This window comes from Nicotiana tomentosiformis, chromosome 8 (assembly GCF_000390325.3).
Source record: "Nicotiana tomentosiformis chromosome 8, ASM39032v3, whole genome shotgun sequence".
Classification (NCBI taxonomy): Eukaryota; Viridiplantae; Streptophyta; class Magnoliopsida; order Solanales; family Solanaceae; genus Nicotiana; species Nicotiana tomentosiformis.
Window position 1 is genome coordinate 33986279 of NC_090819.1, and position 72089 is coordinate 34058367.

Genomic DNA, 72089 nt, shown 5'->3' on the forward strand with positions numbered 1-72089 from the left:
TTTTTTTTTTGTTTTTTTTCAGTTTTTAGTAGAAATAATTTTACTTTTTTCAGTTTTTACAAAAAAATGCTTTTCGGGTATGGATAATAGGTCTTTTCAATTAATTAGAAGATATTTAGAATTGACCAACATGACGATGACACGTGTCCCTGCGGTTAAATGAGGGGTATATTTGAACCCAAAGTATGACTGCAGGGGTATAGATAACCCAATAGTATAACGAGAGATATTTTTAGACCATTTTCGAAAGTAGAGAGGTATATTTGGCCCTTTGCCGATATGTATTCCAAATGTTCTTGTTATGTTATGTTCTATTTGAAAATGTGCTTGAAGCATGGGTTGCATATCTAAATGTTATAATTTCAAGTCGTGATTCAAATGAAAACTATTATGCCAAATTGTGTAAGAAGTCTCAATGTGCTTAACATTCTTATTTGCTCATATGTGGACTTTAAGTCTTGAATAGAAATGCTTTGTTGTTGATGATCCGTGATGATGTTTGAAAGTGAAAGAGATGAACATGAAATATGAAATACATCCAACGTGCCAAGAGTGACATTGTGTTATGGATATTAGTGCCAATGAAATGAATGATGTATAAAAGATAATGAAATGATTTGTTAATCCTTTAAATAAATAAACACCCTGGGAGTATCGTTAGTCACCGAGGAAGGGTATGTTGAAATAACCTAACCCCAAAACTACACGTGCCAGTGTAGGAGTAAAATATGATTGTACCCCTTTATTGGGATTATATTTATGTTATAAGAATATTCCCTTCTATTGGATGAGATGATTGCTAGAAAAGGGTGATGTCGATCTACACGACATTGTGGTGAGACGGCCTAGCTGGTCGGGTTGTGATCGGACGCCATGCCGCACACATGGTGGTGATTGTGCTTGAGATTATGATTGAAACAATGATTGAGATTGAGATAATGATTGTGATTGTGGTTGATCTCTTTGGGTGAGACGACCTAGCCGATCGGGCCGTGATCGGACTCCGTGCTAAGATTGCGGTGGTATATCAGTGCTAAGATCTCCCAACCTAAAATATGAAAATTTACTTGAAAACTTGTCTTGCTCCTAACTTGATGTTTTGTTATTGTTTGAGGCTCCCATTGATTTTATGATTTTACTTCCTTGTATTATCATTCGTTCTATTGAGATGGTATTTAGTCATTCATACTAGTACTATTCTATATGTACTAACTCCCTTTTGCCAGGGATGCTGCATCTTTAATGGATGCGGGTTGTTCCACAGCAGGCAGCTTTGATAATTGATAGCGGTACACCCTCTTCCCAACTGACTTGGTGAGCCCCACTTCATATCGGGGTCGTATATCTTTTGTTCCTTGTGTATTATGTTTGGAGGTATAGCCGGGGCCTTATTGCCGGCACTATCATCGTATTCTTTTGTATCTATTAGAGGTTCCGTAGACATAGTGTGGGTGGTATGTTGGTGTTGGGGAAGTCAAACTAGTAATGTTGTATTTGTATCACACGTTCCACTTCAAACTATGAAAGTTTATGTATTTTGCACTTTATAAATGATGTGACTAATGATAAGGAATCAATGTTGTTCACATGATCCTCCATATTGTCTAATTAATGAAATGGATCTTTCCTTTATTCATGAGTGAGTTCAGGTAGAAGGCATTGTACATGCTTTCTCGGCCGGGTCATCTCGGTTGAGTGTTGGTCGCGCTTCCCGAGGTCGGGGCATGACAAACTTGGTATCATAGCCTAAGGTTTTAAAGTGTCCTAGAATGTCTCGGAGTCATGTCTTGTAGAGTCCTTCTTATCGGTGTGTTGTCGACCACATCTATAATTAGGAGGCTATTTGGGCATTTAGGAATAATACCCTTCTTTGATGTTCTAGATCGTGCGACAAAGATGATTGTAAGATTGTTCCTCCTCTAACTCGTGCATTGCTATAATTTTCAGTACATGGCACCTAGGAAGAAAGGAAAAACCGGCTAAGGAGCCAATGCCGCCCCAGGAGTGGCTGTTGATTCTTTACTTGATGATGCGGGTGAGCACCCGAGGGGTGATAATATTCCCCCGACTACTACACTGCCTGATTCCACTACACCTGATCAGACTGCGCCAGTTCCTGCGCCTACTGAGGGTGCAACAATCCCTCCAACTGATATTCCAGTTCCACCTCCAACCCAGCTTCCAGTCCCGATGTTTCTGAGGGGTATCTTAGGGGAGCCATACAGATGTTGGCTCAAATAGTGGATTCTTAGGCCTAGAGATCAAATGTTGCACCTTCTTGTTCCAGTCAGTTAGGGGAATCTGCTAGTTCCAGGGTGAACAAGTTTGTTCAATTAGATCCTCCAGTGTTCACGGGTACTAATCTCGAGGAGGACCCCCAGAACTTTATTGATGAGATGCACAAAACTCTTCAGGTTATGCGTGCTATCGAGACGGAAGCAATGGAGTTGTCTTCTTACTGCATGAAAAAGGTGGCATATTCTTGGTTTGAATTGTGGGAGGAGTCCCGTGAGGAGGGGAGCCCTCCGGCGAGGTAGTGTGAGTTCGCTGATGCCTTCATTGATCATTTATTGAGTGCCGAGACAAAGGCAGCCCATGCCACTGAGTTTGAGAGTTTAAGGCAAGGTAGCCTGAGTATGTGGGAGTATTATATGAGGTTTGCGCGCCTGTCCAAGTATGCTATATACTTGTTGCCCACTATGGAGGCTAGAGTGCGCCAGTTTGTGTAGGGCCTTAGTCCATTGGTTATCAATGAGGTCGCTACAACTGCCTTGAATTTTGATATGAGCTATGAGAAGATGGTGGTGTTTGCTTAAGCTATAGAGAGCCGTAAGCTGAAGAATAGAATGGAGCGAGAGGGTAGCAGCAAGGCTTGATCTGCGGGCAACTATGGTGGTTCATTTCGTGGTGGTGGTGGTAGGTCTGCATTCATGGGAGGGTCATCAGGTCCATCCCAGTCTTTTGCTCAGTCTTCAGTCAGTGCACCGCCATCAGGGCCCAATCAACAACAGTGGAGTTATTTTAGGCCCGGTCAGGGCAACAGGGGATCCTCCCAGCAGGGTCGGCCTGGTGGGAGATTCCAGCAGCAACGGAGACCCACATGCCCCAGGTGTGGAAAGATGCACTTGGAAATCTGCTACCTGGACCTACCCATATGCTATAAGTGCAGATTGAGGGGTCACATTCAGAGGCATTGCTATTCGTCTCGCCAGGGTGTGGGCAGGGGTACGACACAACCAGCCAGTTCTGAAGCTACTACATCCGCAACACCTCCTCCAGCTCGAGGCATTCCATTATCCGCAGGGCGTGGTGCAACTAGGGGTGGTACACAGAGCTCGGGAGGACCCAACCGTTTCTATGCTATGAAAGGTCGCTAGAGTTTAGAGGCTTCTCCAGATGTTGTCACATGTATATTGACTGTCCAATCTCATGATGTGTATGCTCTTATTTATCCAGGTTCTACTTTATCCTATGCCACTCCTTATGTTACTATGGAATTTGGGATAGAACCGGAACAACTTCATGAGCCGTTCTCTGTATCTACTCCGGTTGGTGAGTCTATTATGGCCGCGCGGGTTTATAGAGATTGTGTTGTCACGGTGCATGGTCGGGGCACCATGACCGATCTCATTGAATTGGGGATGGTTTATTTCGATATAATAATGGGGATGGACTGTCTTTATTCATGTTTTACCAAGCTTGACTGTCGAACCAGAACCGTTAGGTTTGAATTTCCAAATGAGTCAGTGATTTAATGGAAGAGGGATGATGTGGTGCCGAAGGGTAGGTTTATTTCTTACCTTAAGGCCATGAAGATGATTAACAAGGGGTGTATTTACCATTTGGTTTGGGTTACAGACACCGATGTTGAGGCACCTATACTTGAGTCCGTGCCGGTTGTGAGAGCATTTGTGGAGGTATTTCCGGATGAGCTCCCTGGGATTCCACCAGATAGGGAGATTGATTTTGGGATTGATGTGATGTCGGGCATACAACCTATATCTATTCCTCCATACAGAATGGAACCGATAGAATTGAAGGAACTAAAGGAACAATTGAAGGATTTGTTAGAGAAAAGCTTCGTTCGGCCGAGTGTGTCGCCTTGGGGCGAACCGGTTCTCTTTGTAAGAAAGAAGGATGGGTCACTAAGAATGTGTATTGACTATCGGTAGCTCAACAAGGTCACAATAAAAATTAAGTATCCACTGCCAAGGATAGATGACTTGTTTGACCAATTATACGGTGCTAAGTACTTCTCCAAGATTGATTTAAGATCGGGGTATAAGCAATTGAGGATTAGGGAGCACGATATTCCAAAAATAACTTTAAGGACCCGGTATGGGCAGTTTGAATTCCTGGTAATGTCTTTTGGGCTAACAAATGCCCCCGCAGCTTTCATGGATCTTATGAATCGAGTCTTCAAGCCTTTTCTTGACTCCTTCATGATAGTGTTTATTGACAATATCTTTGTATATTCGCGAAGTCGAGAGGACCATGCAGATCATCTCAAGGTAGTTCTACAGACTCTATATCATCACAAGTTGTATGCGAAGTTTTTGAAATGTGAAATTTTGCTTGAATCTGTCACGTTCTTGGGTCATGTTATCTCTAGAGAAGGAATTAAGGTTGATCCTCAGAAGATCGCAGCTGTGAAGAATTGGCCTGGTCCTACAACTCCAACAGAGATTCACAGTTTCTTAGGCTTAGTGGGGTATTACAGAAAATTTGTGGAGTGGTTCTCTACTCTTGCCTCTCCGTTGACTAAATTGACGCAGAAGGCAGTTAAGTTCCAATGGTCAGATGCTTGTGAAAAAAGCTTCCAAGAGTTAAAATCAAGATTGACTACGGCACCAGTGTTGACTTTACCTGAGGGTACAGATGGGTTTGTGGTATATTGTGATGTTTTAAGGACCGGACTTGGGTGTTTATTAATGCAACATGGCAAGGTCATAGCTTATGCTTCTATGCAACTCAAGAATCATGAAACGAACTATCCAACACATGACTTAGAGCTTGCAGTAGTGGTATTTGCATTAAAGATTTGGCATCATTATTTGTATGGGGTCCAAGTGGATATATTCATGAACCATAAGAGCCTTTGATATATTTTCAAACAGAAGGAATTGAATATGAGGCAGAGAAGATGGCTTGAGTTACTCAAGGATTACGACATCGATATCCTATATCATCCGGGGAAGGCTAATGTGGCAGATGCTCTTAGCCGAAAATCTATGGGTAGTTTGGCTCACTTGGAGGCATATCAAAGGCCGTTGGCCAAGGAGGTTCATCGGTTGGCTAATTTAGGAGTACGTCTTACGGATTCTCTTGAAGGAGGGGCGATTGTGCAAAATAGGGCCGAATCATCACTTGTGGTAGAGGTCAAGGAAAAATAATACAATGATCCATTGTTGGTACAATTGAAGGAGGGTATTAATAAACATAAGACCATGACCTTTTCTCTTGGCATGGATGATGGTACACTAAGGTATCAAGGGCGGCTATGTGTTCCAAATGTATTTGGTCTCCGGGAAAGAATCATGATCGAGGCTCACACTTCTAGGTATTCCGTGAACTCGGGATCTACAAAGATATATCATGATCTTAGGGAAGTCTACTGGTGGAATGATATGAAGAGGAATGTAGCGGACTTTGTGGCAAGATGTCCAAATTGTCAGCAAGTGAAGGCCGAGCACCAAAGGCCCGGTAGGTTGGCACAGAACATAGAAATTCCAATGTGGAAGTGGGAGATGATCAATATGGACTTTGTGGCGGGACTACCTCGCACGCCTCGTAAGTATGACTCGATTTGGATGATTGTGGACCGACTTATGAAATCAGCTCACTTCTTACCTGTTAAGGCTACCGACACAATAGAACAATATGCTCAGTTGTATATCAAGGAAATAGTCAAGTTTCATGGCACTCCAGTTTTTATTATCTCAGATCGAGGGGCACAGTTCATGGCTAATTTTCGGAAGACATTTCAGCACGGTTTGGGTACTCTGGTGAATTTGAGTACAACTTTTTATCTGCAGACTGACAGACAGGCAGAGCGGACTATTCAGACGCTTGAGGATATGTTGCGTGCCTATGTTCTTGACTTCAAGGGTAGCTGGGATGATCATTTGCCGCTCATAGAGTTTGCCTACAACAACAGTTATCATGCTAGCATTCAGATGGCACCGTTCGAGGCTTTATATGGTAGGAGATGTAGATCTCTCATTGGATGGCTCGATATTGGGGAAGCAGAGTTGACAGGGCCAGGCCTCATGCATCAAGCTATGGAGAAGGTTAAGATCATTACAGAACAGTTGAAAACTGCTCAGAGTCGTCAAAAGTCCTATTCGGATGTGCGTCGCAGGGATTTGGAGTTTAAAGAGGATGATTGGGTATTCTTGAAGGTTTCCCCCATGAAGGGTATAATGTCATTTGGTAAGAAAGGGAAGTTGATTCTGAGGTATGTCAGATCTTACAAAGTCAATCAAAGGATTGGTCGGGTGCCTTACAAGCTTGAACTACCTCCAAAGATGTCTTTAGTGCACCTGGTGTTCCACGTATCCATGTTGAAGAAGGTGGTTGGAGATCCGTCGCTTATTATTGTAGTTGAGGCTATTGAGGTTAACGAGGAATTGACTTATGAAGAAATTCCAGTTGCCATTCTTGATAGACAAGTCCGTAAGTTGAGAAATAAAGAAATTGCCTTCGTGAAAATACTATGGCAAAACCAACAGATTGAAGAGGCCACCTGGGAGGTCGAGGAAGAGATGAAGAAGAAGTACCCTTATTTATTTGAATAGCTATGTAATCGATTCTATGAAATTGTTCCCTGTGAATTATGTATCATTTGTATAGTTGATGTTAAGGGTGTTCCTTTTTGGTAATATACTACTCGTGAGGCCACAATTGGCATTGTTTTTATGTTATGTTGCGTAGTTGGTTCATGTATTTGTTGTTAGGATTGGTTTCTGGGATTCTCTGACAGGTGGATATGCCCAGTTACTGGGGAAACTCTGGCGAAAATTTTGGAAATTTAGGGAAAATTTGTCGAGCTCAAAGCACACACCTAAATATGCTCGCTAGTCAAAGATAGTATAGAAAATTATCGTATCCATAAGGATTGGAGTTAAATAGTATTTTTGTAGCTTGTAGCTAGATTTCTATCCAAGATGATCAACAATTGAGATTATATGATTAAGAACTAAAATTAACTAAGACTCTAGATCTAATTGACTAATGACAATTGAACAAAATTAAGCAAAGAAGATATCAATAGGAGAAAATAGGGGTTGATTGGATAGGTGCAAGATAATTGTCTGGGATTTAACTCTCTTTAATTCACTTCTAATGTTCAAGTGAGTCTCTCGAATTCACTCAATTATTAGTTCAAACGTTTAGTATAAACTCCTCTCTCAATTAAGTCTCAAACTCACAATATGAACCAATTTATGCTCGATAAAGATATGCACGAATTCATAGTGGACTGGTCTTTAGGAGAACCTCTTTAGATTATCCTCCTAACTAGGTCTAAACAATAATTCAACTAGCCTATTTCGATTACTAAGAAGAATCAATGAATTCAACCAACAAGATGATGCAAAAACATTACAAGTTATGCCCTATCGATTACATGCACATGTGAATATAGATGCAATAATTAAATCAACCAAAACAATTCAATACATAAAAACTAAAGTTAATGTCCACAAACAATCATTAAAACACCAAATTCATCAATCCCTAAAGAGAACTACTCCATAGATATGGAGTAATTCATCACAAAAATAAAGAAAAGCATTAAACGATCCATATTATTGTCTTGAGTGAGGATTGAATGATGAATTCCTTGTGCTTTGGATTCTCCACCTTCTCTCTAGCCTTATTAGGTCTTAGATGTGTCAAAAGTCCAGAAAATACTATTTTTCTATGTATTTATACCAAGTAGGGTCGGGCCCAAATGAAGTCACCATTTTCTAGCCGAAATAGGAAAACTTGCAAACTTATTGCTTTTCATGCGTCGCATTGTGCATAGCAAGGTGCGTAGAATTAGTGCTTTTTTTCGACAGACCCCAAAAAACCAGTCTCTGAAGTTTGACATTTTCTGTAGATTTTTATACTGATGCGCCGCCCAGTGCGTCGCCCAGTGCGCTGCACCAGTGTATTTTTTCAGCAGATTATTCTCCTTGAATTTTGATGCCCAGAGATCCTCGAACCCCGAACACGATTCCAACTTATTCCTTTCGGCTTTTACTCAGACTTCAAAGCTTCAATTAGCTCCAATTAGTTTCATAACATCTACATAGCTCAGAATCACTCCTAAAAGGCATAAAACACACAATTAGTGAAAAACACTAGCAATTAACGCTCAAACTCAATTAAAGTGTAGTAAAGTGGAATGTAATAAGCGACTAAAATACAAGATTAAAGCCTACCATCATTAGTAAAAAATTTGGAATTGCTGTTGTGTGGAATAGCAACTGAGTCACATTGGTTTCTAATGGAGGATTTTGACCCTCATTCGAGGACGAATGATCTTAAGCGGGGGAGGATGTAAGGCCCCATAAAATTTCACCTAAAACCCAAGGTTTTGTGATGCTAAGATATACTTATGTGTTGATGATTGTAGAGACAGAATTTTTGGATTGAACAATGCATTGGGGAGTTGAAGAATTATTTTGGCAGAGTAGGGCATTTCTGTGGTCTATTCTGCGGTTGCAAAACTGATATGCGGACCGCAGATCTGCCGCAGAGAACAAGGAAAATTTGGGATGATATTTTTACGGTCAATTATGAGGCCGCATACGCGTTTCGCGGGCCATACATTCGTCACAGAAGCCAACATGAGAAACTTCGGAAGGAGGTTCTGCGATCCATTATGCGACCGCAGACCCGACTTCGTAGAGTTTAATTTTAAAAATTTTACCCGATCCCATTTTTATAGAAACAACTTGTGGATTATTTTGGCTGGTCCTAATTGATATTTAGAGAGAGGGGAGTGGTCTAGAGTGAGAGGGGAAGTTCCTAAGGTTATTGTTTACCAATCCTTGCTAAAGTCTTGAAGAATTCTCAAGAAAAAGTCACAAATTCTTCATCCAAGAGGTAAGGTTCCATACCCTATCTTCAATTTCGAGTTTGGGGTATAAGATGGATAATGTGGAGTGTAATTCTTAGGTGTGGAGGTGTTATCTATGCATGCATGTACCAACAAAGCTGTATGAAGGGTGTTGATCTAGAAAATGGTAGATATTGGGTTGGGGATGAAGGAATCCACCGTAGGAGGACCTTGAAACTTTAATGCACACCTAGTATTTGATAAAATGCTCAAATGAGCTGGAACTATGAACTTCTTCCTAATTTGTGTTCAATTTTACTATATCTCTAAATAGATCGAAGTGGCTAAGAATTCTGGAACATCGTAGTAATTTAAAAGGCTTGAGGCGAGGTATGTTGATTAAACTTCTCTTTTAGAATTGAACCCCACAATGTCCTTGTAAGTCCTGAGTTGTTTATTATAAAGTGATTATTCCGAATAAGCCTTGTGTCAAAAGATATATGTTCAATATGTATTCCAAATGTTCTTGTTATGTTATGTTATGTTCTATTTAAAAATGTGCTCGAAGCATGGGTTGCATAGCTAAATATTATAACTTCAAGTAGTGGTTCAAATGAAAGCTATTATGCCAAATTGTGTAAGAAGTCTCAATGTGCTTAACATTTTTATTTGCTCATATGTGGACTTAAAGTCTTGAATAGAAATTCTTTGTTGTTGATGATCCATGATGATGTTTGAAAGTGAAAGAGATGAACACGAAATATAAAATGCGGACAACGTGCCAAGAGTGACATTGTGTTATGGCCATTGGTGCCAATGAAAGGAATGATGTATAAAGGATAATTAAATGAGTTGTCAATCCTTTAAATAAATAATCACCCTGGGAGTATCGTTAGTCACCGAGGAAGGGTAGGTTGAAATAGCCTAACCCCAAAACTACACGTGCCCGTGTAGGAGTGAATTGTGATTGTACCCCTTTATTGGAATGATATTGATGTGATGAGAATATTTTCCTTTATTGGGATGAGATGATTGCTAGAAAAGGGTGATGTCGATCCACACGACATTGTGGTGAGACGTCCTAGCCGGTCGGGTTGTGATCGGACGCCATGTCACACATATGGTAGTGATTGCGATTGAGATTATGATTGAATCAATGATTGAGATTGAGATAATGATTGTGATTGTGGTTGATATATTTGGGTGAGACGGCTTAGCCGATTGGGCCGTGATCGGACTCCGTACTAAGATCGCGGTGGTATATCATTGCTAAGATCTCCCAACCTAAAATATGAAAATTTACTTGAAAAATTGTCTTGCTCCTAACTTGATGTTTTGGTATTGTTTGAGGCTCTCATTTATTTTATGATTGTACTTTCTTGTGTTATCATTCGTTCTATTAAGAGGGTGTTTAGTCATTAATACTAGTACTATTCCATATGTACTAACGTCCCTTTTGCCGGACGCGCTTCATCTTTAATGGATGCAGGTGGTTCCACAGCAGATGACTTTGATCATTGATAGCGGTACACCCTCTTCCCAGCTGACTTGGTGAGCCTCACTTCATATCGGGGTCGTATATCTTTTGTTCCTTGTGTATTATGTTTGGAGGTATAGCCGGGGCCTTGTTGCCGGCACTATCATCGTACTCTTTTGTATCTATTAGAGGCTCCGTAGACATAGTGTAGGTGGTATGCTTGTGCTGGGAAAGTCAAACTAGTAATGTTATATTTGTATCACACGTTCCACTTCAAACTCTGAAAGTGTATGTATTTTGAACTTTATAAATGATGTAACTAATGATAAGGAATCAGTGTTGTTCATATGATCCTCCCCATTGTCTAATTAATGAAATGAATCTTTCCTTTATTCATGAGTGAGTTCAGATAGAAGGCATTGTACAGGTTTGCTCGGTCGGGTCATCTCGGTTGAGCGCCGGTCATGCTTCCCGAGGTCGAGGCGTGACAATAAGATAATGTTGTACAGATAATATTCAAACACTATATGCGTCTGAGTTTAGTTTTTGATCTACTGAATAAAGGTGGATTCACATCTGGTTTCTCAAGGTAGATTAGGTAAAACCTATTTCTACCAAAAATACTTAAATGACCTTTGTCATTCGCTTGTGCGACATTAAAGATTTTTAAGTCATGTGCTTTCAAATTATCTGTATAATAATTTGCTTAAAATCTCGTCTCATATCCCATCAGTAATAAGAGCCCGTTTAGCCAAGCTACAAAAAATTACTTATTTTGATGAGAAGTGCTTTTGTTCAAAAGTGATTTTTGAAAAAGTATTTTTGGAGAATAGTAATTTGTGTTTGGCAAGTCCATTTTAGAAATAATTTTTGCGATATTTAATAAGCAAATAGTGTTTGGCCAATCTTTACAAAAGATATTTTTGACTATCAAATTACGTAGAAGGACATCAAATTGTCACTTTATAATTAGTATTATTTGTTATACAACAACAAATTGTCACATTATCTATTATAGAGAACTGAATTTATAATACATAAAGTAAAAAAATATATATTAAAGATTTTAATCAATATAAAATATAGTTATCCAAAAAAATGATATTGGGTATATGGCATTACATATTGTTTACATGATGATTCAAACCAATCAGTAGCATCGTTCAATAAAAATTAAAAATCTACTTCATAAATCTTATATAAAAGAAGAGATTTATTTATAATAGAGAGACTATTTCAAAGAAGAATATGAGAAGAATAAAAAATAATCGAATATAAGAAAAATAAAAAAAATAGACGGTAGAAACAAAATGAAAAAGCAAAAAGTTTAATTAATGAGAGATAATTTGTGAAATATAAATTATTGATAAAGATATTTTTGTCTTGAAAAAATTAATTTTCTGCTTCTGCTTGTTGGAAGAAGTTAGAATTTGTAGCTTCTTTCCAAAAATAGAAAAAATACTTTCTGTTGGTACTAAAAAAATACTTCTCTGTCTTGACCAAACACCTTAAATTTCTAAAAAGTGCCTTTTAACCAAAAAAGTAGTTTTGGCTTCGTAGAAGGTTGGCCAAACAGACTCTAAATTGAAGGAGATTGTCATATGTGCGAGAAGACCTCTATCTACGTGACATATCTTTCAATAATATAAAAAAATACACAAATAAATGAGATTCCATCAATAATCTTCCTCTTCTCACGAGCATCTCAACTTGAATTCAATTTAGTTTTCTAGTCATGCTCTAGCAAACCAAATCTCACATGATCATTTGATAGCATGCTAAAGTAACGAACATCGAATCAAGCTTCAAGCCACTCACTTATAGGAGTCGTGAGGGTACTCAATTTCGTATCTCACACACAACAATAAGTCAAGATAAAACTTATGTTAACCCCCATTGATCGATATTTACATACATGGTATGGAAACATTGGCTACATCATTCTCTTTTCCCATTGACCGTATGCCGTTATCATATAAGGTAATGTTGTATAGATGATATTCAGACACTATATGCATCTGAGTTTTTTGATCTACTCAATAAACATGAATTCACATCTGGTTTTCCAAGGTAGATTAAGTGAAACTTATTTCCACCAAAAATACTAATAAATACACAACAAGCATTTATAACACGAATGCACCATAAATATTCAAAATAAGAATATACACAAACATTCAAATAATAAGTGTATGCAAAATTAAAATTTTGTTTGACATTAAAAAAATAATAAACATTTGTGAACGTTTGAGAAAATAAAACAATAAACCGATGACAACTTATATTTTCCGATTAAGGATTGTGCTGCATAAGAATCATTAAAGAAGGAAGCGTTCCTATCACTATATTTTTCATTCACCGGACTCTGAGTTAGAGATTTCTCATCCTTAGGGATGCTACTCATCTCACCATTATATTTAATGGTACTGTCTCTTTCTTCTTTTTCCCAAATCAATGATGTTTCTCTTTTATAATAACATGTGTGGCAGTCGAAATCAGTGACACGGAGATTTCGTTTGCTTATAACAAAAATAATTGCGATTTGTTATAGATCTTCTGTACTTAATTAAATATTGTGTGGCTTCAGTATCTGACTGAGTCACAACACACAAGCAATGATATCATTGTGACAGTGATTAAGCTAAATAATTGAAGTTGATTAGCTTAAACAATGGAGCACCTATTTCAAATTTGTCAGTTTTTTTTCTTGTATTTTTCTACTTGTTTTTTATTATTATGAAGTCAATATGCATGTCGCGATGTGGCTCTTTTAAAACTAAATTGTAACTTGTGGAAGACTTGCACCCTATATTCTAAGAAAGAAATATATTGGACTTAATGAGAATTCATTGGTATATTCCTTGTATGATAATTTACAAAATAAATAAGATTATCTACAGGTGCCATATAACAATACAAAATTGTTAAAAGGTCTAGTCCCACATGTTTAACCCAAACATAGTTTTTGTGGTCAAACCCAATATTAAAGAAAATCGGGTTACTGATAACCAAATTTACTTCACTTTCTTAAAAATGCGAGAATAAAATAAATAATTGAAATGATAAATAAAGGAAAGAAAGCTTATTGTTGATCGCTGATTTCTTCCAGAATTACGGGTCAGAAGCTTCAATCAAGTAAAAGTAAAAGACTGATTGCATATAATTGAAAATATTTAGATGATTGTACAAAATGAGGTAAGAGTCCTTATATAAGGACACACAATTGTAATAGTTTTCTTACTTAATTCTAACCCGTTACTAACGTTAATTGCATTAATTACCCATTACTAAATTTACTCGTAACAGTTATGGTAATAATAGATTATAACGTCCCGACCAGTCGTTTTGAGCTTTAATGCGTCGCTCGGCGGTTTGAAGCCTTGAGTAGCTTCACCTCATGTTTTATGACTTGTACGTGTGGTCGGAATTGAATTTCGGGATGTTCGGGATTGATTTGGAAAGAAAATTCTAATTTCGGAAGCTTTAAGTTGGAAGAATTGACTAAGGTTTGACTTTTGAGCAAACGACATCGGAATCGGGATTTGAAAGTTTCAATAGGTTCGTATGATGATTTTGAATTTGCGCGTGTGTTCGGGTTGAGTATCGGATCACCCGAAAGTATTTCAGTGTTTATTATGGAAAGTTAATATTTTTAAACGTTTAAGGATTTCTTAAGATTGATTTGGAGTGGGTTTTGGTGCTATCGATGTCCGTTTGGGATTTCGAGCCTTGGAATAGGTTCGTATCATGATTTGTGGCATGTGCATAAAGTTTGGCGTCATTCCAGAATGTTTTAATATGAATCGGACGCGTTCGTCGAAGTTTGAAAGTTAAAGAAGGAATTCGATCGTCGAGTCATAGTTTCGATATTGTTTGGCATGATTTGAGGCCTCGACTAAATTTATAATGTGTTTTGGGACGCATTGGTATATTTGACCAAGGTACCAGGGGCCTCGGGTGGATTCTGGATGGTTAACAGATCGGATTTTGGACTTAAAAAAAAGTTTGGAGGATTCTGGTTGCTGGTGCAACCGCTTATGCGGAAGCTTCATCGCAGAAGGGGCCTCGCAGAAGCGAGGCAGTGGACCGCAGAAGCGGCTAGAAGGGAGCTGGGAAGAGGCCGCAGGTACGAAGGAATTCCCACACCTGCGTGACCGCAGAAGTGGCCCGGGGGTCGCAGAACCGGTAGGGAGTGAGGCAGGCTGGAGGCTCAGGTGCGAGGTTTGTGCCGCACCTGCGAGACCGCAGAAGCGGATCCTTGGTCACAGGTGTGACTCAGCGGAAGTGGAGTCTGGTCCACAGATGCAAAGGCAGGGGTTTGAAGGGGGACCGCAAAAGCGGTATTTTGGCCGCACCTCCGGAACCGCAGAAGCGGTCAAGTGGTCGCAGGTGCGATGAGCGCTAGGCAGAGGGCTTGGTTTTATACGGAATTTTGGCCCACTCTCTTTCTTTTTTACTCGGTTGGGGCGATTTTTGGAGAGCTTCAAAAGGAGAATTTCATCAAGCAACACAAGGTAAGTGACTCCCACCTATTATAAGTTAAATACATGGTTTGTAAATGGATTTAAACATGAAAATTAGTAGGAATTTGGGATTTTTGGTAGAAAACCTAGAATTTGGTATTTTTGAATTTTCATCACGAAATTGGGCATGGAATTTGGAATAAACTATATATTTGAGTTTGTGGTGTTATGGATAAGGTTTATCTTTAAAAAATTTCGAAATCCGGGCAAGTGAGCCCGAGGGTTGACTTTATCGACTTTTCAAGCGTAGTTGGAAATTATTTAAATTGATTAATTATGGGTATTAGAATATATTTTGATTGTTTTGCACATTGTTTGAATAGTTTTGGATCGATGAGCATTGGTTTGAGGTGTTAGAGAGGCCTTAGAGCCGGTTATGAAACTTCAGAGCGAGGTAAGTATCCTGTCTAACCTTGTGAGGGAGAAACTACCCCTAGGTAATATTTATTGTTATGTACAACTAGTTGTGGGTGCTACGTACGCACGAGGTGACTGGAGTCCGTACGTAGCTACAACATGTTTATGTCTGGGTAGACTTAGGATCTTATCATGTAATATTTGAAATATTGGAACTCATTCTACTGGCTTAATTAATTGAAGTTATAATTGAAATCGATTTAGAAATAAATATATGCACACTAGCCCAAGCCTTAACACTTTGAGTTGTGGGCGAGTTATTGAGAAATAAGAATGATTATATTCATTTTTATGCTCATGTGCTGTATTGTAAACACGTGTCTCGTAATTCAGTAACTTCCTTCCTTTTCTTGTGGAGCGGGACGAACACCTCGGCAGTATATAGATGCATCTATGGTTCATGCCGCTCGACCCTCAGCATTGTATACATTATTCTGGATCGGGCCGAACGACCTCGACAGAGTCGTACGTTATATCGCTAGTAGTCCGAATATTTATGAGCTAATATTTTCACTGATGTCCGGCATTTTATATGGCATTTCTTATTTATTTGATATCGAACCTTGGCATTTTTTGAGCCGTTATGGTAGAATACAATATTTAGAAATTTATGCTTTGAAAGAAGAAAATGGAAAATTAAGTAACTTACAGATTTATCCCATCATTTTCGTATGCATCATATCTGCTTATGTTTTATTATATTGCTTTATTAGACCTTTAGTAAGTGTCGATGTCGACCCCTCGTCACTACTTCTCCGGGGTTAGGCTAGATACTTACTGGGTACGTGTTGATTTATGTACTCATGCTGCACTTCTGCAATAAATGTGCAGGATCTGACAGGTTCATTTGATGATCACTTTGGCGCGTAGGCGCACCTGTTGAGGAGACTTTATGTGAGCTGTATTCCAGGCTATGCATCGCAGTCCACCGAGTCTCCATTGTACTATTTATTTTATTCTGTCTTATTACGTTCGGGACAGATATTGTATTATGATTGTACTCCTTAGAAAAATTCTCATGCACCTATGATACCGAGTTTTGGGAGTTCCTACTGGATGTTCATTATTGTAGTTCACATAGTTATTATCATTTTACTCTGTAAATTCCATTTTTATACCATTTAGGTAATGGGGATTATGATGTCGAAAGTAATAAAATGAGTAAATAAATTGATAAATCAACGTTAGCTAGCTTGACGGCGGCATTAGGCGCCATCAGAACCTATAGAGAATTTTGGGTCATGACAGCTTGGTATCAGAGCATTAGGTTCACTTGGGTCTCACGAGTCATGAACAAGTCTAGTTGAGTCTTGCGGATCGGTACAAAGATGTCTGTACTTATCTTCGAGAGGCTACAAGGCTGTTAGGAGCACTTCCCTTATTGATTTGCTCATCGTGCGGTTTGATTCCATTGAGGCTTATGCCTTTATTTTCTTCCTGCTCAATCTTATGCGATGTGGGGCGCTTGTTGTCATTTGGGCGTCGAGGAGTTGTATTGGTACTGCAGACGTGGTGCAGGATGATTTTCCCTGCATGTATTGTATGGGCAGGCTATTATCGTCGCCTTGTGGAATGATGTTCTTTTGTTCTAGCTCAGTATATGTATTCCCTATGGTTTCGAGATTGTGCACGGATGGCTATGATGTCTATGCATTGTTATCGCATAATGTTGGTGTAATGGTAGAGTGCTTATTTATGGATCGCGACAGTGAATGGCTCGAAAGGAGGATTTCTCAATGCATGATTTAGAGGTTCAACATTTAATTCCAGCAAAGGAAAGACAATCGGACTATGGATGTTCAGGTTTTGGTTGATGGAGTAACGAGACTTGGTATTTTCGAGCATGACGGAACTTCATTGTGATGCGGTGTCGTCGTCCTTGTTTGAACGCATTACGGTTCACCGGTGTTATGGTCTTCTTGATTTTGCCTTCGGGGCAGGGTATTGTGAAATGGTGCCCGAGGGGCGATTGTCAGAGATAGCGGTGTGCAACGGTTTAGAATCGAATTGGTATTTCTAATGTTGATGATTCGAGAAAGATGATCTTCTAGGAGGTTTAGAGTTGGTGGCAATTTATGAGCTCCGGTGCTATAGATATGAAGTTGGTATAAGGCAGCAGTTGGGAAGTAAAGTATGAGAGAGGACATGGCGGGAAGTGTCTCGCGGTAGTTGAATTACTGATAGGTCAAGTATGAATGACAGAGGTCGAGGAGTTGCTTGAAGGAGATGGTTTAACCGAAGTAAGAGTGGCAGATTAGCATATGGATTCTATGGTAGGATAGCCGCGTGCCTTGAGAAAGTGTAGAACGGTTTGGGAATCATGACGGAAGGTGATTTGGTCTACAAATTTTATTTGGAATGATGGTTACTGTACGAAGAAAGATTGAATATGCCAGAAAAGAGTTTGCTTGAAATGAAGAGGGGTGTGAAGATTTGATTATCTTTTCAGATGCAATATGAATTGAGTTTGGAAGGTATTGTTGAACTTTTAGTTGATGTCAATGGGTAAGGAACGGATTTATACAGCTGGTGGGCGAGCATGGGCTCAGGAGAATTTACTAATTACGTGGTAGTTGTACCAAGTGCAACGTCGTTGGAAGATATCGGTAAGGAATTCCATAGGTGAGTGATCTCCTATGAGCAGGATTAGTGGTTGTGTGATTTTGATGAAGTTTCTATGAAGAGTCCAACTTACTACCCAATAGAAGGTCGGGTATGTGATCGTGGCCGATAATTCAGAAGGTTTCATGAAAAGTTTAACGAAAGATTTTGAGAAATTTGGCGCGTTAAATGTACGAGATCATGGTAACTCAGAAGGAGGAATCCTCATGGGTTCTGGGTTTATGTAATGGTAGCTTAAAGCTAAGTGGGGGATCCCCACCATTTATGATTAGATCGCGTGGTTGTCTACTTGTGTGGTTTCTGGTTATCGATGCGTTGGTGGATTAATTATGACTAGGAAAAAAAGAAATGTCAGGAGTAATTCAAACAAGGAACTAGATAAATGTATGCTATACTTCGCCTTATCGATTGAGGTGCAGTATTTGGGATGACAGTTTATACTTCTTGTGGATGTAATGTACAAGGTAAAGAATTCAGCCGGTTGCTTTTTTGAGAGGGTGTTCATGTGCTCGCAGAGCGTTGGAGTTCAGTTATGTTTGGGATCAGGTCAGAGTGGGTGACTCTCAACAACACTCCTAGGAGGTTCAAGAATTAAAGTGTCGTGCCTAAGGAGTTGGGGTCCGTTGTGTGGCTAAGGATCGAGTTGTTGCAGTGGATTATGAAAGGGGGCTTGGAGTGTTCTATGCTATCATCGGGACTATGGGGCAGTATTAGAGGAAAGGGAGAAATAGCTTAGGATTTGCGGAAGGTCTTACAAAAAGGGTGTACTAGTTGGAGATGCTATTGTGCACTTAAGAAGGGTATGAGATGGTTCATGGGCATCGAGACTATGTGGTCTCGTGATTCGGGTCACTCGGGATGAGTGCGGATTGGGTTCATATGTTTTGAATGGAGGTATTATTATTTTTGAGGCAAGTCCAGAGTAAATTGAAAGAAGTTGGGTCGGTTAGTAATGGTTGAATCTGCATGATTGGGGCAATGATCAGTTCTTTCGGCGTGTGAAGTTATACATGTGGTTTGTGGATGTACGTGCGGGCTTGACAACCACCGTAACTTGATTGATTTGGGAGGTATTTGATTCAAATGGCCTTGTTGTGTAAATGGATTCCGGGAGAGTCATGACGGTCTAGATCACGACTTGAGGTTTGTATTTTCTGCGATTTGGGAATTCAGTTGCGTGTTGCATTGGTTCTTCTGAAATGAGTTAAGTGAAAGGTTTCTAGCCAATGAAGTGTTCACTCTACTAGTAGTTCAAGGGTTATGACGAATTCTTGTACTCTCGTGTAGCGGCATGATGGGTGCAGTGAGAGGCATGGGAATTGGAAGTTGAGGATCACGGTAGCGGTTCAGTATTGATAAGAATGTCACGGGCTCGGATGAGCAGGGAAAAATTCAGATGTTTAGAGTAAGCTGGAGTTATCTTAATGTCGCCTGAGAATAGTGTTCTGTGAAAGAGGCATTGTGTATTGATTTGCGGATTATGATATGCCTTACAAAGTTAGTACGGTTGGTGGTATGGAGGTACAAATTTTGCTACCTGGTGCGGAAGGTCGTGGGAGCGTGCCCCACAAGAAGATTGTATAAGCGTGGCATGTTAGTCACTTGATTGTGAAATATTAAAACCAAGTATGGAGGTTATGGTAATATCGCAAATGCGATAGTTTATGCCTGAGAGGCATCCTATTCCTTGGGCTGTGGTCCGTGTGAGTTTGTTTCGGATTTGATGGCTGTTTTATGTGTCATGAATAGGGCCATTGTGAATCTTTGGAAGGTTATTTGCCCAGTATGTTATGATCAGAATTGGTGTGAGGTCCATTGGTGGGTCTAATATGAGTGTGTGCTCTACGTCAGGTCAGATGTGTTCGTTCGTCATAACATTTCTTACGGAGGAGTCGTCGGGCATGGGATGTTATTCCCGTCATCAGCTGTTTCGTGTAATCTCTATTGTGCCATATGGGTTGTGAGACAACTTGAATATTCGCACGTGGGTTGAGGACTCATGTAGCTTCTGGTGTTATGTGAGCAGGATAGCTCTCGAGATGCAGGTAATCATTGCACCTTAGTTGTGCTTGGGTTTCATAGCGTATGACGCTATCTGTCTCTCCAGGATTCGTATTATGCACTTGGCGTGCTTGTGGTCGATATTTGGGCATTTCGTAAGTATAAGCGTTACGGCTTGATGTATGTATTTTTCTTCTTGATGTTATGTGTGGATTGGGTGGCACGCCGCCACAGGTATATTGTCTGGATCGGATGGCACGCCTCTACGGGCATGTTATGTGGATCAGGTTGTACGCCGCGATAGTGTCATGTCGGATCGGGTTGCACGCCGTAACAACAAGATGTTGAGCATAGTTCCTTACACTCATTTTGTGTGTCTTGTTTTTCATCCCTGAGGTAGGTTCATAGCATCTATTCATCCGTTTAATTCGTTACTCGGGCTGGGTAGTCCTTTTTCAGAGTTCGTTTTTCGTTATGTATCACATTTGAGTTTGTAGCTTTTTGGTGCATTGTGGGTGTCATATGAGATTTTTGGTAGTGTCTGAGATGGCTTATTGCCTGAGCAGTTTGTACTGGGTGAGACGAGATTATTGGACCTGAAATTAGTGCAATCAGATTTATATAAGGTACATTATAGAGAAAATATCGTTATTCAGTTCAGAATGAGGTAATGGTTCTTGTCAGGAGGAGAGACACCATGAATTATTGATTCGGCAGGTGGTTATGAGTTTCTACACGTCTCTTTCGTCATGGAAGTATTGTGAGAGTTGGAACATGATTTATATGTGTCATGAGATGTATTGCGGGCATTAGATTTGTGAAATTAAAGTTATTGTGGCCGGAGGATGTTATTATGGGCAACTGACTTATGTGGTGCATGGTGTGATTTCAGCATAGGTGCATGATCATGTTTTGGTACAGTGTGTGGTGATTGGTACAATGTTCGTATGTTAGAATCAGGACCTGTAGAGAAATTCGGAGGTTGGAATTTGGTCCTAAGGTTTATTGACTAAATAAAAGGGAGGATCTTCAGTCTGACTCGAGCTAATGTGTTCAACTGGATTGTGGTGGCACGGGTCTGTGCACGAGGTGTTAAACGGTGATTTTGGACAACTCCGGAGCAGTCCTTAGCACGTTCGAGGACGAACGTATGTTTAAGTGGGGGAGAATGTAATAATCCGAACGGTCGTTTTGAGATCTAGCATGTCGCTCAGCGGTTTGAGGCCTTGAGTAGCTTCACTTCATGTTTTATGACTTGTACGTGTGGTCGGAATTGAATTTCGTGACGTTCAAGATTGATTTAGAAAGAAAATTCTAATTTCGGAAGCTTTAAGTTGGAAGAATTAACTAAGGTTTGACTTTTGAGTAAACGACCTCGGAATCAGGATTTGAAGGTTCCAATAGGATCGTATGATGATTTCGGACTTGGGCGTGCGTTCAGGTTGAGTATCGGATCAGCCGGGAGTATTTCGGCGTTTATTATGGAAAGTTAACATTTTTAAAAGTTTAAGGATTTCCTAAGTTTGGTTTGGAGTGGGCTTTGGTGTAATCGATGTCCGTTTGGGATTTTGAGTCTTGGAATAGGTTCGTATCATGATTTGTGGCCTGTGCGACAAGTTTGGCGTCATTCCATAATGTTTTGATATGTATCGGACGCGTTCGTCGAAATTTGAAAGTTTGATAGTTAAAGAAGGATTTCGATCATCAATTCGTAGTTTCGATGTTGTTTGGCGTGCTTTGAGGCCTCGAATAAGTTCGTGATGTGTTTTGGGACGCGTTGGTATATTTGGGCAAGGTACCGGGGGCCTCGGGTGGATTTTGGATGGTTAACAGATCGGATTTTGACTTAAAGAAAGCTGGAGGATTCTGGTTGCTGGTGCAACCGCTTCTGCGGAAGCTTCATCGAAGAAGCGGCCTCGCATAAGCGAGGCAGTGGACCGCAGAAGCGGCTAGAAGGGAGCTGGGAAGAGGCCACATGTGCAAAGGAATTCCCGCACCTGCGTGACCGCAGAAGCAGCCCGGGGGTCACAGAAGCGGTAGGGAGTGAGGCAGGCTGGAGGCGTAGGTGCAAGGTTTGTGCCGCACCTGCGAGACCGCAGAAGTGGATCCTTGGTCGCAGGTGCGACTCCGCAGAAGTGGAGTCTGGTCCGTAGATGCAAAGGTAGGGGGATGAACAGGGACCGCAGAAGCGGTATTTTTGCCGCACCTACGGAACCGCAGAAGCTGTCAAGTGGACGCATGTGCGATGAGCGCTGGGTAGAGGGCTTGGTTTTATACTGGATTTTGGCCCACTCTCTTTCATTTTCACTCGGTTCGGGCGATTTTTGGAGAGCTTCAAGGGGAGATTTTCATCAAGCAACACAAGGTAAGTGACTCCCGCATATTACAAGTTAAATACTTGGTTTGTATATGCATTTAAACATGGAAATTAGTAGGATTTTGGGATTTTTGGTAGAAAACCTAGAATTTGGTATTTTTAGATTTTGACCGCGAAATTGGACATGGAATTTGGAATAAACTATATATTTGAGTTCGTGGAGTTATGGGTAAGGTATATCTTCAAAGAATTTCTGAATTCGGGCATGTGGGCCCGAGTGTTGACTTTATCGACTTTTCGAGCGGAGTTGTGAATTGTTTAAATTGATTAATTATGGGTATTAGAATATATTTTGATTGGTTTGCACATTGTTTGAATAGTTTTGGATCGATGGACATTGGTTTGAGGTGTTAGATAGGCCTTGGAGTTGGTTATGGAACTTCGGAGCGAGGTAAGTCTCCTTTCTAACCTTGTGAGGGGAAAACTACCTCTAGGTGATATTTATTGTTATGTGCAACTTGTTGTGGGTGCTACGTATGCACGAGGTGACGAGAGTCCGTACGTAGCTACAACATGTTTATGTCTGGGTAGACTTAAGATCTAATCATGTCATATTTGAAATACTCGAACTCATTCTGTTGGCTTAATTAATTGAAGTTATAATTGAAATCGATTTAGAAATAAATATATGCATACTAGCCCAAGCCTTAACACTTTGAGTTGTGGGTGAGTTATTGAGGAATAGTAAAGATTATATTCAATTTTATGTTCATGTGCTGTATTGTAAACACGTGTCTCGTAATTCGGTAACTTTTTTCCTTTTCTTGTGGAGCGGGCCGAACGCCTCGGTATTATATAGATGCATCTATGGTTCATGCCACTCGACCTCGGCAGAATCAAGCATTATATCGCTAGTAGTCCCAATATTTACGAGCTAATCTTTCCACGGATGCTCGACATTTTATATGGTATTTCTCCTTTATTTCATATCGACCCTTGGCATTTTCTGAGCCGTTAAGGTTGAATACAATATTTAGAAATTTATGCTTTGAAAGAAGAAATTAGAAGATTATGTAACTTACAGATTTACCCCATCATTTCCGTATGCCTCATATCTGCTTATGTTTTATTATATTGCTTTATTGAACCTTTAGTAAGTATCGATGTCGACCCCTCCTCTCTACTTCTCTGGGGTTAGGCTAGATACTTACTGGGTACGCATTGATTTACGTACTTATGCTGCACTTCTGCACTAAATGTGCAGGATCTGACAAGTTCATTTGATGATAACCTTGGCGCGTAGGCGCACCTGTTGAGGAGACTTTATGTGAGCTGTATTCCAGGCTACGCATCGCAGTCCACCAAGTCTCCATTGTACTATTTATTTTATTCTGTCTTATTACATTCGGGATAGATATTGTATTATTATTGTACTCCTTAGAAAAATGCTCATGCACTTGTGACACCGGATTTTGGGAGTTCCTACTGGTTGTTCGTTATTGTAGTTCACGTAGTTATTATCATTTTACCCTGTAAATTCTATTTTTATACTATTTAGGTAATATAGATTATGATTTTGAAAGTAATAAAATGGATAAATAAATTGATAAATTAATGTTGGCTAGCCTGATGATGGCGTTATGCGCCATCACGACCTATAGAGAATTTTGGGTCGTGACATAGATGATCGTGCGTAATGCGTTAATGTTGATCCCCTTTCCATATTTATAATCGATCATGAATCTTCCTCTTTTATGGTCTTCATGCATCTAGTACCTATTTTTTCTTTCCCAGCTGTTAGATACAGTACCTTCTTTGATAAAATACTATGGGTATTTTATCCATGCCTTTTCATGTTTCTTTATCGACCCGATATAAGTACCACCTGTCACAATGCTATTGATCCACGTGCTATGCCTTTTTTCCATCAATACAGATAGTCCCTCCACTTTCTGAATATTCGAAAAGAGGTAAGTTTATTTATGGCGAGAATGTCTTGCCGCCTCTTCCTAACTATCATAATGCTTTTTTCAGAAACGATGAGACGTACGTCCTTTACATTTAATGCTCAAGACACGTGTCCTAGTTGTAGTTGGCTATGTATTTTTCAGCGCCTTTTTGGGGTTTTCTGCGGCTGCGTCAGTTTGAAGTTACGGTTCCATGATGATGGTTCATAATGACGGTTCCTGTTGACAGTTCTTTCCTATGAATACCGTATCATATGCAACTTGAAAATCTCTTCTTCTCTCTTGCATTCATTTTCTAATGTTTCCTGCAATTTTCTCCTTTCTTTGTGTTTTCACCATTAAAGATGACTTCCCATTTTCAAACCCTTCTTTACCCCCGTAAGGTAGTTATTGTTGACGAACGTCCTCCTTCTTCTGCCCCAACTAGAAGGAGAAGAGGCGGTAGACTTTGTAGCTTAGGTTATTTATCTAACCGTAGCTCTACCCCTCCTTAGAAGAATACTACAAAACCTTCTTCTTCTAAAGCAAAAACTTCAACAACTCCTAGATCTTCCTCTAGAGGGAAAGACTATAATGAACAGAGTCCACTGTGTCTGAAATTGTTCCTCAAGAATTTTCTTTCACATTAGATCGTAAAGCTATGAGGAAAGAGGTTTCTTACATAGCATCACTTAACCCTGTCGATCATTACCCACTTTGATCACTTCTGGTCTTCTTCCCTTAGTTTGTCGTGAATGCAACTAGAAACCTAATTTCCTAATGGTAACCCCTAGTGCTGATGATCGAATTACCTCTTATCGTGAAGATTATTCGTTTGTTTATACATACCCTTTTACTTTAGGGTTCAATCCTCCTCTCGACCCAGTAATCATTGAGCTTTGTCATTACTTCAATGTCTGTCTTGGCCAGATAGGTCCGATTATGTGGAGGGCAGTAGCTTGCCTTCGTTATTTGTCTAATTTGGTCTCAGCTCCTTTCACTTTTCGATACTTGCTCCATCTATATTCCCCCAAGCTCTTTTGCGAGGGTGTTTTTTCTCTTGTGATAAGAAGTAAGAGAGCTTTAGTCAGCCCCGAGGATGACCGTGACCATGGATGATATGCCTGGTTCATAACTGTTCCCACTCGTGACTTAGTGGGTGATGAATATATGCCCTTCCCTGAGAACTGGAACTTTGTACGTGAGTATTTTTGCTCTACCTTTTTGATTCCCTCAAGGTTTCAATCTTTCTTACATGTGTTTATGTTTACTTTTCAGCAATCATGGAAGTTTTCGGAGAAATCCCTGACATTCGTGATTGGGTAGAAACAATATTGACCACTACTCCCATGGAACATATATCATGGAAACTTCTTCCCTAGAAGTTTGGATGGAAAGTGAAGACCCACAGTATTCTTTATTACCATGGTTTTTCCTTTATTTTTTCTTCTTTTGCTTTAACCCACTTCTTTTTTCTCTTTTGTTGTTTCCAGGGTTTGCTATTCGTGGCATCAGCTCTGCTTCTGTTCCTACTGCTAGGCTTTCTATCAGCACTGCACATGAACAAATTCTAAGCATGTCATCTTCTAAGTGGAAAAATGCTGAAGCTCGCGACTCTGAAGAAGAAGAGATAATGAAGATGACTCTTTAGTGAGGAAGCCACGAGTTAGAAGATGAATGGTTTTAGATGATAAAGCTACTGTTTCTCAAGACCCACCTTCAGGCTCCGTGCCTTTCCGTCTTGTTGATGAACCAGAGAGTGTCCACTTGGACATCTATAAAGATGACGATGTTGATAATTCTGGTAATCCCCCCTCAAGTCCTGTTGATAGAATGTTCGCCCAAGGATTCGAGGGTTAAGAAGATTTTGGCCCAGTTTCTGAAGAGCCACCACTTGTTGCTCTTCCAATGACCCCAGTTCCTCATGATGTTAATCTTCCTACTTCTTCTTCTACCTTACCTGCAGCCACCCCTGTTACCGCACCTGCAACTGCCACTCGTGAAGAAGCTGGCCCTTCTAGCTAGCGGGAGACAAAGCATGAAGAAGGTGTTGATTGAAGTCCCCGATGGTGAGAATCTGTTAAACAAATCTAGCCGAGAAGCACTATGGTTGAAACCATTGATTGGCCCTGTGGAAAGGGAGAAGCTTGAGTCTCATAGCTCTTTGAGCTTAAAGAATGATGTTATTCATTCTGCCCTTAAGGCATATCCTTCCTTCCTTACATTTCTTTCTTTTCTTCTAGGTTTATAGCTTTTCTACATTGTCTTTTTGCAAATCAATTTAACAGGTACGAAGCTAATGAGAAGGATATCCTGGATTGATCAGCAAGTGATTGAGCTATGTACTGAAGCTGATTATTGGAAGGAACAATTTGAAAGCCTCCAACGTGAAAAGGACATTCTTGCTAAAGTAAAAGGGGCTTTGGAGCAACAACTGAAGATAACCACCGCCGAATTATCGGTTTTGAAGGCCTCTTCCAATCAAGCTGAAAGGATAAGGACATATTAAAATCTTCCTTTGCTAAGTAGCATTCAAAGGTAACCGAGGATATTAGAAGCTTGAAAGAGCTTCTAAATCAGAAGGAGGTTTACGCGGGTGATTTAGTGCAGATGCTCACCCAAGCTCAAGAGGATCTCTGTGCTTCTTCTGATTAAATCCAGTTCCTCGAGGGCTCTCTTGAACCTTTAAAGGCATCCTATGAAGCTTCGAAAACTAATAAAGAAGACTTGAGGTTTGAGATTGAACAAATGGAAAAAGACTACGAAGCTCTTGAAGACAAACTAACACTTGATGTTAGCTCGGCTTTTCTGAATACCCGTCTTGAGACTTTGACCGAGGCTAACCAGGAGGGTTTTGACCTAGAAGTTGAAATTACCAAAGCTAAGGATGCAATTGAGAAAAATCAGCAACGTCAAAGTTTCCCAACACCCGAGGATGAAAGTTCCAAAGGTGATAGAGATGGTCTTGCTCCTGGTCCAGCAGATTCCCAACCTTTGACTTCTCAAGTTGATCCTTCACCCCTGTCGATAATGCTCCTTAGTTTTTTCACCCTTTATCTTAGAAGTTACTTTTGTTGGTGTTTGTTGAAACATTTTTGTTTTTGTTTCAAACTAGTTTTTGGGAAGTTTTCCCCTCCATGTTTTTGGGATGTTGAAACTAATATCATTTCGTTGCATACCTTATATTATACCTTTTTGCTCTTTAAGTTTTCGAGCTTTTACTTGCATTCAAAAATGGTTTAATAGATCGTGTCTTTAATATGTATGGTTGTTTTTAATAAAAGAGGGCCCTTTTATATTAACAACACTAATGAAGATGACGTATGATCTTCATATTGGTGCAAAGATATGAAATATGAAGTAATTTGAAGAAGTTTTATTTGAACTTTCAAAAAAATATTTATGTACAACATTTTCATAACTTCTTTCTTTATAGTAGGTTTATAAGTACGGGTACAATTTTTCGTGACTAATTTTATGGCCTTAACCTAAAAGCTCTTAGGAGTTTTCTGTAGGTTCTTCAACTCTTTACGTCCCATTCTTTCTGCGAGCTTGAAAATTTGACATTTTTTCAAGGTTTTTTCTTTTGGCTAAGCTATGCTTTTGTGGTGTACATCTTATTTCTTTGTGTACTACTCCATCTGCATAATCCCCCAGTGTTTGAGCATTAAAGTATAAAAATTTGAACACTAGATCAGCTCCTTACTTTGGTCCTTTCCCTAATAAAAGGAAATATGCACGAGACTTGGAGGTAACTTTTTAGATGATGACTGCTTAACCCTTGCCATCAAAATTGTTGTAACCTAGACTGGGAATAATTAAGTATTCCGCGTGTGTTTCGGGTCTAATGTCATCATCTGGTATGGGCTAGCTTTTTTCCAATAATCTAAAATGGTTAGTAAAACTTAAATGAACAAAGTAAAAAATGAACTTCTATGATACTTGACAGTGGGTATTAACTTCTTCAGAAGTAATACTTCTTCAAATGGACTGCATTCCAATGGGATGGTAACACCTTTCCGTCCATAGTTTCTAACTCATATGCTCCTTTTCCAGCAATGCCTTTAACTCTATATGGGCATTCCTAATTCGGACTTAGCTTTCCTGCATTCGCCGCCTCTGTTGATCAAAACACTTTTTTGAGGACAAAGTCCCCAATTTTGAAATATCTTAGGTTCTCCTTCTTGTTGTAGTACCGTTCAATCATCTGTTTTTGTGCTGCCATCCGTATCCAATCTGCCTCCCTTCTCTCCTCTGTCAAATCTAAGTTTGTATGAAGTTCTTCTTCGTTTGATGCTTCATTTGTATGTGTTTACCTTGTGCTCGGTTTTCCTATCTCTACTGGAATTAAAGCCTCAGTTCCATAAACGAGCGAGAATGGAATTTCTCCCATGCTTATTTTTGCCGTGGTTCACTTAGCCCATAATACCCCTGGTAGCACTTTTGGCCACTTACCTTTTGATTATTCCAATCGCTTCTTCAAATTGTTGATGATGACCTTATTTGTCGACTCAGCTTGACCGTTAGCTATGAGTTGATAAGGTGCTGAAGTAATTCATTTTATTTTTCAGGTTTTGAAAAAATTAGTAACCTTCGCACCTACGAATTGCGTCCCATTATCGCAAACGATTTTCCTTGGGACTCCAAATAGACATATTATATTTTTCCAAATGAAGTCCATAACTTCTTTTTCTTGTACTTGTTTAAAGGCACCTGCTTCTACCTATTTTGAAAAATAATTCGCCAGAATTAACAAAAATCATATATTTCCCTTAGTTTTAGGTAGAGGACCTACGATATCCATCCTCCTTTCATGAATGGCCAAGGTGATATGATTGAATGTAGCAATTCTGCTGGTTGATGCATATTATTTTTCATATCGTTGGCATTTATTGCACCTTGTTACAAAATTTTCTGCTTCATCTTTTATTTTTGGCCAATAGTATCCTCCTCTTATCATTTTTTTTACCAATGATCTTCCCCCGACATGATTACCGCAATGTCCCTCGTGCACTTCTCTCATTGCATATTCAGTTTGCGAAGGTCCAAGGCACCGTGCTAAAGGTCCTCCAAACATTTTACTATATAAATTCCCCTCTATTAAGCAATACTTAGCAGCTTTCAATCGTAGCAATTGGGATTTATTTTTATCCTCAGGTAAAATTTCATACTGCAAATAGTTCACAAACTCGTTTCTCCAATCCCAAGTTAAATTATTGAAATTTACCTCATTCTTGGTTTGGTCAAGGGCTGGATAGAATAGGTGTACCACAATTGCATTTTCTACATTTGACACATCAGCCACGGATGCCAGACTTGCTAATGCATCAGCTTCTATATTTTCTTCCCTAGGTATTTGTACAGCTTTCCAAGTCTGGAACTGCCTCAGTAATTCTTGTACATTTTCTAGTTATTGCTGCATTCGTGTCTCTCTTGCCACGTAAGTTCCTTCCATTTGGTTTAGTACTAATTGCGAGTCGCTTTTGATTACGATTTGTTCAATACCAAGTTCTCTCACGAGCTCTAAACTTGCAATCACAGCTTCATACTCTGCCTTATTGTTAGTAATTCGGTAACACTTTATAGCCCGTCTTATGACTTCTCTTGAAGGTGGAATTACAATATTTCCCAAAATTGCTCCTTTAACATTTGAAGAACCGTCAGTAAACAAGGTTCAAGTCCCTAGATTAGATCCGGTGAACACCCGTACCTCTTTTTCTGCTTCACAAAGTAGGTTCGAGCTGAAATCTGGTACGAAATCCGCTAGTACCTGAGACTTTATGGCAGTTCTAGGCTGATATATAGTATCATGTTCACTAAGCTCTATAGCCCATTTAGCTAATCTTTCTGACAATTCTTGCTTGTGCAATATATTCCTTAGGGAAAAAGCAATTATAATAGAAATAGGATGGCATTGAAAATAAGGTCGTAACTTTGTTGATGCCATAATTAATGCTAATGCAAGTTTCTCTAAATGTGGGTACCGTGTCTTGGCATGTAATAAGGATTTAGTAAAATAATAGATTGGAGATTGCTTACCCTTATCTTTAGTACCAACACCGCACTTACTCTCATTTCTGGCACAACCAAGTAAATAAGCAATCTTTCTTCGTCCCTCGATTTTGCTAACATGGGCGGTTTCGATAAGTATGACTTCAAATCCTTCAAAGCTTGTTTACATTCGTTAGTACATTCAAATTGATTTTGCTTTTTCAATATTGAAAAGAATTTAAAATATTTTTCTGAAGATTTGGATATAAACCTTCCTAAAGCTGCTACTATACCTGTTAATCTTTGTACCTCTTTTTTGCTCGTGATCACATAATGTATTTCCTCAATTGCTTTGATCTCCGCAAGATTCACTTCAATAACCCTCTTAGAAAAAGGAAATCCAAATAATTTACCTGAAGCAACACCAAAGGTGCATTTTTTCGGGTTTAACTTCATGTTATACTTGTGGAGAATTTCGAAGTTTTCAGTCAAGTGTTGGAAATGTTCCCCTGCTTGTGCTGATTTGACCAGCATATCGTTTATGTAAACCTTCATGGTGTTTCCAAGTGCTCTTGAAATATTTTGGTCACCAATCTTTGGTACGTTGCTCCAGCATTTTTCAAGCCGAATGGCATGGTTTTGTAGCAATAAGTCCCACTATCTGTAATAAACGAGGTTTTTTCCTCATATAGAGGATCCATCTTTATCTAATTATAGCCAAAATATGCATTTAAAAAACTTAAAAGTTCATGACCTATGGTAGAATCAATTAATTGATCAATATATGGTAAAAGAAATGAATCTTTAGGGCAACCTTTATTTAAATTAGTATAATCCACACAAACTCACCACTTTCTATTCTTATTTGGAACTACGACATCACTAGCTAACCAGTCAGGGTACTTTACCTCTCATGTTGAACCAATTTTAAGAAGATTTTGTACCTCATCATGGATTACTTGATTTTTAAATGCCCCATTCTTCCTTTCTTCTTTTTGACAGGTGGGTGCAATAGATCCTCATTCAGTTTATGAGTCATTACCTCCGGTGGTATACCTGTCATATCTGAATGCGATCAAGCAAAGCAATCGGCATTAGCACGTAAAAAAAAACAATTAACTTACCTTTCAATTCCAAGCTCAAGTTTGCTCTGATGTAAACTTTTTGTCATGCCAGCAGATGAATAATATAACAACTTCGAGCTCCTCCGTGGTTGTTTTGATATTATCATTTTCTTCTGGTTCTTGAATCATATCAGGTCTCGAATGTATATCAGATTGACCTCTCGGACTTCTAGTTGAGGTGGGCATTGAATTATCCTCAACTGAATTCTTTAATTTCTATATCACACCTCCATCCTCGGATGTTGCACTTGGGATCGCCACTGAATTAATATCTCATGATGCCTGTTGATCTCCTCAGATTTATCTGATTCCCCATTGTGATGGGAACTTAATGACTTGATGCAACGTTGATGGGACCGCATCTATATCATGAATCCATGGCCTTCCCAAGATTGTGTTATAGGCCATGTCTGCATCTATCACCTAGAATTTAGTGTCTTTGATGACTCCTTCTGCAAATATAGCCGATACAACTTCTCCTTTCGCGACGACACTTGAATTATCGAACCTAGATATCGACTGTGCCTTTGGTACAATTCGATAATTTGCTTGCATCTCATTCACTACTCTTACTAGAATGGTATTTACTGAGTTACCTGGGTCAATCAAAACTCGTTTAACATTAGTATCATGTACAAGTAGAGATATTACCACTGCATCGTTATGAGGAATTATCAAGCCGTCCGCATCTTCATCGTCAAACATTATGCTTTCTCCTTCCAAAACTTGACAAAGCTGTTTCCCGTGGGTAACGGTAACCTTGTATGTCTTTCTTGCTGCCGTGTACGTTACCCTGTTAACTTCTTCACCACCAATTATAACTTTTACCGTTCTCTTTGGTGACGGGGGCTTTGGTGGTTCTTGCCTGTTTTTCATGTAAGATTGTTTTCCTTTTTCATTAAACAAATTAGTGAGATAGCCTTGCTTCTGATTCCCAGACCCCACTAGTGGGATTCTACTGGGTTGTTATTGTTGTAGCCTTACTTCAACAGATACTCAACTTCCCATGTAAGATCCTGCAATCTGCTATTCTATGGCCATGATCGTTGTGAAACTCGCACCAAATTAGTAAGATAGCCTTGCTTCTGATTCCCAGACCCCACTAGTGGGATTCTACAGGGTTGTTATTGTTGTAGCCTTGCTTCAACAGATACTCAACTTCCCCTGTAAGATCCTGCAATCTTCTTATTTGAAGTCATCGATATATATTATCTCTTCCATTGTGAGTTATTCTTATTTAGTATCGTGGTTACACATTATCTTTCTCATTGTTGATTTATTGGTGTTGAAGTTTTGAAAGATGTTATCACATTGAGGCGAAGTGTTAATTGTTGAGATATCTTTCTTGTTAAGAAATTTACATTCATTGTTCCTGTTGATATTCTTGTACACATTGTGGTTGAGCCTTGAGCTATTGTTGTGGAAACATTGATATGGTTGATAATTGGCAAGTTATGATATATGTGCACTTGTGGTGCTAGTTGTTATTGTGATGTGATATTGATGCGCATGTGGCGGTATAATGATAAGGGTAATATGCATGCGGTGGCACCAATCGAGTATTCAGATGGCTTCCTATGAGGCCCTATATGGGAGACAATGTCGTTCTCCAGTTGGTTGGTTTGAGCCGGGAGAGGCTAAGTTATTGGGCATAAATTTGGTTCGAGATGCCTTGGAGAAGGCCAAGTTGATCTAGGATCGGCTTCGTACAGCCCAATCTAGATAGAAGAGTTATGCGGATCGGAAGGTTCGTGATGTCGCATTCATGGTTGGAGAGCGAGTTGTGCTCCGGGTTTCACCTATGAAGGGTGTGATGAGGTTTGGGAAGAAGGGCAAGTTGAGCCCTAGGTGTATCGGACCTTTTGAGATCCATGAGAAGATTGGTGAGGTAGCCTACAAGCTTGCATTGCCACCTATGAAGGGTGTGATGAGGTTCTATGTTTCTATGCTCTGGAAGTATTATGGTGATCTGTCTCATGTTTTAGACTTCAGCACAGTCCAATTGGACAAGGATTTGACTTATATTGAGGAGTCGACGACTATCTTGGAGAGACAGGTCCAGAAGTTGAGATCAAAGAACATTGCTTTAGTGAAGGTTCAATGGAGGGGTCATCCGGCCGAGGAGGCGACCTAGGAGACCGAGCACGACATACGAAGTCGTTATCCTCATCTATTCATCGCTTCAGGTATGTCCTTAAGAACATTTAAGGACAGACATTATTTTTAAAAGAGGGAGAAAGTGACCACCCGACCGGTCGTTTTATGTAATTGCCCCATTTCCCCTTTTGATGCTTCACACATGTGTGTTTATGGTTTTATGACTTATGGGGTTGATTAGTTTTGTTCCGGGAGTATTTCGAGTTTATTTGGACCCTTTGATTCTTGGCTTAGAAGCTTAAGTTAGAAATATTGACCAAACTTTGACTTTTGTGAAAATCACTCTGGAACGGTGTTTTGATAGCTCCGATAGCTTCGTATCGTAATTTTGGACATGGGCGTATGCTCGGAATTGAATTTGGAAGTTCGTAGATATATTTATATTGTTTTGCCAAAACTTTACAATTTGAAGTTTATAAGCCTAACCATAGGTTGACTTTTAGCTATCGAGTTTGGAATTTTATTTTGGGACTTGGAATAGGTCCGTTATGCTATTTAGAACTTTTATGAAAAATTTGGTATCATTTGGAGTTGAATTGATAGGATTCAGACGCTTAGTTACAATTCTAGTAGTTCTTGAAATTTACATTGAAACTTATGCGTTTTAGTGTTCGATTCGTACTTTTAGATGTTATTTTGTGTTTTGATCGTGCGAGCGAGTTCATATGATGTTTTTAGACCTGTGTAGATGTTTGGTTTGGAGTCCTGAGGGCTTGGATGAGTTTCAGACATGTTACATAATGTTTTGGACTGAAAATAGGATCTGGTGTGCATCAGCCTCTGGTGTCTTTGCTAACACCAGGTTCGCAATTGCGAGCATATCAAGGGGGCCTCGGGTATCCCAATTGAGATACCTGGCTTGCAATTGAAAAGTTGCTCAGGTAGAGGGGTAGTTCGCATTTGAGGCAAAATAGTTGCATTTGTGATGGAGACAGGCTTCGCAAATGCGAAGCCAGAGTTGCAATTGCGACCTCCTAATAGGACTGATAGTGCCCACATTTGCGAGGAAATCTTCGCAATTGCGAGGGTTTGCAATTGCGTACCCATATCGCAATTGCGACATCTGCAACTGAACATAAGGTTGGAAAAGTCGGGATTTCACCTCATTTCTCACAATTTAGAACCTTAGACTCGGTAGGAGGTGATTTTTAGAAGGGTTTTCATCTACAAACTTTGGGTAACTGATTTTAATCTATTTACAATTATATTTGATCAATATATCTTTGATTTTAACATCAAAATCATGTGAATCAAAGTAAAAATTTGTGATACTTTGTCAAGATTTTGAAAAATAAGAATTTGAGTTTTGAGAGTCGATTTGGACTCAGAGTTTGAAACTAATCATATATATGGACTTGTGGGGTTATGGGTAGTCGGAATCTACCTTTGTACCCGGGTTTCGACCGGGCAAGCTCCGGGTTGACTTTTTAGGAAAAATGTAAAGATCATAGCTTTATCTATTGTAATTGATTTCCCTTACATTGTTTGATGATATTAAGTCGATTCTGGTTAGATTTGAGCTGTGTAGAGGCGAATTTTAGGTAAAAAGGTATTTTCGAGGGTTGAGTTAGCCTAGTTGAGGTAAGTATCTTGCCTAACTTTGTGTGGAAAAACTACCCCTTAGGATTTGGATTGATTGTGTCATTCATGCTATGTGAATGGGTACACGGGTTATATGTGGTGTTTGACCGATTTGGGCTACTTAGAATCTTTCCATGATTTAATTAAATTATCATATCATGTTCTAAATTCTCATAGTCAATCTACTCTTACTTGTGTCGGTCTATCCTTACATGCCTTAAATGACTTTGTTAACACTTGTTCCACATCTTACTTGATATTTTTCTCTTATGCTTTAGTTGAATTTGTTGCCTCTTCCTTTGTTACATGTTATCTCTTCCATTGTTGATTAGTTACATGTTGTCTCTTCCATTGTTGATTTATCATTATTTGAAGTTATTGTTACCTATTATCTCTTTCATTATCGATTATCATTATTTGAAGTCATTGTTATATGTTATATCTTTCATTGTTGATTATCCTTATTTGAAGTCATCAGTGTATGTTATCTCTTCCATTGTGAGTTATTCTTATTTAGTATTGTGGTTACACATTATCTTTCTCATTGTTGAGTTATTGGTGTTGAAGTTGTGAAAGCCGTTATCACATTGAGGCGAAGTGTTAATTGTTGAGATATTTTTCTTGTTGAGAAATTTACATTCATTCTTATTGTTGATATTCTTGTACACATTGTGGTTAAGCCATGGGCTATTGTTGTGGAAACATTGATATTGTTGATAATTGGCACGTTGTGACATATGGGCACTTGTGGTTCGAGTTGTTATTGTGATATGATATTGATGTGCATGCAGCAGTATAAGGATATGGGTTAATGTGCATGCGGTGACATACGGTGGGACTTATGTGCGTGTTTCTTGTAAGGGAATTATTTGAAGCCACGCGGTGTCATAAGTGGGCTAAAGTACGTGTAGCAATTTCGAAAAAAATGTTTTCAAAACTATCTATATGTAAGACTCACGCGACGGTATAAGAAAAGAATGTGATTGAAATTGAGAAATGTGAATACGAGGCGGTACCTTGAACATGATTTTTGTTGTGTATGAGGCGGTTCCTCGGTTGGATTCTTGTTGTGTACGAGGCGGTACCTCGTCCGTGGTTCTTGTTGTTAAACCCATGTTGTAAAGAGTTATTAGTGAAATACTTCTTGTTGCTTTTATTCTTCCTTGTCTTATCAGTTTGGATCCGTATTTGGCTTTGGTGGTTTTCTTTAATTTCTTCATTTATGTTATCTCTATGCTTAAAATTCCGATAATAGTTTATGTTATTAACTTATTTCGTATCAGTTATTTCTTCGCCTTCTATTATTTATCGTTATTATGCTTTCATACTATTTATTATGTCCTAGTAGGTGTCTTGACCTCGCCTCATGACTATTCTACCGAGTTTAGGCTTGATACTTACTAGGTACAGTTGTGGTGTACTCATACTATGCTTCTACACATCTTTTGTTGCATATCCAGGTACGTCTGCCCGTGCCGGACGCTAGAGGTTGATTGTGTAGCTACTTTTGGAGACTTCAAGGTATACCTGCTCGAGGTCCACAAGCCTCAGAGTCACCTTCTGTTTTAGACATTCTACTATTTATTTTTTGTTTCAAACAATATTGTATCTCGAGACTATTAGTACTTTCTTGTAGAGCTTATGACTCTGTTCCACCAGGTTTTGGGGAAGGTGTTGGCCATTGTACTGTTGAGTTTATTATCATAGTGTGAAGGTTTTATTTAAGGTTTTAGTAGTATTTCCTCTATTTCTCTATGCATGTTAGGCTTACTTAGTCGTAGAGACTAGGTGCCATCACGACATCCTACGGAGGGAAATTGGGGTAGTGACATCGATTCTTATAAGTATAAAGTTTGAGTTCACAATCTAATGATGAAATTGGACAAACCATTAGGAATAATTGTAGCACAAGATTAAATATAATTTATCTTGATTATGAGAATGTTTAATTCCAACTTCTTGTGCTAGTACATTTTGTATGTATTGAACGGACCATGATTAGAAGTTCATGAGTTTTATTGAAAATTTCCTTTGATTTCGTGCTATATTCGTAGTTCTAGGTGTTATTTTGGCGATTTGATCGCGCGATCAAGTTCGTATGATGTTTTTAGACTTGTGTGCATAATTGTTTTAGAGCCCCGAGGGCTCGGGTGTGTTTCGGATAGGCTACAGAGTGAAATTGGACTTAGAAATATTACTGGTGTGTTTCCGTTCTGATGCAGGCCTTTGATCTCGCATTTGCGAGGTCAGGCTTCGCATTTGCGAGCCCTGATGGGTTCGTATTTGTGAGCAACTCATCGCACTTGCAAAGAGTAGCTGGAGCACCTCAAGTTCGCATTTGCAAACAATGCTTCGCATTTGCGAAGTGGGTCAGGGGAGGTATAGGATCGCAATTGCGATCAGTTAGTCGCATTTACGAACAATTCATCGCAAGTGTGATGAAAGCAGAGATGTGAAGGTCTTCGCATTTGCGGGGGTCGCATTTGCGAACCCAGGTCGCAAATGCGACATTTGCAACTGATCAAAATGGAACTTAGATGGGATTTTGGTCCATTCTCCCAAAGTTTCAAAACAAGAAACACTAGAGGTGATTTTTCAAAGAACCTTTCTTCCCCAAATCATTGGTAAGTGATTCTAAACTAGTTTCTTTCAATCTTTCACTACATTTCCTAAGATTCCAACTAAAAATCTTGTGTTTTCATGGTGGAAATTTGGGGTTTTGGACAAAATTAGGGATTTTTGTAAAATAAGGATTTAGACCTCAAATTGAGATCGGATTCCAAAACAAATTACATAACCGGGCTCGTGAGTGAATGGGTGTTCATATTTTGTGACTTTTACCCGATTTCGAGATGTGGGCCCGGGGAGGCTTTTGGGGCGATTTTCTAATTTCTTGCTTTAGCTTTGATTTAATTAATTAGATTATTTTCTTATAGTTGTATTTATGGTATGTAAGTGATTTTTTGCTAGATTTGGGCCATTCAGTGTCGGATATTCGTGGAAAAGGCATTGTTACCGATTGATTGAGCTTGGTTCGAGGTAAGTATCTTGCCTAACCTTGTATGAGGGAACTACCCCTTAGGATTTCAGTCTTCTATGCTAATTGTATCTTGTGAAATCCGTGTACGCGAGGTGACGAGTACGTGCTCAGACCTATTTGTGGAAAGTTAGACTTTTAGGGTTCTTAGGTCCTTGTATTCACTGAGTATGAAGTTGTTTTGTATTGATTAATTTTTCTTAATTACTAGTCTCACCTATACCTGCTTTAATTGGAATTAATTGCTTCACGATCCACTCTTATTGCCTATTTGACTCTTATATAACTTAACTTAAGATTTTTACCTCTCCTATTGCCATGCTATCTTTTCCTAACTACTTATCTTTACTTGAAATTTTTATTATCTCTTCTGTAATTGTTCATCCTTAATTGAGGTTATGATAATCTTCCTGATGACTATCCATAATTAAATTTATAGTATTTCTTTCGTGATTGCTCAACCTTAAAAGAAGCTTAGGTATCCTATATCTTAGTTGACTTATCCTTATTGGAATTATTGACTCGTGATATCTCCATTGTTGTTGAATTGTACTTACTGGGACCGTTGTTACATATTATTTTCTCCCTTGTTGAGCTGTTCTTATTATGACTAGCATTCTCTATTGTGGCTATTCCTTGTGAACTAGTTCTTCTGTTTCTTTGATTTCTAGAATTTCTGAGTTGACTTAATTTCTATACTCATGTATTATTGTCATTGTTGCTGTTGTACTTGTTGTTGTGATGCATGAGATTTCTGCAGTGCGGTTGTTATTATGATGCATGGGGTTTCTGCCGTGCGGTTGCTATTGTGATGCTCGGGGTTGATGCCGTGCGGTGTTATCGGGTTGCACGAGGTTTCTGCCGTGCTATTGTTAATATTGATATTTGCACATGCGGCGTGACAAGGCGGGATATATATATATATATATATATATATATATATATATATATATATAATGCACGTGTGACGAGACAAGGCAGGCATTTACTTTACTAATTGTACATGTGGCGAGACAAGGTGGGCTATGTCAGGGATTGAGTGTGGTGACTTGCATAAGCATACACGTAGTTAATCACTCTTATCGGTTAATAGGATGGATCTTGATATTGTTGAGTATTGATACACACCCTAATCTGGTTCTATTGGCACGCGAGTCGTTCGTGCAGTTATTGTTTGTAGTGAAGGCACATGATGCCAAGTGTTTAGGGTTCACAAAGAAACCCGTGAATTATGAATATTTTGAGGTTCGGTTCCTCGTGGTGATTATTGGATAAAATCTGATGTGAAAGAGATTATTTTCATCTAGTTGATACATGTCCTTCTTTTAGTTGTGTTCTCCGGGTTTAGACTGTGCCCAACTTACCCTACTGTGTTGTTACTTGTTGTGTTCCGCTGCTAATTGTTGTTTCTATTTCTTATTGCAAGTACCATATTATCGTTGTCATTATGCATAGCTTTATAGAGATATCTTATTCCTGTTAGTCATACACTTATACTTGTTTGGTTATTTAGTCGAGTAGGTGTCTTGACTATCCCTCGTCACTACTCCACCGAGGTTAGTCTTGATACTGGCTGGGTACTGCTGTGGTGTACTCATACTACACTTTTGTATATTTTTATGCAGATCCAGGTATTGCGGAGTCAGTCGATAGTTAGCTAGCTATTCAGATCTTGCGGTGAAGACTCAAGGTAAACTTGCTGTTGCGTTCGCAGGTTTTTTTTTTTTGTTTGTTTTTTTGTTTAAAACCCCTCCCAAATTAGGAGGATCTATAGTATTTCCACACTTCCTCTCCACTGTGACTCGAACCCAAGACCTAACAGTGGTAGGTGGAGGTACTTTTACTAACTGAGCAAGCCTCACTTGTCGTTCGCAGGCTTCGGAGTCACCTTCAATTTTTTTTTTTTGTATTTACATTGTTTACTCCTATTTCAGAACAACTGTAGTTAGAGGTTTTCTAGAAAACTCTGTAGAGCTTATGACTTGTATTACCGGTTTTGGGATTGTAATACTTGTATAGAGAATTCTAAATTTGGAATTGCTAATCTTTATTCATTTTGTTATTATTTTTCAAAAGTTGTTAGGCTTACCTAGTCCCTAAGACTAGGTGCCATCACGACACCCAACGAAGGAAAATTTGGGCTGTGACAACTTATACTCTTAATCTTGATATAATTATTATTAGTAGTGTATATTATTATTGTTTTGATTTTTTAAAATGCAAGATCCTTTCGTGGATCAATATGCCTGGTAAATTGGAAAATAATAATGTACATTGGAGAAATAATAGTTAGTTGATGGAATCCATGTCTCGATTTAGAGATTGATGATACACCTTTATGAAAGATTATAAGTTTTTATGTGTAAACCCGGCCGGTCGATTTTGTATCCGACACATAAAATAAGTTAAGCGAAAGTCTAAAGAAAATAATTAATAAATTAAATTATCAGTAATTTAATTCAGTTGATTAGTATCTGAATCTTATCATGGGGAGTTAAATAAGATTTAATGGATGAATTTCGAAATTGAATAAGGAATGCAATTACGAATATTTAGTGGAATAATTCATAATTTATTATGGTAGAAATTAATTTCAAAAATTAGAAATTAATTTCATAATTGGAAGCCTTGTTAATTAAATTATGTGGTCCATGCTGTGCCTAAATAATAGATAATAAAGGAATCATTTTCTTGGTGAAAAAGAAAACCCAACAGGTTTTGAACAAGGATTTTAACCCTTAAAACTTGTGCTATAAATACATAAGCTTTTTCACCTAGAGGGATAATACACGGTGGTTGAATTTCAACCCCTTTTTTCCTAGAAAAATTTCACCCACACAAAATTACTATTTTCAGATGTTATTTGGGTAACACAATATAAGATCATGGAAAGTTCGAGGATTGTGATCGTACGAGTGGTGGAGATTCCATTGAGACACTGTGAAACAAGAGGCTCACGTGATTGAAGAACTCTATTCACGCTTCAATAGATAACCCATGAAAACTCGTATATACTAGTTGTCTAGATTACATATAATTTTGATACTGGAATTGCTTCCGCTACATATAATAATCCATCAATTGGTATCAAAGCCCACTCATATCTAATTAGACAACTAGATTTTTCATGAAACATGAATATCATATTTATGTGCGTTTTTGATATATATATATTTTCTGAAAAACCTGCACTGATGTTTTGTGAATTAACTGTGCCGAAAGTTTTGATTATTCTTGTAATCATTATTTATCAGTTTATTTTGATATTTTGATTGGAATGATCTTGAATTATTTTTGGTAAGCCCTAAAAATTTTTGATCGAATTGTCGGTGTTTTAGGAGGTCAACGAACTTGATGGACTCCGATTGAGCCGAAATTTGGCGAGTCCATCGAAAATGACCCGGTGAGAAAAACACACTTCTATGCAGTGAATCATGTTATTTTTTGGCATTTTGAGGTCGTTTGAATGGTATTTTGGGTAGTTTTCTACTTTATAAAAATTATTTTTATTCCAATGGTGGTGGGGTGACTCCCCATGGTCTCCATGATTAAATACTAGTAAGATAATAGGTTACACATTGGCTATTAGTAAATAGAGGTGTAGTTTTATTTAATTCCATAATAGAGGTGTATGATTTTATTGACTAGGTCTTACAAAGTACACTTGATAGTGTGTGATGATACAACCATTTTGTAAGAAAGTGAAATTCTATGCTTGATATCCTGAATGACTAATGATTGGTGCATTTGGCACGTTTGTGAATAAAAATTTCTTAATTTTTGGTTTATATTTTTATGCCCTACGTGATTACTAGTCTTGGAGTTTCGATTAAAGATTTTTTTCTCTGGTTAGGGGTTGTAATTAAGTGAAATATGATGGTATTTTGTGGCTTTTAAAGACGTGGTCTGTATTTTTCCATAAAATAATTTTATGAGCTCCATATATCTTCACTCCAAAACTGAGAATTTTGTTATTAATAATACCACTAAAGTGGTTTATTTATTTAAACTCATGAAAAATTCTTAGTAAATTTGTACATCTGAAATTATGTTAATTCATGGATTGACCATTATAATTAATAAGTATGATCCACAAAAATGGTCTGTTTATTTCAGTAATTAAAATATGCTTAATGTACCATGTGAAAATTATCCTTGATAAATCTACACTAGCAGTGGAGATGTTTAACTAGAAAAATAGTTTTATCTTTGGGTACTAGTAATACCAACTCCATCCATGAGAGGAGATATTGGAATTCTCGCCGAACGGGAGAAAATATATTATCTTGGGTTCTTGTACGTTTAATAAATGGTTAATTTATTGCAAAAGAAGGTATTATGTATCCTATAAATTGGAAGAACATAATATATGCCTTGAGCTAATAGTATAATTATAAGGAGAATGGAAACCAATATCACATTTATTTTAATTCATGAAACTGCTTAAAACAGTTATTCTCCGAGTTTGGTTATATATTGGTCGTCATGAATTTGACGAACTCCGATTGACCTGAAACTTGGTAGGTTCATCGGAAACGATCCTGTGAGAAAACCTATGTACTGAATCATGTTGTTTTTCGGCATTTTGAGGTCATTTAGATGGGTTTTCAAGCAGTTTATTAAATTGAATGTGTTATAAATATGAAAAACTATTCTTTATATATCGACTATATTTGTGTTAAATCTGAAAAATATTGACACATGACGATTTGGCTTGATATGATATATAGCAAGAATAAAAATCACATGGATTTAATCCTAAATACGCCAAAAAGTAATTTATTCGAATTTGGTCTAGATTTTTGGCGACGTGAATTTTACAATTTTCGATGACCTGAAATTTGGTAGGATCATAAAAAAACGACCAGTAAAGGAGAAATCACTGCTATGTAATTTATCTGTCACGACCCCAATTACCTTCCGTAGGATGTCGTGACGGCACCTAGTCTCTAAGACTAGGTAAGCCTAACACTTACTAAATTAATAGAAGAATTCAACCATCGATGATAAATATGAAATAGAAATGTTTATGCACAACTTAAAATTTCCAAAACCGGTCGTACAAGTGATAAGCTCTACTGAGTTTGTTAGAAAAATCCCTAAATGCAACTGTTCGGGATAGAATTAAACAGTACAATAAAAATATCAGAAGGTGACTCCGAGGCCTGCGAACTCGACGACAGGTTTACCTTGAGTCTCCACAACTCGACCAACCACCTAATAATCAACAACAACCGTGGCACCTGGATCTGCACAAAAATGTGCAGAAGCGTAGTATTAGTATACCACAACGGTACTCAGTAAGTATCAAGACTAACTCCAGTAGAGTAGTGACGAGGGACAGTCAAGACACCTACCGAAATAAGCAACCTGAACAACTATGAATGTGAACTAACAGAGAAAAATAATATTAATATACAACTAAGCAGGATAAGGAATACCAAACAATACTTGACGAGACACCAATAACAACAATATTTAACATGAAGCAGTAAGGTAATAATGCTGTAGAGTAAGCTGGACATAGTCTAAGTCCGGTGAAATCAAAAAAGAAGGAAAAACCAGCAACAACTCAATGAGAACAACCGCTGTCACATGAGAATTGGTCAAGCATTTTCACGAGGTACCGAACCTCATAATCACAGCTCACGGGTCCCAATTGTTGAACCCTAATCACTTGGCATCTTGTGCCCACATTACAACTCATATCCGCATGGACGACTCACATGCCAATAGAACAATCCTCATACAGAAGACAAGTAGATAAGAGTACGTATGATGGTTAATGACGTCAGGATTCACCTTTTGAAACCGATATGGGTGATTTAACTACGTGTATGCTTGTGCAAGTGTTCTACAACAATTCCAGTCAACGAATAGGAGTACAGACAATGAATGGCACATAAGAAACGATCACCACAAAATGTACAATGTAATACAAGCAGTAATGAAGTTTGAAGCAGCGACCAACACAACAAGATTAGCTACATAGAACTGAGCAAAAAGTGCATCACAGAGGAAAACAATTAGTAGTATGCTAAGGAAAACAACAATCAAAGACAAGTGCACAGAAAAGGGGAAATGACAACAAGAGCCCTCTCGAGGTACCACCTCGTAGTCTCAAATTGTAAAATGAATCACAACTTTCCTTATATCACTGCGGGAGCCTTTATATTTAGATTTAAAAATTATTTTCCCGAAATATATGCCCACATGCCACAACATTTCCTCAAAACCGTTTCAATATCACAACCACACATAGCCCTCGGCTCAACAAGATTGAATACAACAGCAACAACGATAATAATATGTGAGTATGACAAGTAAATCAATTCAGTAACTTAACCAGGAAGAGATAATGTGTAGTAATGATTCCACAAAAGTACAATTCAACTGTAAGAGGCATAACATGAATCAATGATTCCAAATAAGGATAAGTCACCAATGATAAGGGATAATAAAAGTTCATTTAGGGTTGAGCAATTATGGAAGAGATACAATAAATTCAATTAAGGATAAGCAAATTATAGAAGAAGATAATAATGATTTCAACATAGGATAAATAATTACGGAAAGGATAGCATGGAAATAAAAAAGGCAACAACTTTTGTTAAGGCACATAAGAGTTTAATTGACAATAAGGGTAGAACATGAAGCAATTAATTCCAATTAAGGCACGTAAGAGTGAATTCAGTAAATGGGACAAAACAACTTCATATTTAATGGACATATGAACCTAAGAGCCCTAAACGGTCAAATTTCCACAAATAAGCCCGGCACGTACTCGTCACCTCGCGTACACGGACTTCACATAACACAATTAACACAAATGACTCGAATCCTAAGGGGTAGTTCCCCCACATAAAGTTAGGCAAGATACTTACCTCAAGGAAGCTAGAACGATACTCTAAAATGACCTTCTCGAGTGAAACAACCTCAGTACGGCTCAAATCTAGCCAAAATAACTTCAATTCATAAATAAAACTCATAAAAACAAATTTGGATAATAAAGCTTCAATCTTCAACAAGAACTAAAAGTCAACCCCCGGGCCTGCACCTCGAAACCCGATAAAATTCACAAAACTCGAACACCCATTCTAATACGAGTTCAACCATACCAAAATTATCAACTTCCGGCATCAATTCGTTGGTCAAATCATCATTTTACACTTTTGAAAGATTTTACAAATTTCGCCAAATTTCAAACTTAATTCTCTAATTTAATGATGAAAACAAAGATAAAACCATGAAATAAAATCAAAACCGGGTAAAGATCACTTACCCCAATCAACCACGTGAAGAACCCCTCAAATATTGCTTAAATCCGAGGTCTCTAGCTCAAAAGATGAAAAATGGACAAAACCCATGATTTTGGGAAATATATTCTGTTGCCCAGCAATTTACGCATCGCGATCGTGGAAATGCAATTGCGATCGCGAAGAAGGAATACCTACTGCCCAGAAATGTACTGCGCTATCGCGAACAAAAGCATGTAATCGCGAAGAAGGCAACACTTGCAGCCCATGAAATGTACTACGCGATCGCGAACGAGTACACACGATCACGAAGGAGAAAATATACCAGCTGCTAGGGCTATGCTACGAGAACATGAAACTGCTTATGCGAACGCGAAGAAACAAAACTCACACTTACGTGATCGCGGACCACACACTGGAAACACGAAGAAGGAAAATAGTCAGTCCCAACACAGACTACGCGAACGCGTCTTGAACTTCACAAGTCATAACACATAATACGAAGCTTCTCGAGACCATAAGAAACCAAACGAGACACTAATTCTCAAAATGATCTGCTGGGTCATTACATCCTCCCCCTCTTAAACAAACTTTTATCCTTGAACATGTCAAGAACCATTTTGAGGTCATCAAATCATTGAGTGTATTCACTCTACATACACCCTCGGGTGATCCCACGTCACCCCAATCCACATAGGCCCTAAGACATCATTCCAACTGAAAATTATCCCTTCCACCCATACTGGTAAACCTTAGAATCAACTTTCTCACCATCCAATCATTTCCAAGAGACCTGATTGCTACATCAACACACAGTATCAACCTCAACTAGCTGCAACAACTTATGCCTCCACCCACAAGATACAACCACACGCCGTAACACATCACACATATTCTCTTAACAACAACTCTAGCCACAATAGCTTCCCATAATCAAATCCAGCACCGGCAATTTGCCTCATAACCGCTAGAACCCTATTTCAAAACTTCACAACACTGACAACGATGCAAGAATATAAAGACCTCATAACTATTCACCCGAATCAACAAGTCACATCTAACACCACCCGGACACACACCTCTCAAGCTAAAACTCAATAAGCACAACGCGAATTTGACTAAATATGCAAGGAGAAATACATAAAAGAACTATCAAACAAGCTCGACAGGCATAACTCCATATTAGTACCATTATACGAACCAATTTCACAAGGGAGAATAAAAATATATGAACTAATCACAAGGATCTCATCCTGGTATAACTCTACCGCGGCACATAGCCCAGTTCAAACACATTGAATAACATGAAACCGCGAGGGTCTCACCCTCAACTCTGAATCACAAGTAGAATACACATCATACCAACTGAAACCTTCCTCTAATTAAATTTCGCTAACAAAATCACAACGCATACTGAACTCCCACTTTGGTAGAGCATCTAAATCACAAGTCGTAACCTATCACCCAGAAATCACATCAAAACTACCAAAATGAGTAATAGGAAGACCACCTCTGGTCTTATAGCTCTCAACATTGAATAAAAGCAAAATGATAGATATGGGCTACCACTATAGAATCTCCCAACATGGTCAAACACATAAACAAAGTACCAAATCACTAAACTCACCCATATATGAAGTAACATAGGAGGACTCACCCCGATAAGAAGAACCGAAAGAAAATACAAATGATGCTCCTTAATAACAAATCGAAACCATACCCGTGCAATATCATCTGGTGCAGCGGCCTCAACCCAACGATAGAAAACACATCAACGGACCAAGCCTCCCCCCTCTTAGGCACCTTTTACTCGCCTGACCTGCACCCAAAGTTGGCGGTGCAGGGATATCAGCAACTACACCAGAATTAATAGCCTGAATACCTCGCTGTGACACATCTGTCCCGAGTCTAGGAAAATCTCTCACCATGTGACTGGTATCTCCACACTCAAGAAACCTCTCCACTGATGTGGCTGTGGAAGCTATCCAGTAAGGGTACCTTGAGACCCATGGGCACTTGGAACATTGTGCAAATCCTGAAGTGCAAACTGAACTGGCTGACCCACAAAACCTCAACCATGTCATACCCTACCTCCAAATTAGGGACTAGTAGATCCTCTCAGTCTATGATGCCTTTTAGCCTCCCTTCTCTCTATCTCTCTTGACCCCGCATGCCTTCTAATCGGCGAGCGATCTCTACTACCTGTCGAAATGGAACATCCGTCTCCAACTCCCTAGCCATGCTGAACCGGATATCATGACTGAACCTCTCAATGAACCTGCAGACTCGCTCTCTAACTGTAGAACCCAAAGCAGGAGCGTGTATGGACAAATCAGTGAATCTAACGGCATACTCTGACACCGACATAGTACCCTAGCGCAGCTGCTCAACTCTGCGTGCCACGCTTCCCGAAGGGTCTAGATAACAAACTCTCCATGATAGTGAAGTTGCATCGGCCGGACTACCCAACTCATATGCTCGCCACCACTGATATGCCGTTTCCTTAAGCTGGATCATAGTAAAAGCAACCCCACTCGTCTCCACAATACCCATAGTGCAGAGAATACGGTAGAACTCCCCTAGGAACCTATGCACTTGCTCTAAAGACAAACCACTGAAAGTAGGAGGGTAATACTTTTTGAACCTCGCAAGTTTGATCTGTTCTTCCTTAGATGCTGCTGCCCTAACCACGGGCGGAACTGAGATAACAGGTTGTGCCGGCATGACACCTGGAACCTGACCAACATGGACTCGTTGCTCCGGAGTACGAGTGCCGAAAGTCTGAGCTCCTCCCCCGATCTGTGAAGTACCTGGTGCAACTGGAATCAACCCCACCTAGGCCAATGTACCAAACATGCTTAGGAACTGTGCTAAAGTCTTGTGAAATACTGCGGTCACGATAGGCGCCTCCGGTGACTGTCCCCCGACAGAAGCTATTGACAGCTCCTCAACAGTTGCTCTGACAAGTGCTCTAGCTGTAGCACATGCTCCACCTCAGCCTGTGCCTCTGCCTCTACCCCGGCCCCTAGCAATACCGGCTCTAGGGGAAGCATCGTTGGTAATTGTAGCTCGTGTCCTCACCACTTGTGAGAGAATGGAATTACAAGGGTTCCAACTCCGAGTTCAATAAACTCGCACGATAAGAATGAAGGAAGTGAAACTGTCCTAATAGTTTCGTAGCCTCTCGAAGAGAAGTACAAACGTCTTCGTACTGATCCGCAAGAGTCTACTAAACTCGCTTATGACTCGTATCACCTATGAACCTAGAGCTCTGATACCAACTTGTCACGACCCCAATTTCCCTCCGAAGGATGTCGTGATGATACCTAGTCTCTAAGACTAGGTAAGCCTAACACTTACTAATTTAATAGAAGAATTTAACCATCAATGATAAATATGAAATAGAAATCTTTATACACAACTTACAATTCCCAAAGCCGATAGTACAAGTCATAATCTCTATGTGTTTTCTTGAAAAATCACTAAATGCAACTATTCGGGATAGAATTAAACAGTACAATGAAAATATCAGAAGGTGATTACGAGGCCTGCGAACGCGATGACATGTTTACCTTGAGTATCCACAGGTCGACTAGCTAGCTAATAATCAACAACAACCGTGGCACTATATCTACACAAAATGTGCAGAAGCATAGTATGGGTACACCACAGCGGTACTCGATAAGTATCAATACTAACCTCGGTGGAGTAGTGATAAGGAACAGTCAAGATATCTACCGGACTAAACCACCTGAACAAGTGTGAAGGTGAACTAACATAGAAAAATAATATTAATAAACAACTAAGCAGGATAAGGAATACCAAATAATAGTGGCAACGAGACACCAATAACAATAATATTTAACTGGAAACAGTCATGTAATAATGCCGTAGAGTAAGCTAGACACAGTCTATGTCCGGTGAAATCAAAATAAAGGAAAAACCAACAATAACTCTATGAGAATAACCGCTTTCACACTAGATTTGTTCAAGTATTTCCACGAGGTACTGAACCTCATAATCACATCTCACGGGTCCCAATTATTGTACCCTAATCACTTGGCATCTTGTTCCCACATTACAATTCATATCTGCACGGACAACTCACATGCCAATAAAAAATTCCTCACACAGAAGGCAAGTAGACAAGAGTACGTATAATGGTTAATGACGTCAGGATTCACCTTTTGAAACTGATATGGGTGATTTAACTACGTGTATGCTTGTACAATTGATTTACCACAATTCCAGTCAACAAATAGGAGTTGAGACAATGAATGGCACATAAGAAATGATCACCACAAAATGTACAGTGTAATAAAGCGGAAATGAAGTTTGAAGCAACGACCAACACAATAAGATTAGCTACGCATAACTGAGCAAAAGGTGCATCATGGAGGAAAAAATTAGTAGTATGCTAAGGAAAACAACAATCAAAGACAAGTGCACATACAAGGAGAAATGAAAACAAGAGCCCTCCCGAGGTACCGCCTCATAGTTTCAAATCGTAAAATGAATCACAACTTTCCTTATCTCACCGCATGTGTTTCAACACCCAGACCTTATACAACCGCATGCATATCAATAATAACAATAGCACGACAGAAACCTCGTGCAACACAATAACAACCGCACGACAGAAACCTCATGCAAACACAATAACAAACGCACAACAGAAACCTCGTGCAAACACAATAATAACCGCACGACATAAATCTCGTGCAAACACAATAACAACCGCACGGCAGAAACCTCGTGCAAACAATATAACAATTCTCTCAACAAAACACGTATGCAAAAAACATAACAACTCAAATAAATGTCTTTCACAATATGTGCCTACATGCCACAACATTTCCTCAAAATAATTTCAATATCACAACCACACATAGCCTTCGGCTCAACGACACTGAATACAATAGCAACAATGACAATAATACAAGAATACGACAAGTAAATCAACTCAGTAACTTCAGAATACAAAGAAAATAGAAGAACGAATTCACAAAGAAGGACACAACAGAAAATAATAGTACAACATAGAAATAGCTCAACCAGGAAGAGATAATGTGTAGTAATGATTCCACAAAAGTAAAATTCCACGGTATGAGGGATAACATGAATCAATGATTCCAAATAAGGATAAGTCAACAATGATAAGAGATAACAAAATTTCATTTAGGGTTGAGAAATTGCGGAAGAGCTACAACAAATTCAATTAAGGATAAGTAAATTATAAAAGAAGATAATAATGACTTCAACCAAGGATAAATAATTACGCAAAGGATAACATGGCAATAAAAAAGACAACAACTTCAGTTAAGGCACATACGAGTTTAATCGGCAATAAGGATAGAACATGAAGCAATTAATTCCAAATAAGACACGTAAGGGTGAATTCGGTAAGTACAACTTCATATTTAATGGACATAAGAACCTAAGAGCCCGAAATGGTCAACTTTCCACAAATACGCCCGGGCACGTACTCGTCACCTCGCGTACACAGCCTTCACATGACACAGTTAGCACAAATGACTCGAATCCTAAGGGGTAGTTTCCCCACACAAAGTTAGGCAACATACTTATCTCACGGAAGCTAGACCGATGCCCTAAAATGACCTTCTCGAGTGAAACAACATCCGGACGGCTCAAATCTAGCCAAAATACTTCAATTCAAAAATAAAACTCAGAGAAAATAATTTTGGATAATAAAGCTTCAATCTTTAATAAGAACTAAAAGTCAAACCAAAAGTCAACCCCCAGGCCCGCACACTCGGAACCCAATAAAATTCACAAAACCCGAACACCCATTCCGATACGAGTTCAATCATACCAAAATTATCCCATTCCGATATGAGTAGAATCTATCGTTCAAATCATCATTTAACACTTTTGCAAGATTTTACAAATTTCCCCAAATTTTTAACTTAATTCTTTAATTTTATAATGAAAACAAAGATAAAATCATGAAATAAAATCTAAACCGGGTAAAGATCCCTTACCCCAATCAACCACATGAAGTACCCCTCAAAAATCGCTCAAATCCGAGGTGTCTAGCTCAAAAGATGAAACATGGACAAAATCGAGGATTTTGGAAATATATTCTGCTTTCCAGTGATTTACACATCGCGATCGGGGAAATGCAATTGCGATCACGAAGAAGGAATGCCTACTGCCCAAAAATGTACTACGCTATCGCGAACAAAAGCATGCGATCGCAAAGAAGGGAACAACTACTGCCCTAAGAAATGTACTACGCGATTGCGAACGAGCACACACGATCGCGAATGAGAAAATATACCAGCTGCTAGGTCTGTGCTACACGAACGCGGAACTGCCCATGCGAATGCGAAGAAACAAAACTCACTCTTACGCAATCGCGGACCACACACTACGAACGCGAAGAAGGAAAATGGTCAAAACATTAATTTTAGCGTTTCAGGACTGTTTAGACGGAGTTTTGAGCATTTCTTGAATTATGGAACTTAATCCTTAAAGATTAATTTATGGTTGTGATTAAGTAGTAATAGGAATTAAACCCTATGGTCTCCACTATCTATTTATAGTGAGATAATAAATTTACGCATGACTTTATATCTTCCTCCATATCGGATAAATTTATTATGAACTCACTCTGTATAGTTATGTAACGACCCGACTGGTTGTTTTTTGTATTGTTTCCCCAATTCTCTATTTATTGCTTCCTCTATGTTGTATTATGGTTATGTGACTTGCCAAGGGTGTTTGGTTTTTGTTTCGGGTGAGTTTCGGAGTGAAATAGGATACTTAGTCCCTAAGTTGGAGGTTTAAGTTGAAAGAGTTGACCGCAGTTTGACTTATATATATATGACTTTGGAATATAATTTTGACAGTTCCAATAGCTCCGTATGGTGATTTTGGACTTATGAGCATCTCTGGATGTTGATTTGGAGGTTTGTAGGTCGTTTAGGCTTGAATTGGTGAAAGTTAGAAAGTTGAAGGTTTGGAAGGTTGAGAAGTTTGACAGAGAGTTGAATTTAATGATATCGGGGTCGGATTCCGATTCCGAAAGTTGGAATAGGTCCGTTATGTCATTTATGACTTGCGTGCAAAATTTGAATTCAATCGAAGTTGTTTTGGTATGAATGGGCATTTGTTTTGGAATTCGGAAGTTCATAGTTTCAATAGGCTTGAATGGCGTTGCGATTCATAGAATCGATGTTGTTTGATGTGATTTTTGGCCTCGAGTAGGTCCGTTTTGTGTTTTGGAACTTGTTGGTATATTCGTACGGGGTCCTGAGGTCCCCAGGTGTATTCGAATTGAATCTGGAACCAAATTAGACTTGATCATTTTGCTAAAGCATCAGCCCTTTTGGTGTCATCACACATGCAGAGGGATTGGCCGCAGGTGCAGACTCGTGGGTGCAAGTAGTGAAGCTCATAAGTGAAAAGTGGCAAAAAAGGTATGGGCTCTCAGGTGCGAACACCTGAGCACAGGTGCGCCTCCGCAGGAGTTGACATTACCTTCGCTGAAGCTGAATTTGGGGAAGGCCTTGGGAAGGACCGCAGGTGCGGTCGTTTTCACCGAAGAAGCGGGCTCACAGGTGAGAGTAATTGTCCGCAGAAGAGGAACCTCAGGGTTTTAGTTGGAACCACACCTGCGATGGATTTTCCGTAGGTGCGGCATCGTAGATGCGACTGAGTGACTGCAGATGTAGATTCACTATGCAGAAAAGGCCTAAGTTCGAGGTTTTGATTTCATTTTCCATTTTTGGACCTAGAGAGCTCGGTTTGTGGCGATTGTTTGGGATATTTTCTAGGAAATCATTAGGGTAAGAGATTCTAACTCGGTTTTGGTTATATTACACGAATCCATTGTTTTTTTTATCATTTAATTAGAGATTTGAGTTGGAAATTTGGGGAAAAATTGTGAAAACTTCTAAGGCTAATATTTTTGGATTTGAAAGGCGATTTGAGGTAGGATTTGAGTAATTCTTGTATGGTTGGACTCGTTATCGAATGGGTGTTTGGATTTTGTAATTTTGGTCAGGTTCTGAGGTGCGGTCCTAAGTTGACCCTTTGAGTTGACTTTTTGTTTATTTGTAAAGATCATAACTTTATTGTCCGAAATAGTTTCTTATAGTTTATATTTATGGTATTTTGCAAGATTCGAGCTGTTCAGAGTTGGATAATCGAGGGAAAGGCTTGCTAGTCTATTGAGTTAACGTGTTTTGAGGTAAGTGTATTGCCTAACTTTGTGTGGTGTAATTACCCCTTAGAATTGGTGTTGGTTTGTGTTAATGGTGATATGTGAAAGCCGTGTACGCAAGGTGACGAGTGTGTACACCGGCTAAATGTGGAAATTGACCGGTTTTAGCTATGTAGATTACTTTCACACCTTAATTGAGTTACCTTAACATGTTATATTCATCATCATTAGTCTATCTTCACATGCTCTACTATCTTATCTCATGCTTGTTAATTTTCCCTACATGTTTAGTTGAAGTTATTGTTTCCTCTATTCCTTATTCATTTTTTAACCGTTGAGTTCCTTACTTGAAGTTGCTATTCTTGGAATATCTTGTTGTTGAAATTGGTATTGAGTTATAAAGGCCGTGATTCACATTGAGGCAAAGTTGTAAAGTTGTGAAATACCATTCTTATTGAGTTATTCACTTTCGATTGTTATTGTTGAGACTATTGTGCATATTGTTGTTGAGCCATGGGCTATTGTTGTGAAAACACTGTTGTTGTTTGTTTCTCGATGAGTTTTGATATTAGGCACTTGAGGTGCAATTTTTGATACGTTGTGATATTGATACGCATGCGGTGGTACAATAATTTGGGGTTGAAATGCATATGGTGATATAAGGTGGTCTTGATACGCGTGTTGCTGGTAGGGAACTACTTGAAGCCACATGGTGTGATAAGGTGGGAGAAAACGTGGGAAGCTATTTCGTGAAAAATAAATTTCAAAACTAAATGCAAGTCTCCCACAGTGATATAAGGAAAGATTGTGAAATATTTTTTGATTTGAGACTACGAGGTGGTACCTCAGTAGTGATTCTTGTTGATGCCTTTTTATTACTTCACTTGTGTTTTTTTGCCTTGTTTCGTATCATAGCATTCCTTGTTTTCTTCTGTGATACATTATTTGCCTTAGTTCAGTGTAGCTATTTTTGGTATATTTCTTTATTTTCTCATTTATATTGTTATCATTATTACACTGTTTATATACCTGTTGAGTTTCATATTTATTCCAGTAGGGTCTTGACCTGACCTGGTTATTACTCTACCGAGGTTAGGCTTGGCACTTACTCGTACCATTATGGTGTACTCATGCTAAGCTTCTGCACATCGTTTTGTACATATCCAGGTACCTTCGTCCCGCCCAGGCACCAGTGAGATGAGCCCAGTTTCAGAGACTTCAAGGTATACCTGCCGGTATCAGCAGGCATCAGAGTCACCTTCTATCTAGTCTATTTCATTTTCTTATCCTTTTATAGACACTGATGTATAGGTATGTTCAGTACCATCTTATAGAGCTTGTGACTTATATTTGCTAGATTTTGGGAAGTTGTGTTCTGTTGAGTTATGGGGTTTCTTTATATGATAGTGGTTGGGTTATTTGAAGGTTGTTTTTAAATTCTCTATTAATATTGCATGCATGTTAGGCTTACCTAGTCTTAGAGACTAGGTGCCATCATGACATCCTACAGAGGAAAATTGGGGTCGTGACAAGTTGGTATCAGAGCTCTAGGTTCATAGGTGTTATTAGTCACAAGAAGGTTTAGTAGAGTCTTACGGATCGGTACGGAGACGTCTGTACTTATCCTCGGGAGGCTATGGAACTATTAGGAAAAGCTTCACTTCTTTGATTACTTATCGTGCGACTTTGTTGACTTCGAAATTCTAAATCTTTATATTTTTATTCTCTTACAAATGGTGAGGACACGCACAACTACATCCGATTATCAGACAACTGCGCCCCCTGCTAGAGCTGCGAGAGGCCGAGGCCGGGGCAGAGGCTGAGGACGGGAACATAGTGCAACCAGAGCACCTGCCCGCACTGCTACAGAGGAGCTACCAGTAGCTCCAGTTAGAGTACAGGCACCTGAGACGCATGTTACTACCCCTGCACTTCAAGAGACTCTCGCGCAGATTTTGAGCATGTTTGGAACTTTAGCTTAGGCAGGGTTGATTCCACTTGCTCCTACCATATCTCAGGCCAGGGGAGGAGCATAGACTCATGCAGCCCGTACCCCAAAGCAGCGGGTCCAGGTTTTCCAGGTCCCATAGGTCATACCAGTGCAACCGGTTGTTCCAGTTTAGCCCGAGGTTAGAGCAGCAGTATCTGAGGAGGAGAAGATCAGGCTCAAGAGGTACAAGAAGTACCATCCTCCTACTTTCAGTGGCTTAGCTTCAAAGGATGCGCATGGTTTTCTTGAGAAGTGCCACCGTATCCTATATACTATGGGAATTGTGGAGTTGAGTAGGGCTGCTTTCACTACGTTCCAGCTTAAGGGAGAAGCTTATCAATGGTGGCGAGCATACGAGTTAGGTAGCCCGGCCAAGGCAGCTTCACTGACCTGAGCTCAGTTCTCATAGATGTTCATGATAGAGTTTGTTCCCCATTGTCTTCGGGATGCATGACGTGCAGAGTTTGATCAATTACGCCAGGGTGCTATGTTTGTATCGGAGTATGCTGTCAAGTTCAGCGAGTTGTCTAGACATACACCTGCATTAGATTCTATTGTCAGAGAGCGAGTCTATCGATTTATCAAGGGGCTCAACCACGGTATTAGAATCAGCATGGCTCGAGAGTTGGAGACTGATACTCCATACCAGCAGGTGGTGGAGATCGCTCGGAGATTAGAGGGTATGCGGGGCCGGTATAGGGAGGCCAAGAGGCTTCGAAATTCACGCACATATAGTGGTTCCCATGCCACAGTTGCAGCCTGTCATGGTAGAGGCTATGTGATCCATCCCGTTCATTTAGTACTTCCAACTTCCAATGGTATTCTAGCTACTCTCAGGTCTCAGGTTGCCCATTATGCACCACCACTATCTAATGCACCTTCTGCACAGGGTGCTTTCAGCGGTCAGTCCAAACGACTAGGCCCAAGCCAGTTACAACAGCCATGTCCTCCGAGAGCTTGTTTTGAGTGTGGTGACACTCGTCATATGGTGAGGGACTAATCCATACTCAGGATGGGTGCACCTCCATAGACCACTCAGGCTCCACATATTCCACAGGGTCCTCAAGCTTCTCAGGCCGTGGTTACCACACCTGTTGCCACTCCACTTGCACAACCATCCAGAGGTGGAGGTCGGGAGGGTAGGGGTTGCCCTATAGAGGGAGGCCAAGCTAGATGTTATGCTCTTCCGACTAGGACGGAGGCGATTGCATCAGACTCAGTAATCACATATATTGTTTCGGTTTGTCGTAGAGATGCATCGGTCTTATCAAGCTTCACTTATTCCTATGTCTCATATTACTTTGATCCATATTTGGGTATATCCCATGATTTCTTGAGTTCTCCTATCTATGTGTCCATGCTAGTGGGAGGTTCCATTATTGTTGACCGTGTGTATCGGTCGTGTTTAGTTGTTCTTGGTGGTTTTGAGACCAGAGGTGATCTATTGTTGCTTAGTATAGTAGATTTTGATGTTATTTTGGGCATGGACTGGTTTTCACCCTATCATGTTATCCTTGGTTGTCACGCCAAGACGGTGATGTTGGCTATGCCAGGGTTTCCGCGGTTAGAGTGGATGGGTACTTTGGATTATGTTCTTAGCAGGGTGGTGTCTTTCCTTAAGGCACATCGGATGGTTGGGAAAGGGTGTGATGCATATCTAGCCTTTGTGAGGGATGTCAGTGTTTATACTCCTACCGTTAAGTTAGTTCCGGTAGTGAGAGACTATCCAAATGTATTTCTGGGGGATCTTCCGGGCATGCTACCTATTAGGGATATTGATTTTGGTTTTGTCATGTTTCCAGGCACTCAACCCATTTCTATTCCACCATATCGTATGGTCCCAACAGAGTTAAAGGAGTTAAAGGAACAGTTGCAAGAGTTTATTGATAAAGACTTTATTCGGCCAATGTGTCACCTTGGGGTGCTCCACTCTTGTTTGTAAAGATGAATGATGGTTCTATGCGCATGTGTATTGATTATCGATAGTTGAACAAGATTAGAGTGAAGAATAGGTATCCATTGCCACACATTGATGACCTATTTGGTCAACTACAGGTGCCAGAGTGTTCTCAAAGATTGATCTGCGGTTAGGCTATCACCAGATGAAGATTCAGGATCTGGATATTCCGAACACTGCCTTCAGGACTCGGCATGTTCATTACGAGTTCCTCGTGATGTCATTTGGGCTGACCAATGCCCCAGCAACATTCATGCACTTGATGAATAATGTATTACAGCCCTATCTTGACTCATTCATCGTTGTATTTATTTATGACATCTTGGTGTACTCCTGGAGCCGGGAGGATCATGATCAACGCCTGAGGACCGAGCTCCAGACCTTGAGAGAAAAGAAGTTGTATGCAAAATTTTCAAAGTGTGAATTCTGGTTTGATTCGGTGGCATTTTGGGGACATGTAGTGTCGAGTGAGGGGATCAAGATAGATCCGAAGAAGATTGAAGCAGTGTAGAGTTGGCCCAGACCATCTTCTGCTACCGAGATCCGGAGTTTTATTGGTTTGACAGGGTATTACCGTCGATTCTTAGAGGGTTTCTCATCTATTGCTGCTCCTATGACCAGATTGACCCAGAAGGGTGCTCCGTTCAGGTGGATCGAGGAGTGTGAGGATAGCTTTCAAAATCTCAAGACTGCTTTGACTATAGTGCCAGTGTTGGTATCACCTACGGGTTCGGGTCTTACACTGTGTACTATGATGCGTCGCGTGTTAGCCTCGGCACGGTGTTGATGCAAGACGGTAGGGTGACTTTTTACACGTCTAGACAGTTGAAGGTATATGAGAAGAATTATCTTGTCCATGACCTTGAGTTAGCAGCTATTGTTCATGCCTTGAAAATTTGGCGGTACTATTTGTACGGTGGCCCTTGTGAGGTCCATACCGACCACCAGAGTCTACATCATTTGTTCAAATAGAAGGATCTTAACTTGCGGCAGCGAAGATAGTTAGAGTTTCTTAAGGACTATGATATGACCATTCTATATCATCCCGGTAAGGCCAATGTGGTGGTTGATGACTTGAGTCGTAAGGCGGAGAGCTGGGGCAGTTTAGCATATCTACCGGCAGCGGAGAAGCCATAAGCATTGGATGTTCAGGCCTTGGCTAACTAGTTTGTTGGATTGGATGTTTTGGACCTGAGTCGAGTTTTGGCTTGTATAGTTTCTCGGTCTTCTCTTTATGATCGTTTCAGAGAGCGTCTGTGTGCCAACCCCCATTTTCTTGTCCTCAGGGACACGGTTCAGCATGGCGATGCCAAAGAGGTCACTATTGGGGATGATAGTGTGTTACGGATGCAGGGCCGGCTATGTGTTCCCAATATAGATGGTTTGCGTAAGTTGATTCTTCAGGAGGCACATAGTTTGCTGTAGTCCATTCATCCGGGTGCCACTAAGATTTATCAGGACTTGAGGTAGCACTATTGGTGGAGGAGGATGAAGAAAGACATAGTGGAGTATGTATCTCGATGCCTAAATTGTCATCATCTGAAGTATGAGTATCAGTGGCCAGGTGGATTGCTTTAGAGGCTAGAGATTTCCGAGTGGAAATGGGAGCGGGTTACCATAAATTTTGTTATTGGGCTCCTACGTACTCTGAAGAAGTTTGATGTAGTATGGGTTGTTGTGGATAGGTTGACTAAGTTGACTTATTTCATTCCAGTAGTGACCACTTATTCTTCAGAGCAGTTGGCTCAGGTCTATATTCGTGAGATTGTCCGACTTCATGGCGTTCTGGTATTCATCATCTCTGACCGGGGTACGCAATTTATATCCCGATTCTGGAAGGCCATACAGCGTGAGTTGGGCACATGAGTTGAGTTGAGTCTAACATTCCACCCTTAGACAGACGGACAGTCCAAGCGCACTATTTAGATATTGGAGGATATGCTTCGTGCCTGTGTGATGGAGTTCGAGGGTTCGTGGGATCAGTTCTTGCCGCTTGCGGAGTTTGCCTACAATAACAGCTACTGGTCGAGCATTCATATCGCTCTGTATGAGGCCTTGTATGGGAGGCAGTGTCGGTCTCCTGTTGGTTGGTTTTAGCCGGGTGAGGCTAAGCTATTGGGTACAGACTTGGTTCAGGATGCTTTGGAAAAGGTTAAATTGATTCAAGATCGGCTTCACACTGCCTAATCTAGATAGAAGAGTTATGCGAATTAGAAGGTTCGCGATGTTGTAATCATGGTTGTGGAGCAGGTCTTGCCCCGGGTTTCGCCCATGAAGGGTGTTATGAGGTTCGGGAAGAAGGGCAAGTTGATCCCTATGTATATCAGACCTTTTGATATTCTTGAGAGGATTAGAGATGTGGCCTACAAGCTTGCACTGCCACCTAGTCTAGTTGCAGTTCATCCAGTAATCCATGTTTCTATGCTCCAGAAGTACCACGGTGATCCGTATCGTGTGTTGGATTTTAGCTCAGTCCAGTTGGACAAGGATTTGTCATTTGTTGAGGAGTCGGTGGCCATTTTGGACAGGCAGGTCCGAAAGTTGAGGTCGAAGAACATTTCTTCAGTGAAGGTTCAATGGAATGGTCAACCAGTCGAGGAGGTGACTTGGGAGACCAAGCATGATATGCGTAGCCATTATCCTCATCTTTTCACCACTTCTGGTATGTCTCTCTATACTCTTTTGAGGATAAACGTTTGTTTTAAGAAGGTGAAGATGTAACGACTCGACCGGTCATTATGAGTATTTTAGCCCCGATCCCCTAATTATTTCCTCCTCTATGTTTTATTATGGTTTTGTGACTTGCTGGTGGTATTTGGTTTTGGTTTCGGGTGGGTTTCGGAGTGAAATGGGACACTTTGTCCCTAAGTTGGAGGTTTAAGTTGAAAGAGTTGACCATAATTTGACTTTTATGTATATGACTCCAGAATAAAGTTTTGACGGTTCCAATAGCTCCGTATGGTTATTTTGGACAAAGGAGCGTGTCCGGATGTTGATTTGAAGGTCCGTAGGTCATTTCGGCTTGAATTGGCGAAAGTTAGAAAGTTGAAGGTTTGGAAGGTTGAGAAGTTTGACCGGGAGTTGACTTTATTGATATCAGGGTCGGATTCCAATTCCGTAAGTTGGAATAGGTCCGTCATGTCATTTATCACTTGTGTGCCAAATTTGAAGTCAATCAGAGTTGTTTTGGTTTGAATCGGCATTTGTTTTGGAATTCGGAAGTTCATAGTTTCAATAGGCTTGAATTGGGTTGCGATTAGTAGAATCGATGTTATTTGATGTGATTTTTGGCCTCGGGTAGGTCCGTTATGTGTTTTGGAAATTGTTGATATCTTCAAACCAGGTCCCGGGGGCCCCGGGTGTGATTCGAGTTCAATCCGGAACCAAATTAGACTTGATCATTTTGCTGAAGCATCAGCACTTTTAGCGTCGTCGCAACTGAGGAGGGATTGGCCGCAGGTGCGGACTCGCGGGTGCCAGTGGTGAAGAGCAGAAGCAAAAAGAGGCAGACCAGATCTGGGCTCACAGATGCAAACACCTGGGCGCAGGTGCACCTCTACAAGAGTGGACCTTGCCTTCGTAGAAGCGAAATTTGGGGAAGGCCCTGGGCAGGACCTCAGGTGCGGTCGTTTTCTCCGCAGAATCAGGCTCGCAGGTGCAAGCAATTGTCCGCAGAAGCAGAACCTCAGGATTTAAGTTGGAACCGCACCTGCGATGGATTTTCTGCACGCGCTGCATCGCAGATGCGACTGAGTGTCCGCAGATGCGGATTTTCTGGGCAGAAAAGGCCTAAGTTCAGGGGTTTGATTTCATTATCCATTTTTGGACCTAGAGAGCTTGGTTTGTGGCAATATTACGTGATATTTTCAAGGAAATAATTGCGGTAAGAGATTCTAACTCGGTTTTGGTTATATTACACGAATCCATTGTTATTTTCATCATTTAATTAGTGATTTGTGTTGGAAATTTGGGAAAAATTGTTAAAACTTCTAAGGCTAAAATTTGGGGATTTGAAAGGCGATTTGAGGTTGGATTTGAGTAATTCATGTATTGCTAGACTAGTTATCGAATGGATGTTCTGATTTTTCAATTTTGGTCAGGTTCCGAGCCACGAGCCCGGGTTGACTTTTTGTTTCTTTGTAAAGATCGTAACTTTATTATTCGAAATAGTTTCCTATAGTTTATATTTATGGAATGAAGTTGTTTTGGCTAGATTTGAGCCGTTCAGAGTTGGATAATCGAGGTAAAGTCTTACTAGTGGATTGAGTTAGCATGTTTTGAGGTAAGTGTCTTGCCTTATTTTGTGTGGGGGAATTACTCCTTAGGATTGGTGTTGGTTTATGTTAATTGTGATATGTGAAAGCGTGTACGCAAGGTGATGATTGTGTACACGGTCTAAATGTGGAAATTGACCGATTTTAGCTATGTAGATTCCTTTCACGCCTTAATTGAGTTACCTTAACATGTTATATTCATCATCATTAGTCTATATTAGCCAACAATCCCAAGTAGATATACAATATTCCAAAACCGATAGTACAAGTCATAAGCTCTACTGAGTTCACTAAAAAATTTCTAAGTACAATTGTTCTGGAATAAAAATAAATAGTACAAAGTAAACTTCAGAAGGTGGTTTCGAGGCCTGCAAACGCGACGACAGGTATGCCTTGAAGTCTCTGCCGCAACTCAAAATCAACTAACTAATGACCAACATGCTCCGAGGTATCTGGATCTGCACAAAAATGTGCAGCAAGCGTAGTATGAGTATACTACAGCGATACCCAGTAACTATCAAGACTAACCTCGGTGGAGTAGTGACGAGGAATAATCAAGACACCTACTAGACATAATAACCTCTACAAGTATGAATATAAAACTAAACAGGGAACAATATAAATTTAAGCATATCAAAAATAAAGTTACAATACTTGCAATAAGAATTAGAAACCACAATTAACAACAAGAAGCAACAAATAATAACGCCATAATGTAAACAGAATACAGTTAAAGTGCTATAAAACCTAGTAACAACCCAATAAAACAACCGCTTTCACACAAGGTTTATACAAGAATTTTTGTGAGGTACCACACCTTATAAATCACAAATCACAAGTCCCAAATTATGAACCCTAATCACTTGGCATCTTGTGTCCACATTACAAATTACAACCGTACGGACAGCTCATGTGTTAACGGTGCAACTCAAGCACAAAAGGCAGGTATACAAGAATACATGTAAATGATCAAATTAACATCAAGGTTCATCTTCTTGGGCTGATATGAGTGACTATTTACGGTGTATACTTATGCAAATGTTCTATCAAAACTCGAGTCAACAAGTAAGATCAGAGACAATGAATGACACATAGGAAACAACACAACACAACCATAATATGCATGACTCACACAAGGTCGGCACACACTACACAAATATCATCAATATTAGGCAATCACAATTCATCATAAATCATCCCTGACATAGCCCCCTTGTCTCGCCACGTGCGCAAAAATAAAGTCAATGCCCGCCTTGTCTCTCCACACGCGCATAATAAGATTCTCACCTTGTCTCTCCATATGCGCAAACCCACATATATAGCCCGCCTTGTCATGCCGCATGTACAAATATAATTAATAACAATAGCATGGACAACTCACTTTCGAATACCTCGATAATCCTCTCAACAATACCACATCTTCCAAAAACATAACAACATAACATAACAACACACATCATATGTTCCCATACACCACAATATTTCTATAACCACTCGATCGGTCATTTTGAGCTCGAGCACGTCGTTCAGCAGTTTTAGGCCTTTAGTAGATTCACTTCATGTGTTATGACTTATACATATGGTCGGAATTGAATTTCTAGAAGTTCAGAGTTGATTTGGAAAGAACATTCTAATTTCGGAAGCTTTAATTTGGAAGAATTGGCTAAGTTTTGACTTTTGAGTAAACGACATTGGAATAAGGATTTGAAGGTTCCGATAGATTCGTATGATGATTTTAGACTTGGGCGTATGTTCGGTTGAGTGTCGGATCACCTAGGAACATTTCGGTGCTTATTTTGGAGGGTTGGCAATTTGAAGGTTTAAGAATTTCCTAAGTTTGGTTTGAAGTGGGATTTGGTGTTATGGATGTCCGCTTGGGACTCTGATCCTTGGAATGGGTTTATATTGTGATTTATGACTTGTACGCAAAGTTTGGCGTCATTCCGGAATATTTTAGTATGGTTCAGGCACGTTCGTCAAAGTTTGAAATTTGAAAGCTTAAAGAAGGATTTCGATCGTCGATTCATAATTTCGATATTGTTTGGCATGATTTGAGGCCTCGACTAAGTTCGTAATGTACTTTGGGACACGTTGGTATGTTTGGTCAAGGTCCCGGGGGCCTCGGGTTGATTCCGGATGGTTAACAGATCGAATTTTGGACTTAAGGTAAAGCTGGAGATTTCTGGATACTGGTACAACCGCTTCTGTGGAAGCTTCATCGTAGAAATGACCTCGTAGAAGCTAGGCAGTGAACTGCAGAAGCGGCTGGAGGTGATGTGGGCAGAGGTTGCAGGTGCAAAGAAATTCCCGCACCTGCGTGATCGCATATGCGACCGATGGAGCGCAGAAGCGGGGGTTGGCCAAGAAGACCTGGGCCTCAGAAGCGGACATGGTGGCACAGGTGCGCGAGCGCAGAAGTGCTAGAGGCCCGCAGAAGCGGAGCCGTAGGTACGCAATAGGCACCGCAGATGTGGCTGGTGACCTGGCCTGGTTCTCGCAGGTGCGAGATTGAAGCCGCAGAAGCGGCTGTCGGATGAAGCGACCATGGGACCGCAGATGCGAAAATGTCGCTGGGCAGAGTTGTTTTAAGAATGAGATTTGGCTCTTCTTCTTTCATTTTTCACTTGGGTTGGCCGAATTTGGGGAGCCATTTTGAGAGGATTTTCATCATGCAACACAAGGTAAGTGATTCCCACCTATTACAAGTTAAATAAATGGTTTATATATGGATTTAAACATGAAAATTAGTAGAAATTTGGGTTTTTGGTAGAAAACCTAGAATTTGGTATTTTTGGATTTTGATCACGAAATCGGACTTGGAATTGGGAATATATCATATATTTGAGTTCGTAGTGTTATGGGTAAAGTTTTCTTCAAATAATTTCGGAATTCGGGCACATGGGCCTGAGGGTAGATTTTATTGACTTTTGGAGCGAAGTTGGGAATTGCTATGAATTGATCCATTATGAGTATTATAGTACACTTTTATTGGTTTGCACATTGTTTGACTAGTTTTGGAGAGACGGGCATTGGTTTGAGGTGTTTGAGTGGCATTGGAGTCGGTTATGGAACTTCGGAGCGATGTAAGTCTCTTGTCTAACTCTGTGGAGGGAAACTACCCCCCTAGGTGATGTATTTGATATGTGCTACTTGTTGTGGGGGCTACGTACACACGAGGTGATGAGAGCCGTACGTAGATAAATTCATGTTATTGTCCGGGTAGACTTAGGTTCATATCATGTTGGTATTGTACTATATGAGTTATCTTTGCTCATTTAATTCCTTTATTTCGCATTACGACTTGAGACCAAACTTGCGTAGAGTGATAGACCTGCTATTGTAGATATTTGAGGGGTTTCATGATTAGCCACGGAATAATTGTACTTCTCTTAGGAATTTCTCCCATGCTATGTGTTTTCCTCAAAAGGTTTTCCTTAAAAATTTATATCTCACACGTTTATTCGTGAGTGGGGTGAAGGACCCGTTAAAGCTTCTTATTCTAATAGGATTGGGTCGTTCGCCTTGGCAGTATAATAGATACATCTATGGTTCATGTTGTTCATCCCTCGGCAGTGAACACATTATGATGGGATCAGGCCGTTCGCCTCAACGGGATTTTTATCACACTCTCATGGGAGCGGGCCGTTCGCCTCAGTAATATAATAGATGTATCTATGGTTCATGCTGTTCGACCCTCGATAGTACATACATTATGATGGGATCAGTCCGTATGTCTCGACATTTCTCTAAAATACCCTTGTGAAATCGTGCGTAATATTTGATAAGAAGCCAGTATATTTGTGAGTTTTCCTAATTTGAACTGTGACGACCTATCTGGTGAGGTCCATTATATATATACTCCGATTGAGGAGGTGGCTACTAGCTGAGAGCTTGCGTTTATTGTTGAGAGGAGGATTGTACCACGCATTTATACTTGTTATTTCATTTATTTACTCTGCCTCACATCTGTTTACTTCTACTGTATCTGTCTTATTGGACCACTAGTAAGTGTCGATGTCGACCACTCGTCACTACTTCTCTAGGGTTAGGCTAGATACTTACTGGGTACGCATTGATTTACGTACTCATGCTACACTTGCTGCACTTATTGTGCAGGTATATATATGATTCCGGTGGTCCTCTGGGTGCAGATGTGCGGCTTTTGCGGGGACTTTACGGCAATTTACATCTCCTTATTACGATCCGCAACAGACAAAGTCTCCATCAGACTTGTTATATTCTCTTGTCTAACTTTTATTCGGAACATATGTTGTATTTTATTATATTTCCTAGTTGATGCTCATGCACTTGTGACACCGGATTTTGGGGGCTCCTACTGGATGTATGGTATGGCAGTTCACATAATTATTATCATTTTACCCTGTAAATTCTATTTCATACTATTTAATCAATGGAAATTATGATTTTAAAGTAATAAAATGAGTAATTTAGTTGATCAATCAGTGTTGGCTTGCTTGACGGCGATATTAGGCGCCATCACGACCTTTAGTGGATTTTGGGTAGTGACAGCTTCCACAATAACAATTCCAATACCATACCACATATAGCTTACGGCTCAACAACACCGAGTACTAGAAGAACAACAATAACACGAGGTACAACAAGTAAATCAACACAAGAATGACAACAATGCAATGAAACAGAAGAATAAGCTCAACGATGAAAGACGTATAAGTAATAATGACTTCAAGTAAGAGTAGTTCAACAATAAGAGAAATAACATGTAACAATGACTTCAAATAAGGATAAACAATTAGGGGAGAGATAAAATGTTACAATAACTTCAATTAAGGATAATCAACTACGGAAGAGGTAACATGTGACAATAACTTCAATTAAGGATAATCAACTACGGAAGAGATAACTTGTAACAATAAAGAGGCAACAATTACAATTAAAGCATGTAAGAGTATGTTTGGCAACAAAAGATAGGCATGAATCGACAACTTCAAATAAGGCATATAAGGGTGAATTTAACAATGGTGGACATAACATGATAGAGAAACTTCAATTTAGTGTGCATAAGAACCCTAAGAGTCTAAACCGGTCAAATTTCCTATATAAAGCCGTGTAAATACTCGTCACCTCGAGTACACGTCTTTCACGTAGTTCAAATAGCACAAACAAACCAATCCCCATGGGGTAGTTCCCCCACATAAAGTTAGGCAAGATACTTACTTCAGAAGCACTCAACCAATACTCTAAAATAGCTTTTCCTTCACAATTCACCCCCACTCGGCTCAAATCTAACCAAAATCGACTTAATAATATCAAATAATGCAAGAGAAATCAATTCCAATAAATAAAGCTATTATCTTTATATAATTCCTCAAAAGTCAACAGAAGTCAACCCCAGGCTCGCCCAGTCAAAACCCGGGTCAAAGGTTAGATTTCGACTACCATAACCCCACGAGTCTACACATGTATTTTATTTCAAAATCCGAATCCAAATCGACTCTCAAAACTCAAATTCTCATTTTTCAAAATATAGACAAAGTATCTCAAAATTTCACGTTGATTCTCATAATTTTGATGTTAAAACTCACATATAATCATGCATTGTAGTTGTAAATAGATCAAAATCATTTACCCAATGATTGTAGATGAAAATCCCTCTTCGACATCGCCTCCTACCGATTCTAGGGTTTCAAAATACAAAAATGAGACCAAAATCCCATCCCTCAACTCTTATGTCCAGTCGCAGGTGTCGCAATTGCAACCTGGGATTTGCCAATGCGAATAAAACAAATGTAAGGAAAAGATCCCAAAAGCGAAGCCCCTCGGACCCCTACTGTCATTGCAAATGCGATGAATAGTTCGCAATTGCGAACCATGGACAACTACAGAAGCGATCAAGATGATCGCAAACGCGATCACTGCTTAGCATAGATCCCCTACGCAAATGCGAACACCGGGTTCGCAAATGCAAACCTGGCAGACTCAAGACATTTCTCGCAAATGTGATCTCCCACCTCACATATGCGTGTGCCGCAAATGGGAAAATTTTTTGTCAATTGCGAGACCTGCAAAACCTGTTCAACACCAACAACACTAAAACTCTTTCAAACACTCCGAAATGCGTATGAAATCCACCCGAGCCCTCGGGGCTCCAAACCAAACATCAACACAAATATAAAAACATAACGCAGACTCGCTCTCACGATCAAATCATCAAAATAACACTCGAAACCATGAATCGGACCTCCAAAACACATGGAATTCATATTAAACTCAAGAATTTCTAAAAACACAACCACGTGTCTGATTCCTATCAAATTAATTTGGAATGGAGCCAAACTTTGCAGACAAGTTCCAAAAAACAAAAATGGACCTATTCCAAGTCCCAAAATAGAAATCCAAACACGATAGCTATGAAGTCAACCTACGGTCAAACTTATCAAAATTCTAAGCCTTTAAATTGCCAACTTTCGGCAAAAGAACACAAATCAACCTAAGGACCTCCGAATGCGATTCTAGGCATGCGCCCGAGTCCAAAATCACAATAAAAACCTATATGAGCCATGAAAATACCGTTTCGAGATCGTTTCTACAAAATTCAAACCTCGGTCAACATTTTCAACTTAAGCTTCTAAAGTGAGAATCGCTCATCAATATAGATCCCGAAGCATCATAAAATTGAATTCGACCATGCACGCAAGTCATAATACACAATATGCAGCTATTCAGGACCTCAAATCACTGAACGGAACCTTAAATCTCAAAATGACCGGTCGTGTCATTACAATCAGAATAAGGAGTTACATCTCAGTTGTCTACACTAGAAACCCCATAATAGAGTGGTGAGGTAGAAAGAAGAAATAAGTCTCTTTTGGACATGGATAGATTAATGAAGTGTTATTCAAATTTGCCTTGTTCATTTTAGGAATATTTTCTAGAAACTGCAAATTAAATTCTAAATTTAGTTCCTTCTAAGTTAGAACCTGTGACATCTATAGAACTGTGGACTGAATGTAAGCTCAGTATGTGGCATGTTCAGATATAGGATTGTCTGGAACATATGCTAAAAGGAAAAGCGGATATGTAAGCTGAAACTAAGAATGGATAGGTGCATGTTTATTGAATATCCAAGAAAACGAATCAATGGAGGTTTATTTTATTGTCCTAAAGAAGATAAGGCAATTGTTAAAACAAATGCAGTTTTCTAGATAAGAACTATTTAATAAACCATGTTCCTAGAAGTAAACTAGTTTTATTGGAACTAGGAAAAGAAATAACTAGATGTTTAGTCTGTGTCCTTTGCTTATATAGTAGATGATTTAGTGTATAGAGTTTAGCTTATGCATGGAAGATTAAATTATTGGTTCTTATAAGTATAAAGTTTGGGTTCACAATCTAATGATGTAATTGGACAAACCATCAGGAATGATTGTAGCACGGGATTAAATATAATTTATCTTGATTATGGGAATGTTTAATTCTAACTTTTTGTGCTAGTACATTTTGTATGTATTGAACGGACCAAGTAGAGATAAGTATTTTACACTAACTTAATAAAATAAATTCTCTAGGCATTAAATGTGCTTATACTCTTAATCTTGATATAATTATTATTAGTTGTGTATATTATTATTGTTTTGATTTATTAAAAGGAGAGATTCTTTCGTGGGTTAATATTCATGGCAAATTGGATAATAATAACGTATATTGGCGAAATAGTAGTTAGTTGATAGAATACATGTCTCAGTTTAGAGATTGATGATACACCTGTATGCAAGCTTATAAGTTTTCATGTGTAAACCCGACCGGTGAATTTTGTATCTGACACATGAAATAAGTTAAGCGAATGTCTAAAAAAAATATTTAATAAATTAAATTATCAGTAATTTAATTTAATTCATTAGTATCTGAATCTTAGCATTGGGAGTTATGTAAGATTTAATGGATGAATTTCGAAATTGAATAAGAAGTACAATTACGAATTTTTTGTGGAATAATTCATAATTTATTATGGCGGATATTAATTTCAAAAATTAGAAAATAATTTCATAATTGGAAGCCTTGTTAATTAAATTCGGTGGTCCTTGTTGTGTCTAAATTATAGAAAATAAAGGAATTCTCTTCTTGGTGGAAAAGAAAATCCAACATGTTTTGGAAAAATATTTTAACCCTTAAAACTTATGCTATAAATACATAAGTGTTTCCACCTATAGGGATAATACACGGTGGCCGAATTTCTACCCCTCTTTTCCTAGAAATATTTCGCCCACACGAAATTACTATTTCTGGATGTTATTTGGGTAATACAGTAGAAGACCGTGGAACGTTCGAGGATCGTGATCATATCGGTGGTAGAGATTTCATTGAGACATTGTGGCACTGGAGGCTCACGTGATTGAAGAGCTTCATTCAGGCTTCAATAGGTAATGGGCTCGGATTTTGGTTCCGAGAGTTGGAATAGGACTGTTTTGTCATTTATGACTTGTGTGAAAAATTGAGGTAAATCGGAGTTGGTTTGATATGATTCGACTGATTTTAGAAGCTAGAAGTTCATTAGTTCCTTTAGGCTTGAATTGGGATGCGATTCGTGATCTTGATGTTATTTGATATGATTTGAGGATTCGATTAAGTTTGTGTTGTGATTTAGGACTTGTTGGTATGTTTGGTAGATGTCCCGGCGGCCTCGGTAGAGTTTCATATGGTTAAAAGATCGATATTAGACTTAGAGCATTGCTGAAGATATTTTGATTGCTGGTGTAATCGCACATGCGGTGGGCTTGGCCGCATGTGCGGCTGGAGGAACGCATAAGCAAAATTAGATTGGATATAAGAGCTTTGCAGGTGCAGCGAAGGACCACATCTGTGTGTCCGCATATGTGGATTTTGGGTAGCAGATGCGGAGTAGCGTGGCCTGGGCTTGCACTGCAGATGCAGAAGGATTTTCGCAAGAGCGGACGCGCAAATGCGCGATAAGAACCACAGAAGAAGACCCGCAGAAGCGGCATGTCGAAGTTTAAGTGATCTTTGCAGAAGCGAGGATTGTTTCGCAAAAGTCGGAGCGCAGAAGATATCATGGAGTCCGCAGATGCGGAATCGTTAGGAGAAGAATAAAATCGAAGGGCTTAGTTTATTTTCTCAATTTTGGGATTTTGAAGTTCAGACTAGGGCGATTTTTAGGGAGATTTCTACCTAGATTGAAGAGGTAAGTGACTTCTAATAACTTTTGTCCATACATTTTGAATACCCATTGATTTTTACACTTAGATTATGTGCGTTGGAGGTGAAATTTGGAGAATTGTTGAACTATGTATTGGAAAGTAGGATTAGGGGATTTGAGGGTCGATTTTTGATTTGAATTGGATGATTTTGGTATGGTTGGACTCGTAATTGAATGAGGGTTCGGATATTATAAATTTTGTCGGGTTCCAAGGTGAGGGCCCGGGGTTGACTTTTTGATTTTGGTTAAAGATCTTAGCTTTATCGCATTGAATCGATTCCTATAGATTGTATTGATTATGTTATGCTGTTTGTGACTAGATTCGAGTCATTTAGAGGCCGATTTGCTAGGCAAGGATTTGTTGGAGCATTTAGTTGCGCACTTTGAGGTACGTAACACTTCTAAACTTGGAATTGAGGGTATAATTCCATGGAAAACGTATTATATGGTTTGTGTTGGGGTGACGCACATGATAGGTGACGGGCGTGTGGGCGTGCATCGTGCTAAATCCTCATCCGGGTGGATTCTAAATACTGTGTTGATATCAAGTGTTGTTTTATCTGTGTCATTTTTGCTTGTTAGAGTAATTGAATTGTGATTCATGTTAGAAATCATGCTTAGAATGTGTACTTATTTTGTTGAGACCTAGTGAGGTTATTTTTGTTGTTTTGAGTTATCTGCTTTAACTGCAATTATGTACTCAGTCATGATCCTTCATTTGCATATCATTCTCAGTCTTTGTTATTATTTACTATTACATCACATATTATTATTGTTTGGGCTGAGCAGTACGAGATTGTGAGCCCTTGATACTTGAGAGATTAATGACTGAGGTGTGCCTGAGAGCCAAGTTGTGAGTTTTTTGTGGATCGGGCTGCACGTCGCAGCATGCCTTATTAGCTTATTTATTATTGTGGATTGGGATGCACGTCGTAGCAAGACTTATAGGCTTTATATTAGCGCTTGGGTAGGATCCGCCCCTCTGG

At 39.4% G+C, this 72089-nt stretch overlaps 4 protein-coding genes across 4 annotated transcripts; 2 read left to right on the forward strand and 2 right to left on the reverse strand.

The window, feature by feature from the left end:
* Positions 1-28436: 28436 nt before the first annotated feature.
* LOC138897292 (uncharacterized) lies at positions 28437-30898 on the reverse strand. The gene is made up of 5 exons (XM_070183256.1): positions 30637-30898; positions 29844-29992; positions 29580-29732; positions 29348-29522; positions 28437-28471 (listed from the first exon to the last, which is right to left on the reverse strand). The coding sequence occupies exons 1-5, from the start codon at positions 30896-30898 to the stop codon at positions 28437-28439; spliced, it is 774 nt and encodes a 257-aa protein (XP_070039357.1).
* A 992-nt stretch (positions 30899-31890) lies between these two features.
* On the reverse strand, positions 31891-32343 carry LOC138897293 (uncharacterized). The gene has a single exon (XM_070183257.1). It carries the CDS (start codon positions 32341-32343, stop codon positions 31891-31893), a length of 453 nt encoding a protein of 150 aa, XP_070039358.1.
* Positions 32344-33268: 925 nt separating this feature from the next.
* On the forward strand, positions 33269-33601 carry LOC138897294 (uncharacterized). Its single transcript, XM_070183258.1, has one exon. It carries the CDS (start codon positions 33269-33271, stop codon positions 33599-33601), a length of 333 nt encoding a protein of 110 aa, XP_070039359.1.
* Positions 33602-55950: 22349 nt separating this feature from the next.
* Positions 55951-57618, forward strand: LOC138897296 (uncharacterized). The gene is made up of 3 exons (XM_070183259.1): positions 55951-56038; positions 56138-56664; positions 56734-57618. The coding sequence occupies exons 1-3, from the start codon at positions 55951-55953 to the stop codon at positions 57616-57618; spliced, it is 1500 nt and encodes a 499-aa protein (XP_070039360.1).
* Positions 57619-72089: the final 14471 nt, after the last annotated feature.

What these genes read in the sequence shown, in the direction of transcription:
- LOC138897292 (XM_070183256.1), bottom strand. Translation starts at nt 30,898, where the DNA reads ATGAAGGTTTACATAAACGATATGCTGGTCAAATCAGCACAAGCAGGG. An exon ending in AGAGGTACAAAGATTAACAG is followed by an intron (nt 29,993 to 30,636) that starts GTATAGTAGCAG and finishes CAAATGTTAAAG; the next exon opens with GAGCAATTTTGGGAAATATT. An exon ending in AACTTGGTATTGAACAAATC is followed by an intron (nt 29,733 to 29,843) that starts GTAATCAAAAGC and finishes TTACTGAGGCAG; the next exon opens with TTCCAGACTTGGAAAGCTGT.
- LOC138897293 (XM_070183257.1), bottom strand. Translation starts at nt 32,343, where the DNA reads ATGAAAAACAGGCAAGAACCACCAAAGCCCCCGTCACCAAAGAGAACG.
- LOC138897294 (XM_070183258.1), top strand. Translation starts at nt 33,269, where the DNA reads ATGAAGGGTGTGATGAGGTTTGGGAAGAAGGGCAAGTTGAGCCCTAGG.
- LOC138897296 (XM_070183259.1), top strand. Translation starts at nt 55,951, where the DNA reads ATGGGAATTGTGGAGTTGAGTAGGGCTGCTTTCACTACGTTCCAGCTT. An exon ending in GTGGCGAGCATACGAGTTAG is followed by an intron (nt 56,039 to 56,137) that starts GTAGCCCGGCCA and finishes CATGACGTGCAG; the next exon opens with AGTTTGATCAATTACGCCAG. An exon ending in GTGGTGACACTCGTCATATG is followed by an intron (nt 56,665 to 56,733) that starts GTGAGGGACTAA and finishes CATATTCCACAG; the next exon opens with GGTCCTCAAGCTTCTCAGGC.